The 62,682-nt window shown below is 43.5% G+C and overlaps 1 protein-coding gene across 4 annotated transcripts; it reads right to left on the bottom strand.

The window, feature by feature from the left end:
- Positions 1-9,024: 9,024 nt before the first annotated feature.
- Positions 9,025-60,426, bottom strand: LOC112225097 (E3 ubiquitin-protein ligase HECW2-like). 4 transcript variants are annotated; one of them, XM_042306680.1, is made up of 30 exons: positions 60,349-60,426; positions 47,268-48,081; positions 40,622-40,729; positions 40,035-40,129; positions 39,872-39,941; positions 38,806-38,975; positions 38,198-38,337; positions 35,949-36,049; positions 33,455-34,299; positions 31,110-31,410; positions 30,749-30,841; positions 29,877-30,027; positions 29,616-29,722; positions 25,444-25,568; positions 24,887-25,072; positions 18,935-19,069; positions 18,190-18,292; positions 17,349-17,445; positions 17,141-17,224; positions 16,920-17,005; positions 16,506-16,626; positions 15,990-16,103; positions 15,683-15,835; positions 15,391-15,489; positions 14,896-15,025; positions 14,536-14,682; positions 13,934-14,048; positions 13,574-13,659; positions 13,156-13,268; positions 9,025-12,015 (listed from the first exon to the last, which is right to left on the bottom strand). In XM_042306680.1, exons 2-30 carry the CDS (start codon positions 47,665-47,667, stop codon positions 11,904-11,906), a joined length of 4,587 nt encoding a protein of 1,528 aa, XP_042162614.1. In that variant the 5' UTR covers positions 47,668-48,081; positions 60,349-60,426; the 3' UTR covers positions 9,025-11,903. The 4 variants fall into 4 exon arrangements, with proteins under 4 accessions (XP_042162614.1, XP_042162615.1, XP_042162613.1 ...); XM_042306681.1 differs by lacking the exon at positions 60,349-60,426 and adding an exon at positions 60,280-60,348; XM_042306679.1 differs by lacking the exon at positions 60,349-60,426 and adding an exon at positions 59,744-60,324.
- Between the last annotated feature and the right edge of the window lie 2,256 nt (positions 60,427-62,682).

The raw sequence follows: 62,682 nt of genomic DNA, 5'->3' as shown, positions 1-62,682 counted from the left end.
TCAGGAGAGTAGGGTCGCACCCCAACCCAAGAGAGATTAGTCAATCTTGACTACTTTTCTGGATAAACAGTGCCCATCTGGACACCCTGTTAAAGAAATGTTGGGTGTCTCCAGGAGTGCATTGCAACCTCTGGAGATTTGTACACAGATGTTTGTGACATATTGGGCTCAGACTCAGCGTTGAAACCCTCTCATATTCAAGCGTCCTAATGGGATGACTTCTAAAGCTGATGCCATCAAACCTAGCAGCCTCAGGCATGTTTTGAAAGAGACCAGGTACCCTGTGCGAAACAGTGCTAGGCAATTCTGGAATGTTCTTATATGTTTCACTGAAAGGCAAGCTTTGAATGATACCTAATCTAGGGTTAAACCTAGAAACAGTCTTCGTGGGAATTAGAATGCTCTTCGCTGTGTTTATTCTGAAACCTAGAAATGTCAGGTGTTCCAAGAGCAGCTGACTGTTCTGTAGCGTTGCGATTTGTTCGCAGAGGACACACGCCGATTCCCCCTGAGCCCAAGTGTATATAAATCTCTCTAATCGAGGTGGGGTGACTGCAAATTGCAGCAGCACCCTCTGTCAGGGGAAGGGTATTTGACAGTAGAAAACGCATTGCGCATGCTCGGCTGGCCTGCACCGGGAAAACGCTTATGTGGCCTATCACTACAGAAAAAGCAGTAGTGCCCTCTGGTGGTGTTGTAGGCAGGCACGCTGTTTGTTTTGATTTAGTCAGAAACATGTCTGACTGCGCACTTGGCCTGTAGCTTGGTTGCGCTAGTGGTAACATCTTTTTAGTGTGAACTGACATTGGGGACTGACAACCCTCACCCCTGTGGCGACTAACTTGTAGACCTTCTCTGTCGGGGAGGACTGGAAGTGCTCGTACTTGGTTGGTAAGGTGGGGCCAGTTGAGGTCATGGAGGACTTCTGGCTAGGGTGTTGATGGGAAGCCACCAGTGGTTGGATTGGGGGCATGTGGGCAAGCCCAATCCCTTCCATGTCAACACAGTCCAACACCGACCCGCCTTGGATAGGGTTCTTGGAGGAGAAAGGTGTACTCCAGGTATGGGTAACCTCCTCCAGGCCTTCTAAAAGACTGGTAGTAATTGCATGTCCGCCCGTTGGACTTTAGGTACCCTCGTAGTGGGATGCACAGCTCTCGACCTTCGCCTCTCCCGAGTCCGTACGGGAGTTGCAGCCGATGAGACAAGACTAACTACCAATTGGATAGGGGAGAAACAGGGTAAAGATTTTAACAAAAAATACAATTTTGGGTGGGGAAAAACAAACAATGCAGGTAAGGAAAATAAGTGTCAAGTAAAAAATAAAAAATAAAAGTAACAAATAATTAAAGAGCAGCAGTAAAATAACAGGAGCAAGGCTATATACAGTGGGTACCAGTACAGAGTCAATGTGTGGGGAACTGGTTAGTCAAGGCAATTGAGGTAAGATGTAACGTCTTCTCACTGTCCTCAACATGTGTAAATATTTGTATGAACAAAACAAGATTCAACAACAGACATAAACTGAACAAGTTCCACAGACATGTGACTAACAGAAATGGAATAATGTGTCCCTGAACAAAGGGGGGGTCAAAATCAAAAGTAACAGTCAGTATCTGGTGTGGCTACCAGCTGCATTAAGTACTGCAGTGCATCTCCTCCTCATGGACTGCACCAGATTTGGCAGTTCTTGCTGTGAGATGTTAACCCAATCTTCCACCAAGTCACCTGCAAGTTCCCGGACATTTCTGGGGGGAATGACCCTAGCCCTCACCCTCCGATCCAACAGGTCCGAGACGTGCTCAATGGGATTGAGATCCGGGCTCCTCGATGGCCATGGGAGAACACTGACATACCTGTCCTGTAGGAAATCATGCACAGAACGAGCAGTATGGCTGGTGGCATTGTCATGCTGGAGGGTCTTATCAGGATGAGCCTGCAGGAAGGGTACTACATGAGGGAGGAGGATGTCTTCCCTGTAACGCAGTGTTGAGATTGCCTGCAATGACAGCAAGCTCAGTACAATGATGCTGTGACACACTGCTCCAGACCATGACGGACCCTCCACCTCCAAATTGATCCCGCACCACATTACAAGCCTCAGTGTAATGCTCATTCCTTCGACGACAAACGTGAATCCGACTATCACCCCTGGTGAGACAAAACCGCGACTCGTCAATGAAGAGCACTTATTGCCAGTCCTATCTGGTCCAGCGATGGTGGGTTTGTGCCCATAGACGACGTTGTTGCTGGTTATATCTGGTGAGGACCTGCCTTACAACAGGCCTACAAGCCCTCACTCCAGCCTCTCTCAGCCTATTGTGGACAGTCTGAGCACTGATGGAGGGATTGTGCATTCCTGGTGTCACTCGGGCAGTTGATGTTGCCATCCTGTACCTGTCCCGCAGGTGTGATGTTCGGATGTATCAATCCTGTGCAGGTGTTATTACACGTGGTCTGCCATTGCGAGGTCTGCCACATGGTCTCGTGGTCTCCCTGTAGCGCTGGCTTAGGAGTCTCACAGTACGGACATTGCAATGCCTAAGGCACGTTCACACAGATGAGCAGGGACCCTGGGCATTTTTCTTTTGGGGTTTTTCAGAGTCAGTAGAAAGGCCTCTTTAGTGTCCTATGTTTTCATAACTGTGACCTTAATTGCCTACCGTCTGTAAGCTGTTAATGTCTTAACAACCGTTCCACAGGTGTATGTTCATTAATTGTTTATGGTTCATTGAACAAGCATGGGAAACAGTGTTTAAACCCTTTACAATGAAGATCTGTGAAGTTATTTATTTAGTTATGTAGGTAGACTTAAAGTGCCTATGAATAGATAGTAAACAGAGTAGCAGCAGCGTAAAGGGGGGGTGAAATGCAAACAGTCTGGGTAGCCATTTGATTAGCTGTTCAGGAGTCTTATGGCTTGGTGATAGAAGCTGTTAAGAAGTCTTTATATCTAGACTTGGCGCTCCGGGACCGCTTCACGTGCGGTAGCAGAGAGAACATTCTATGACTAGGGTGGCTGGAATCTTTGACAATTTTTAGGGCCTTCCTCTGACACTGCCTGGTAGAGGTCCTGGATGGCAGGAAGCTTGGCCCCAGTGATGTACTGGGCTATACGCTCTACCCTCTGTAGTGCCTTGCGGTCGGAGGACGAGCAGTTGCCATACCAGGCCGTGATGCAACCAGTCAGGATGCACTCGATGGTGCAGCTATAGAACCATTTGATGATCTGAGGACCATTGCCAAATCTTTTCAGTCTCCTGAGGGGGAATAGGCTTTGTCGTGCCCTATTCACGGCGGTATTGGTGTGTTTGGACCATGATAGTTTGTTGTTGATGTGGACGCCAAGGAACTTGAAGCTCTCAACCTGCTCCACTATAGCCCTGTTGAGGAGAATGGGGTCTGTCGTGGTAATTTCCTGTATTACTAAACATTGAGAGAGCAAACCACACACAAGTCAGAGTTACAGTGCCTTGCGAAAGTATTCGGCTCCCTTGAACTTTGCGACCTTTTTCCACATTTCAGGCTTCAAACATAAAGATATAAAACTGTATTTTTTTGTGAAGAATCAACAACAAGTGGGACACAATCATGAAGTGGAACGACATTTATTGGATATTTCAAACTTTTTTAACAAATCAAAAACTGAAAAATTGGGCGTGCAAAATTATTCAGCCCCTTTACTTTCAGTGCAGCAAACTCTCTCCAGAAGTTCAGTGAGGATCTCTGAATCATCCAATGTTGACCTAAATGACTAATGATGATAAATATAATCCACCTGTGTGTAATCAAGTCTCCGTATAAATGCACCTGCACTGTGATAGTCTCAGAGGTCCGTTAAAAGCGCAGAGAGCATCATGAAGAACAAGAAACACACCAGGCAGGTCCGAGATACTGTTGTGAAGAAGTTTAAAGCCGGATTTGGATACAAAAAGGTTTCCCAAGCTTTAAACATCCCAAGGAGCACTGTGCAAGCGATAATATTGAAATGGAAGGAGTATCAGACCACTGCAAATCTACCAAGACCTGGCCATCCCTCTAAACTTTCAGCTCATACAAGGAGAAGACTGATCAGAGATGCAGCCAAGAGGCCCATGATCACTCTGGATGAACTGCAGAGATCTACAGCTGAGGTGGGAGACTCTGTCCATAGGACAACAATCAGTTGTATATTGCACAAATCTGGCCTTTATGGAAGAGTGGCAAGAAGAAAGCCATTTCTTAAAGATATCCATAAAAAGTGTCGTTTAAAGTTTGCCACAAGCCACCTGGGAACACACCAAACATGTGGAAGAAGGTTCTCTGGTCAGATGAAACCAAAATGGAACTTTTTGGCATCAATGCAAAACGTTATGTTTGGCGTAAAAGCAACACAGCTCATCACCCTGACCGCACCATCCCCACTGTCAAACATGGTGGTGGCAGCATCATGGTTTGGGCCGGCTTTTCTTCAGCAGGGACAGGGAAGATGGTTAAAATTGATGGGAACATGGATGGAGCCAAATACAGGACCATTCTGGCAGAAAACCTGATGGAGTCTGCAAAAGACCTGAGACTGGGACGGAGATTTGTCTTCCAACAAGACAATGATCCAAAACATAAAGCAAAATCTACAATGGAATGGTTCAAAAATAAACATATCCAGGTGTTAGAATGGCCAAGTCAAAGTCCAGACCTGAATCCAATCGAGAATCTGTGGAAAGAACTGAAAACTGCTGTTCACAAATGCTCTCCATCCAACCTCACTGAGCTCGAGCTGTTTTGCAAGGAGGAATGGGAAAAAATTTCAGTCTCTCGATGTGCAAAACTGATAGAGACATACCCCAAGCGACTTACAGCTGTAATCGCAGCAAAAGGTGGCGCTACAAAGTATTAACTTAAGGGGGCTGAATAATTTTGCACGCCCAATTTTTCATTTTTTGATTTGTTAAAAAAGTTTGAAATATCCAATAAATGTCGTTCCACTTTACCTCCACATTACCTCATCCAATGGCATATATCAATTGTCAATTCTAGATACTCCCATCTCAAATACACCCCCTCCTGGACAAGATCAGAAAAGACAGTGAACCTCTTAGGTCATATACTAAAGCAAGATAAGGGCAACCTCAGAGGGGACATAAAATAGTTACAGACACATTCCCATAAGAAGACAAACCTCCATTCTGTCCTCCTCCCCTTCTGATATTCTTCATAGCATCACATGGTTTAACAGATACATTGACATATGAAGACAAGCCTGACCTCTCCCCTCTCTGGGCCCCAAGTGACTAAGCCCTAGCAGAGAAGGGATAACTGTAAACTGCCAACAGTATTATCCAAAAGAAGACATTCTATTGACATATCTCACATAAGCATGATTATGTTTCATTTACATCTTATTTATCAATGTTACCTAACTAATTCTGATTCAGCCACGACAGGTCCTGCTCGGTCCTCCTTTTCCTGTAGTCCACAATCATGTCCTTTGTCTTGATCACATAGCAGGAGAGGTTGTTGTCCTGGCACCACACGGCTAGATCTCTGACCTCCTCCCTACAGGCTGTCTCATCATTGTGGGTAATCAGGCCTCCCACTGTTGTATGGTAGACAAACTTGATGATGGTGTTGGAGTCGTGCCTGGCCACACAGTCATGAGTGAACAGGGAGTACATGAGGGGACTGAGCACACACCCCTGAAGGGCCCCCGTGTTGAGGACCAGCGTGGCGGATGCATTGTTACCTACCCTTACCACCTGGGGGTAGTCCATCAGGAAGTCCAGAATCCAGTTGCAGAGGGAGGTGTTTAGTCCCATTGTCCTTAGCTTAGCGATGAGCTTTGAGGGCACTATGGTGTTAAACGCTGAGCTGTAGTCAATGAATAGCATTCTCACATAGGTGTCCCTTTTGTCTAGGTGGAAAAGGGCAGTGTGGAGTGCAATAGAGATTACATCATATGTGGATCTGTTGGGGCGGTATGTAAATTGGAGTGGGTCCAGGGTGTTGGTATTAGACTCCATCAGGGAGAGGTTGAAAATGTCAGTGACGACACTTGCTAGTTGGTCTGTGCATACTCAGAGTACACGTTATGGTAATCCGTCTGGCCCTGCGGCCTTGTGAATGTTGACCTGTTTAAAAGGTCTTACATCGGCTACAGAGAACGTGATCACACAGTCGTCCGGAACAGCTGATGCTCTCATGCATGTTTCAGTGTTACTTGCCTCAAAATGAGCACAGAGGTCATTTAGCTCATCTGGTAGGCTTGTGTCACTGGGCAGCTCGCAGCTGTGCTTCCCTTTGTAGTCTGTAATAGTTTGCAAGCCCTGCCACATCTGACGAGTGTTGAGGCCAGTATAGTACCATTCAATCTTAGTCCTGTATTGACGCTTTGGCTGTTTGATGGTTCGTCGGATTTCTTATAAGCTTACGGGTTAGAGTCCCGCTCCTTGAAAACATCAGCTCTACCCTTTAGCTCAGTGCGGATGTTGCCTGTCATCCATGGCTTCTGGTTTGGGCATGTACTTACGGTCACTGTGGGGAAGACGTCATCAATGCACTTATTGATGAAGCCAGTGACAGATGTGGTGTACTCCTCAATGCCATCGGACAAATCCTGGAACGTTTTTGCATGTAAAGAAGGAAACAGGAAGATATGGTCAGATTTTCCAAATGGAGTGCGAGGGAGAGCTTTGTACGCGTCTCTGTGTGTGGAGTAAAGATGGTCTAGAGTTTTTTTCCCCTCTGGTCGCACGTTATGCTGGTAGAATTATGGTAAAACGGATTAAAGTTTCCCTGCATTAAAGTCCCCGGTCACTAGGAGCACCGCTGCGTTTTGCTGTTTGCTTACGGCCATATACAGCTCATTGAGTGTGGTCTTAGTGCCAACATCGGTTTATGGTGGTAAATAGACAGTTTCGAAAGAATATAGATGAATACTGTCTTGGTAAATAGTGTGGTCTACAGCTTATCATGAGATCCTCACCTGAGGTAGAGTAAAATCTTGAGACTTCCTTAGATTTCATGCACCAGCTGTTTACAAATATACATACACTACCGTTCAAAAGTTTGGGGTCACTTAGAAATGTCCTTGTTTTCAATGAAAACATACATGAAATGAGTTGCAAAAGGAATAGAAAATATAGTCAAGATGTTGACGAGGTTATAAGTAATGATTTTTAATTGAAATAATTGTGTCCTTCAAACATTGCTTTCGTCAAAGAATCCTCCATATGTAGCAATTACAGCCTTACAGACTTTTGGCATTCTAGTTGTCAGTTTGTTGAGGTAATCTGAAGAGATTTCACCCCATGCTTCCTGAAGCACCTCCCACGCGTTGGATTGGCTTGATGGGCACTTCTTACGTACCATACTGTCAAGCTGCTCCCACAACAGATCAATAGGGTTGAGATCCGGTGACTGTGCTGGCCAGCTGACTGCTTCTTCCATAAATCGTTATTGCATTGTTTGGACCTGTGCTTTGGGTCATTGTCCTGTTGTAGGAGGAAACTGGCTCCAATTCAGTGCCGTCCACAGTGTATGGCATGGCATTGCAAAATCCAGTGATAGCCTCCCTTCTTCAAAATCCCTTTTACCCTGTTCAAATCTCCCACTTTACCACCACCAAAACCCCTCCAGACCATCACATTGACTCCACCATGCTTGACAGATGGCGTCAAGCACTGCTCCAGCATCTTTTAATTTTTTCTGCGCCTCACGAATGTTCTTCTTTGGGATCCGAACACCTCAAACTTAGATTTGTCTGTCCGTAACACTTTTTCCGATCTTCCTCTGTCCAGTGTCTGTGTTCTTTTGCCATTCTTAATATTTTATTTTTGTTGGCCAGCCTGAGATATGGCTTTTTCTTTGCAACTCTGCCTAGAAGGCCAGCATCCCGAGTCGCCTCTTCACTGTTGACGTTGAGACTGGTGTTTTGCGGGTACTATTTAATGAAGCTGCCAGTTGAGGACTTGTGAGGCATCCGTTTCTCAAACTAGACACTAATGTACTTGTCCTCTTGCTCAGTTGTGCACCGGGGCATCCCATTACTCTTTCTATTCTGGTTGGAGCCAGTTTGCGCTGTTCTGTGAAAGGATGAGTAGACAGCGTTGTACGAGATCTTCATATTGGCAATTTCTCACATGGAATAGTCACAGTGAAGAGGGCACAGTGTGGACAGGATCCAAGGGAGGCTGACACTTCCTGGCCATGTTGCAGCCCAAGGCAAGCGGAGCACACCAAGTGGGTGTCCTTGGCCGATATCTTGTTTCCACAGGTGCAGAGTCGTGCCAGGAGCTTCCCTTCGTTTGGAATGGGAGATTATTTTGTTGCCATAGCTGGGATGCTAAATTTCTAGCTTTCACTCTGTGGCACTCGAATGGCCGGATACCGTTTCCGAAATGACAGATTAGAAAAGATAGAAAAATGTACTAATAGCTAAGTAAAACCACAAAAGCTATAGCTAGTGTGGTGGCTAGCTTGCTAACGACTAATCACTGTTGGGATACAGCCAACTTTGTCGTGAACGAGGTAGCCGTGTCACAGCTGTACCCGTTCCTCCCTCTAATAATTTTCCTCCAACTATGGTGAAGGAAAAGGAAAATTGCCACCACTGCACAGTCCAGAGAATCGGGCCTGGCGAGCGAGTTCTAAGCTCACGTCTGTGAACAGTTTAGCTAACTCTGGAAAATGCAGCCATGTCGAGGTAAACTTTCTGATGAGAAGCGAGAAGAGGTGTTTCAATGACTCAGAGACGCTGCGTCTGACCTTTTTTTTTTTGGGAGGGACACTCTTCCCCGACTCACACATCTCGAAGTCCAGCCAATCATGGGTGGTGTAGTTTAGCAAAGGCTTCTGAAGAATACGCTGGGGGCGTATCCCATAAGTGAAATACCAAAACGATTACTTGAAAGAGAATAACATTGTGTTATCTGATCACAGAACAATTGTCTCCCTAGGACAGGGTCATTCTGACATGTATTGCACAAAAAGATGAAACCATCAATACAATCATTGATCAGCAAAAAAACATACTTTGCCTTTGAATTTATTAGTTGGGCCTGGGTATTTTCATTTTTTCCTATAGATGTTGTTTGTGGAATGCACAGTTAAAATAAGATGTGTTTGTTTATTTCTGCAGAAAGAAATATATAGGATAGAAGAAGAGATATTCTCTATCTTATAGAACAGAAAACCATGTCCATTCTATGCTGTAGATCTTCATCTGCTGCTCTCTAAACATTGGGCCCACTAGCTGAGCCCCTGGTTCATCTCTCAAAAGATACACAGAAAGAAAACATGCATTCATGTAATCGCTAATGAAAACTTACCAATTAAAACTTGACATTTGTCATTGTCTTTTAATACAATAATGGTGGTGAAATGGAGAGATACAGGAGCTTTTGCATAGAGTAGTTCTGACACAGATGTCCAATCCTATTGGTAATTGATCAGCCATGGGGAGTGGTGGTGGCGGTGAGCTTGGTCCTCATTGGGTGAGGAGCAAACTGACTTTATTCTTATTTGGACATTTGCAGCAGAAGAAAAATCCTTAGCGTGGAAAATGTATTGATTGGCAGAAATGATTTAAAAACAGTTGTGAATGGTTACTGGGCATGCCATGAAACTGCCCCTCTAAACTCAAGGGGATGTGTGGCCGAGGCTGGGGTCATTCCTAATTCTGTCAACCTGACAAAATTAGGGAGACATGGTTGACTATGCAAGCCCCAAACCTTTGGTACATTCAGTGCAAAATATATATTCACACACACCCACAACAGGTGCAGACATACATGTACACAAGGATGAGACATACAGGACCAGCACACACCGTGTGGTTCTCTGTGTAGCCATGAACCATGACCTCTAACCTCTTGACCTATCATCAAGACAGGTGATCTCATGAATGTAACAAAAACAATTCCCTTAAAGTGTGTTACCATAGTACTTCGGTAACACTAGTCATAACCCTTCATATAAACAAACATAAAGCTTATAACATTTCACAATTGTGAAGCCATAAACAATGTGGCACAAAACCTAAATATTTATTTGACCGCGTCCACCTCATCACGGACACATTTATAACACATTATAGCAGCATACCCTACAGTTCTTATCCGGCTCCTCCCGCCCTTTTCTCAACATCGATAGCGATATCCTCATGCAAAAGTTATTAAGGACAGACTTGTGTTGCACTATTTCTGCATGCAAATATCGAGATATAACACAACACCATCTAGGGGTCCCGGGCTCAGTGCAGCTCACAGAGTTGCTGAGATGGACCTTGCATGCAGTTTCAAGCCAGGCTGAGATATGAAGGCTTCCTCCACAATGCATCACAGTGGGGCTTCCAGCCCGAGTGGTCTGTCTAGCTCGCACAGACCTCTGTACAGTAGTTGTAATCATGCGTACACACATAAAAAGGGTGTGTGTGTGTGAACACATGTGCGTGTGTGTGTGTGTGTGTCTGAATGAGTCCGTTGGGTAGGGGATATGCACTGAGAAGTCCAAAACCAGGATGAACACGTGCTTTCAAGAGATCATAAGCATCTGTGTAGGTGTGTAGTGTATGTCCCGAGCTTATATATGCTTCCATAGCTGTGTGTACGGTACTGAAGTAAGTACCATATCATGTGCTGCCCTCGTGTTGGTATCCTGGAACTATTTTAGAATACAATTAAGAGTTGTAGCTCTGTTTTTGTTGTGTGTAACACACCTAGCCATTTGAATGTTCTTTTGACCGACCAAATAAACATTACAAAGTCTCTCGTTACAACTTTTCGGCTGTGACCCAAGAGGAAGAAATGGGTGCGCCCCACTATCGGGTCCCCAACCAACCCTCCTCAAAACACTGAGTGAAAGTGTCTGTCATAACAAGGCACGTGTCCGGTGCCACTTTCAGCCTTGGCTTCCATATTCAACAAATTTTAGGTGATCCACTTCCTGGTGTTTATTTGTCTTTGGCCGCAAAGGCTCCTCCTCCTATTACAGCAAGCCAGAGGTGCTGAAGTTTCATACATTCAGTCTTTTATGTGATACATTCATCAGTTCAGTGGATGGGAGGCAATATCATTAGTGAGAAATAGAGCCATGTTAGGCAATGTCTCAGTGTGTGTGTGTGTGGAGCTACATATGTGTATGAGAAAGTGCATCTAATTTATTTTGAAAAAGAGTGACCCTACAATTGTATTTGTTATCGTGAGTTAGTGTGTGCCGGTTTTAGAGCCTTGCTCATGTAGTCTAGCACAAGTACAATGTGTTTTGGAGTGAGTCAATGCCTTTGGTGCACCTTAGGAGCTGTGACATACAATTTAATCCCCTCAGAAATTAATCATGAGAGTCATCTTGAAAGTGTGTGAGAGTGAATGAGTGTGTGTTTGAAGACAAGGAATTAGTCAAATTATGTATTATAGTGTACGTAGTCTCCAGTCCCAGAGTAGAAAGACACAGTTCCGAGGTCCAGAACAGGGGGTCAATCCAGGAGGAAGCATAGGGTATTAGGAAGAGGTGTCTCTGAACTTGAAGGGCAGGCTGAGCCCCTGTAGGAAAAAGGAGATACAGTAACCAAGGCCAATAAACAGATAAGAGATAAAGCACAAGTGTGGTTGTTGTACACAGGAATCAAATGGAGGGCATCAGTGCAGGTAATGGAACAGTAACGTGATTCCAGGAAGTGTGGGATCATGGAGGCGGGAGGTATAGCCAAGCCGGAGGGGTGGGGGGCAAATTGGGATTGTCTTGGTGGTGAAATTGTCCCCAAAAGTTCTGTTGCTTCTCCAAAATGATAATTTCTGGTAGATGTCTTTTCAGTTTCCATTTTGTACTGTGAGTACTGTCTCGCCTCAAGCTAAGGTGACAGGATTTCCTCTCCACCATTTGTTCTTTCCCAATTTGACCCCTGGCTGTGGCAGCCATTTTGGAGAGTTTTACTCCAGGCCAAAGGTGCTGGTTTCCTCTACGGCTGTCAGCATCTTCTCATAGAGCATGGAGAAAGAAGGGTACGGTGGGAGGTCCAGACGGTTAAAGCATGTGTGAGCCCTGTAGAGAGGCAGACTGATAGTGAGAGGAGCGCACTGACAGATGCACATAACATACAGTCGTGGCCAAAAGTTGAGAATGACACAAATATTAATTTTCACAAAGTTTGCAGCTTCAGTTTCTTTAGATATGTTTTTCAGATGTTACTATGGAATACTGAAGTATAATTACAAGCTTTTCATAAGTGTCAAAGGCTTTTATTGACAATTACATGAAGTTGATGCAAAGAGTCAATATTTGCAGTGTTGACCCTTCTTTTTCAAGACCTCTGCAATCTGCCCTGGCATGCTTGCATAATCAATGCTTGGAGTTTGTCAGAATTTGTGGGTTTTTGTTTGTCCACCTGCTTCTTGAGGATTGACCACAAGTTCTCAATGGGATTAAGGTCTGGGGAGTTTCCTGGCCATGGACCCAAAATATCAATGTTTTGTTCCCCCGATCCCACAGCTGAATCAACTTTAGGATACGGTCCTGGCGCTTGCTGGACTTTCTTGGGCGCACTGACGCCTTCTTCACAACAATTGAACTGCTCTCCTTGAAGTTCTTGAAGATCCGATAAATGGTTGATTTAGGTGCAATCTTACTGGCACCAATATCCTTGCCTGTGAAGCCCTTTTTGTGCAAAGCAATGATGACGGCACGTATTTCCTTGCAGGTAACCATGATTGACAGAGGAAGAACAATGATTCTAAGCACCACCCTCCTTTTGAAGCTTCCAGTCTGTTATTCGAACTCAATCAGCATGACAGAGTGATCTCCAGCCTTGTCAACACTCACACCTGTGTTAATGAGAGAATCACTGACATGATGTCAGTTGGTCCTTTTGTGGCAGAGCTGAAATGCAGTGGAAATGTTTTTGGGGGATTCAGTTAATTTGCACAGAAAAAAGGGACTTTGCAATTAATTGCAATTCATCTGATCACTTTTCATAACATTCTGGAGTATATGCAAATTGCCATCATACAAACTGAGGCAGCAGACTTTGTGAAAATTAATATTTGTGTCATTCTCAACTTTTGGCCATGACTGTACACGCACCGCATACACACAAATTTATGTGCATACATCTCACACACACACATAAGAATAGCTCATATAAACAGGTAGGCAAACATGGACAGACAGAGGGGTGTACTATACCTGGGTAAGGAGGTTATTTTACCCCACTTCTCCACACAGAACCTTCGTGGTCCATTGCTACCTCTGAGGGAGGCAAAGCCCTCATAGGGAATACTGGAGGTGCCTGTCACAAACTAAGGAGACATATACAATCCCCATTTAGGTAACATTTTATTTTACAGTGCCTAATGACCAGGTTTTCGCTGAGAAACTACATGTTAACAGTGCAATTATGTCAATATTACCCGGAATTATTTATTGGTTACTAGGGGATAAATTGTACCAGGAAGTTCCAAATGTTACCAAATAATATCACCTTCAATACCAGATAAATACCAGTGGAAACAGGGCTGAAAAATAAAGAGTTAGCAAAGTTAAGACCGGGGAGCTCAGCCTTTCGTCAGTATCATATATTGGAGTGTCCCTTGAAAAGTAGTACCTGCAGCAGTCGGAGTCTCTGCTCATTGTTGAACCTCTCCACTGCTGCCCAGAACCAGCGAATGACTATGTGGTTGTCATGGTAACCTAGGGAGAAGGATGAAAGGTGTACTGATCAGCCATAGACCAAAATAAGCCTGATCTTCTTAGAAGCACAATCTGTAACAAAAGTGGTGCCCATGAGTTGTGCGGAGCCAAGCAGTAACACGTGATTCCATCAATGTCATGATCGAAATCTTTAAAGACTAACATTAGATGATTAATATCTAATGGGGCGTTACTAGTTGGCTGGAAAAATATCCCCCCACACCGTCTGACTCTCCAAGGCTAAAACTGCCCCCCGCTGCTCCTCTGTCTCTACCTCCTCTGTACTCTGTGTTGTTTCTCCAGTCGGCCAGGTCGATCTCTGCAGTGCCAGCAATCACCAGCTCCAGCTCTCTGGCATCAAACACAGACACCAGCCTCACGTCCACCACCTGACCAACACATGTCACAATTTTGATACATTTTCTATTACAGAGACATTACCACCTGGCCAAGACATATCACAATACTAATACATTAGGAGTAACCACATAAATTGTTATTGGCATGCATGATTATCTATTTCAGATAAATTACCCCTTGCTGCATCATTATCTATTACACAATACCTGACGTAGCGCTGCATCATTATGCAGATACAATGCCACTTGACCAATACATATGACAATGATGGACCATTATCAATGTCTGTGATGTCATAGGGCCGTGTGTTTTGTGTAACTATGTCACAACCTGGATTTTAACCTTTATTTAAAGCTTTTTCATCAAACTATCCCCTTTTCTTTTCATGTCAGATGTTCCAGCACTATCCTCAGACAATTGCTTAGATTTTGCTGTAATTCTAATTTCTGTCTAAGGCTTAAAATACAGGATAAAATCTTGCTATGTCACATGATTGCGCAAAACACAGAGCCCTACCTCATAGAAGCCTCGCACCAGGCTCTCAGTCTGCTGAGCCACACCCCTTTCGATGCGCCACTTAACCATGCGCTCGATGTACTCCTTCTTATTCTTCTCTGACACTGGAACACCTGCACCGCCTGGCTTCAGCTCTCTCTCTGTGATCTATAGGGCCGTAAAGATAGAAACACAATATAGGGTGAATCCTACCTTACCATTGACATCAATGAATGACTAAGTAAAGTCAGGATTCACCCCCAAATACAACACATTGCAACAAGCAATTAAATATCAAATGCAGGGTAGTGTATGTAGTCTAAAATGATTGAAGATACATACAATACATTCATTATTCAAAACAAAAGCATACACACAGACCTGCCCGAAGACCTCCTCGTTGACAGTGAAGGTGAGGTCCAGCATGTCCTCGATGTCATTGTCCTTCATCCACTGTAAACTCTGGTGAAACTCCTCGTCCAGGAACTCCAGGTCACTCAGGTCACATGGGCTGTAGGGGTCAAAGGTCAACAGAGGTGAAAAATGTATCTCATAACTAAGTCTTATATTAACATTTTAGTAATTTCGCATGATGTTTTCCAGAGTGTATATCAACCACATAATGAAAGCATGGTAACTGAATAACTAAAAAGTCAAATCAATCTAACCAAATCCTGTCTGTTCAGCTTCTTCCAGTTCAGTAGTTACTACCTAAAAAATAGGTGGTGTGTATTTGTCATATAATTTATTTTATGCTAAAGCATAACTGGCAATTTGCCAAGGTGGTTGCATTGTCAAACATATAAAAATGTGGTGTTCATCGTGATAGGATCCCTAGCGATTTGCTAGCTAAGAGAACCTGATTGAGAAACTTACATACGCAGCAGGCCCTTGTAGAACGGGCGGGTAAAGAAGGCATCCAACAGATACTGGTGGATCAGAGCCAGGCCCAGTATACGCCCACTGAAACGAAACCTGGAAGACAGCAACATTGCTAGGTACAGTATGTACAGTATACGATGACAAGTCAGATGTTATTATAGGTCTATCTGCGTCTTTGTTCCTTATTTTATCTACAGCATGTCTGTCTTCCTAAATCCGACCACTCGCCTGTCCATCCATCCATCCATCCGTCCATCCATCCTGGTAGTGTAAACTTGTCACTCACCACTCGTGATGGTTGTCCACGAAGGCAGACATGGGGCTGATCTGCACAGTGTAGGTGTCGTTGGCAGAGTACTCAAACAGACCGTAGTAAGGGTTAAACAACTCCCTTGACACCAAGAAGAAGAACTCCCTCGAAGGGCCGCTGTAGTCCAGCCTATAACACACACACACGTTTCATAAATCATGTATTGAGATTATGGAAAATAAACAATGTACACAGAGACAACATAACAACCGATGCAAATGAGCAAACTTAAGGTAATGTGTAGAAAATATTAAAAGACCTAAACTACAAAGGCAACACTCACCCTTCCTCTCCCACAAAGCTGACATACAGCTTACTCCTCTGCAGGTCTTTGCGGGAGTAGCACATGATCTGATTGAAGGCATCCTCCAACAGGTGATCTCTACGAACGATCAATCTGGAAGAAGGAAAAACAGCCAGTCATGAACCCACTCAGGCACAGCACACACGCACACAGTTTAGGAATGAACAAATCTAATTGTATTGGTCACATAGACATATTTATCAGATGTCATTGCGGGTGTAGCGAAATGCTTGTGTTCCTAGCTCCAACAATGCAGATCCAAACAATTCACAAAAATACACACAAATCTAAAAGTAAAATGGAATTAAGAAATAAATTGACTAAAATACAGCAGAATAGAATAAAGTAAATAAATATGAAATGAGTAAAGCAGTATGTAAACACTATTAAAGAGACTAGTGTTCCATTATTAAAGTGACCAGTGATTCCAAGTCAGAATACTGCTGAAATTTAGCGGTTCTCTCAACCTGTTGAATGACGTCATCAAGTACTCACTTGACTTTCCCAGGTCCCTGGCCATAGCCCTTTGTCTCCAGCTTGCGATAGAAGTTTCTCAGTTTGGCCTCAAAGTCACGTTTGTACGGGGCAGGGGCACGTGCATTAGCTCTCTGAGTACCTGAGAATGGGGCGGGAGGAGGAGGAAGAGGAGAATGAAAAGTAGACAAAAAAAATACACAAGTTCCTCAGAATATCGTAATTGTATCTCATTATTACAACTTTTATTAGCATAGATTTGGTTCAGAAAAAACCCCACAAAACTTCACTAATTGAGAGCGCTAAGCAACTTTTACAGCTCAAGGCTTTTTCTCATTATCTTGTCCTTTCTTGGATGGATAGTTTCGATTAGAAGCAAGACTAAGGGAAGAAGAAGGGCATGAGGAGAAAATATATGTGTGTGTGTGGTCTCACCAGGGGAGCTTTGAGGGGAGGAGCAGTAGCTAGGGTGCAGTAAGGCAGCAGGTGGCACATAGGACATGACCTCCTCGTCAAACAGGCTAAGGGAGAGAGGAGTACTTAAATTCTCACTCTCACACAGACAGACACGCAATACCTTCTCGTACACACAAACATACACCAAACACCAATCACAAACAGACATTAGCACATAAAGACACACACAAAGGTCCCACCTGAGCAAAATGACTAGATCAGCATCGCTAGAGAGACGAGCAAGCCCAGAAACACCCTCGCTGCGAATGAACTGTAACCTTTCCCTGCAGACAAACACGTTAACATTCGTGATACTGCTGTTTGGCATAATCATAATACATTTAGGAGGTTAAGATTAAGGGTTAAATATCTGACTAAAGGGTTCCCATGGTGATTGGGGTGACCTACTTGAGTGAGTGGTTCCTGACGAGTTCTGGTTGCCTCTCTTGCAGGATCTCAATGATGTTGGGTTGCCGTAGAAATGCCACAATCTTGTCATTGTAGGCTGGGGAGAGACCCGTGTAAATATCAACATTACTGTGTCTATTAGTGCATAAGTTAGCCCTGTATATAGCACGTGTGTGTAAAAAGTTTAAATAGAGGGTGCTTATATTCTTCCTGTTTCACTGCATGTACAAGTGGGTAACCTGTAGGAGTTTGAGGGGTGAAACGGACATGTTTCTTTGCATATCCCAACTCCCCTTGAGACACCCTCAGAGAGTGGGGTCGTGGCCAGGGACCCTTGGTGCAATTAGGGTTAAAGATGCACTATGCAGAAATTGCTCCGCCATTTCCGGGTTGCTAAAATTCTAATAAATTGCCTAATTTCAGTTTTGTGACAAAACAAGCAGTCATTGTGTGGTGAATCATTGTACCATCTAAACCGCTGTGAAATAGATTTTCCATAACTAAAATATTGTATATTCAGCTGTTTTGAAGCTGCTGTACAAAACCGAAAGTACAGTAAAAGACAAAAAAAAAACTTCAGAACCGGAAGCATAGAAATAGCACACATAGATCTACCTCTTCTTGACTTGCTTTCAATGGGAATGGAAGTCTATAACTCATGTTTCTATGTGTATTTGGTCATATACCAAATTGTAGCTTTAAGTGGAGCAATTAGGGTTAAGTGCCTTGCTCAAGGGGAGAATTTTCACCTTGTCCGCACAGGGATTTAAACTAGCAATATTCTGGTTACTGGCCCAACACTAACTGCTAGGCCACCTACCGTGCATGCGTGTGTACTCACCTACAGGCACGAGGTCCTGGTATTGATTGCGAGTGGACCCACTGAAGGTGCTGGAGGGGCGGGGCATGACAGGTGGGTTGGAGTGTCGCATGTCATCTACCACCTGCAAGGGGACACTCCAAGTCAGGACGGATCCCTCTGTTGCTACCAATTGACACAATCAGGGAACTCCCAGCCATAAACCCAGCATTGTCATTGGTTTTCAATAGAAACATACTACTACTTACACCCATTTTAGGAGGTTAAGGAACCATTTCAATCTTTTTGATACATTATGAATTTTTGTCCATTCTATTAACCTAGTATTAGTCTTGCTAATTAGCATTATGATTGATATAGGTCTTATTAAACCAGCTAGTCTTAGTGATGATCACAGGTCAGTATTCCAGTGTGTCAGTGGTGTAGTGGGTGTAATAGACTAGATTTAGAGCTGATCTCAAGCTTGTATTAGTGGTGCAGTAGTACAGCAGTTTGCTGCGTTCACATAGTCGACTTATTACGGCAAGATGAAACCAGATGTAACATTTTCAGCAAGACAATGGCAAATTCTGATGAGGCCGACGACGGACAATATCATCCACTGCAGCGGTATTTTCTTATTTGGATGTTAGTTGGCATGTTCTTCAAACCAGCCAGGAAAATTGCCAAGCCACATGTAGGTTAGTCCACTCGTTAGCATGCCGTCATGCAGTCCAGTCAGACTTTTTTTTAAGTGGCCTGTGTGAATGCAGCAGTAGTCTCTCACCTCGCCTGCGCTGTGGCTGCGTTGGCGGCTGAGATGCTGTCGGTGGGTCAACAGGCCAGTGGAGCGTGCACTCTGGAGGGGGAGCCGTGGGTCGATGAAGGTAGTGGAACGACGATTGTGATCCACAAAGAAGGGCTGTGAAGACACACAGCCAGCCACGTACAGTAAGATAGATAAAGAAACGACAGTATATGCATGCAGGTGTACATACAGTACCAGTCAAAAGTTTAGCCAAACCTACTCATTCAAGTGTTCTGTATTTTTACTATTTTCTACATTGTAGAATAATAGTGAAGACATCACAAATATGAAATAACATATGGAATCATGTAGTAACCAAAAAAAAAAGTGTTGATCAAAATATACTTTATATTAGAGATTCTTCAAAAGTAGCCACCCTTTGTCTTGATGACAGCTTTGCACACCCTTGGCATTCTCTCAACCAGCTTCACCTGGAATGCTTTGCAAACAGTATTTTCAACAGTCCCACATGCTGAGCACTTGTTCCTTTACTCCGCGGTCCAACTCATCCCAATTGAGTTGAGGTCGGGTGATTGGGGAGGCCAGGTGATCTGATGCAGCACTGCAACACTCTCCTTCTTGGTCAAATAGCCCTTACAGAGCCTGGAGATATGTTGGGTCATTGTCCTGTTGAAAAACAAATGATAGTCCCACTAAGCGCAACCAGATGGGATGGTGTATCGCAGCAAAATACTGTGGTTACCATGCTGGTTAAGTGTGCCTTCAATTCTAAATAAATCACAGACCGTGTCACCAGCAAAGCACCCCCACACCTCCTCCTCCATGCTGCACGGTGGGAACCACACATGCAGAGGTCATCCATTCACCTACCCTGCGTCTCAGAAAGACAAGGCGGTTGGAACCAAAAATTTCAACATTTGGAAACATCAGACCAAAAGGACAGCTTTCCGGTATAATGTCCATTGCGCATGTTTCTTGGCCCAAGCAAGTCTCTTCTTATTATTGGAGTCCTGTAGTAGTGGTTTCTTTGCAGTAGTTCAACCATGAAGGCCTGATTCACACAGTCTCCTCTGAACAGTTGATGTTGAGATATGTCTCTTACTTGAACTCCGTGAAGCAATTATTTGGGCTGCAATTTCTGAGGCTGGTAACTCCAATTAACTTTCTCTGCAGCAGAGGTAACTCTGGGTCTTCCTTTCATGTGGCGGTCCTCATGAGAGCCAGTCTCATCATAGCGCTTGATGGTTTTTGTGACTGCACTTGAAGAAACTTTCAAAGTTTTTACATTTTCCGGATTGACTGACCTGTCTTAAAGTAATGATTGACTGTAATTTCTCTATGCTTATTTGAGCTGTTCTTGCCATAATATGAGCCATCTTCCGTATACCACCCATGCCTTGTCACAACACAACTGATCGGCTCAAAGGCATTGAGAAGGAAAGAAATTCCACAAATGAACTTTTAATGAAGCGTCATGATTCCAAGAGTGTGCAAAACTGTCATCAAGGCAAATTGTGACTACTTTGAAGAATCTCAAATATATTTAGATTTGTTAATCACTTTAATCATACACTCCATATGTGTTATTTCCTAGTTTGGACATCTTTACTATTATCCTACAATGTAGAACATAGTAAAAATAAAGAAAAACCCTGAAAATGAGTATACCCAAACTTTTGACTGGTACTGTATATATTACACAGTGCATTCATGAAGTATTCTTGACTTTTTCCATATTCTGCCGTATTCTAAAATTGATTAAATACACTTTTTTCCTCATCAACCTACACACAATACGGATGAATAAAAATAAATGAAATATCACATTTACATAACTATTCAGACTCTTTACTCAGTACTTTGTTGAAGCACCTTTGGCAGCGATTACAGCCTCGAGTTTTCTTGTGTATGACGCTACAAGCTTGGCAGACCTGTATTTGGGGAGTTTCTCCCATTCTTCTCTGCAGATTCTCAAGCTCTGTCAGGTTGGATGGGGAGAGTCGCTGAACAGGTATTTCCAGGTCTCTCCAGAGATGCTCGATTGGGTTCAAGTTCGGGCTCTGGCTGGGCCACTTAAAGACATTCAGAGACTTGTCCCGAAACCACTCCTGCGTTGTCTTGGCTGTGTGCTTAGGGTCGTTGTCTTGTTGAAGGTGAACCTTCGACCCAGTCTGAGGTCCTAAGCACTCTGGAGCCGGTTTTCATCAAGGATCTCTCTGTACTTTTCTCTGTTCATCTTTGCCTCAATCCTGACTAGTATTCCAGTCCTTGCTGCTGAAAAAACATCCCCCACAGATTGATGATGCCACCACAATTCTTCACCGTAGCAATGGTGCCAGGTTTCCTCCAGACGTGACACTTGGCATTCACGCCAAAGAGTTCAATCTTGGTTTCATCAGACCAGAGATTCTGGTTTCTCATGGTCAGTTCTTTAGGTGCCTTTTGGCAAACTCAAAGCAGGCTGACGTGCCTTTTACTGAGGAGTGGCTTCCATCTGGCCACTACCATAAAGGCTTGCTTGATGGAGTGCTGCAGAGATTGTTATCCTTCTGGAAGGTTCTCCCCTCTCCACAGAGGAACTCTGTCAGAGTGACCATTGGGTTCTTGATCACCTCCCTGACCAAGGCCCTCCTCCCTCGAATGCTCGGTTTGGCCAGGCGGCCAGCATTAGTCTCTCACTGTTGCCGCCTGCTACCGACCCCCCTCAGCTCCCAGCTGTGCCCTGGACACCATTTGTGAATTGATCGCCCCCCATCTAGCTTCAGAGTTTGTTCTGTTAGGTGACCTAAACTGGGATATGCATAACACCCCGGCAGTCCTACAATCTAAGCTAGATGCCCTCAATCTCACACAAATCATCAAGGAACCCACCAGGTACAACCCTAAATCTGTAAACAAGGGCACCCTCATAGACATCATCCTGACCAACTGGCCCTCCAAATACACCTCTGCTGTCTTCAACCAGGATCTCAGTGATCACTGCCTCATTGCCTGTATCTGCTACGGATCCGCAGTCAAACGACCACCCCTCATCACTGTCAAACGCTCCCTAAAACACTTCTGTGAGCAGGCCTTTCTAATAGACCTGGCCCGGGTATCCTGGAAGGATATTGACCTCATCCAGTCAGTTGAGGATGCCTGGTCATTCTTTAAAAAGTAACTTCCTCACCATTTTAGATAAGCATGCTCCGTTCAAAAAATGCAGAACTAAGAACAGATATAGCCCTTGGTTCACTCCAGACCTGACTGCCCTCGACCAGCACAAAAACATCCTGTGGCGGACTGCAATAGCATCGAATAGTCCCCGCGATATGCAACTGTTCAGGGACCAATACACGCAGTCAGTCAGGAAAGCGAAGGCCAGCTTCTTCAGGCAGAAATTTGCATCCTGTAGCTCTAACTCCAAAAAGTTCTGGGACACTGAAGTCCATGGAGAACAAGAGCACCTCCTCCCAGCTGCCCACTGCACTGAGGCTAGGTAACACGGTCACCACCGATAAATCCATGATTATTGAAAACTTCAACAAGCATTTCTCAACGGCTGGCCATGCCTTCCTCCTAGCTACTCCAACCTTGCCCCCCCCCCCGCAGCTACTCGCCCAAGCCTCTCCAGGTTCTCCTTTACCCAAATCCAGATAGCAGATGTTCTGAAAGAGCTGCAAAACCTGGACCCGTACAAATCAGCTGGGCTTGACAATCTGGACCCTCTATTTCTGAAACTATCCGCCGCCATTGTCGCAACCCCTATTACCAGGCTGTTCAACCTCTCTTTCATATCGTCTGAGATCCCCAAGGATTGGAAAGCTGTCGCAGTCATCCCCCTCTTCAAAGGGGGAGACAACCCTGGACCCAAACTGTTTACAGACCTATATCCATCCTGCCCTGCCTATCTAAGGTCTTCGAAAGCCAAGTCAACAAACAGGTCACTGACCATCTCGAATCCCACCGTACCTTCTCCGCTGTGCAATCTGGTTTACGAGCCGGTCACGGGTGCACCTCAGCCACGCTCAAGGTACTAAACGATATCATAACCGCCATCGATAAAAGACAGTACTGTGCAGCAGTCTTCATCGACCTTGCCAAGGCTTTCGACTCTGTCAATCACCATATTCTTATCGGCAGACTCAGTAGCCTCGGTTTTTCTGATGACTGCCTTGCCTGGTTCACCAACTACTTTGCAGACAGAGTTCAGTGTGTGAAATCGGAGGGCATGCTGTCCCGTCCTCTGGCAGTCTCTATGGGGGTGCCACAGGGTTCAATTCTTGGGCCGACTCTTTTCTCAGTACATATCAATGATGTTGCTCTTGCTGCGGGTGATTCCCTGATCCACCTCTACGCAGACGACACCATTCTGTATACTTCCGGCCCGTCCTTGGACACTGTGCTATCTAACCTCCAAAATAGCTTCAATGCCAACCGTTCGCTGCCGGCACCCGCACGCCCGACTAGCATCACCAACCTGGATGGTTCCGACCTAGAATATGTGGACATCTATAAGTACCTAGGTGTCTGGCTAGACTGTAAACTCTCATTCCAGACTCATGTCAAACATCTCCAATCTAAAATCAAATCTAGAATCGGCTTTCTATTCCGGAACAAAGCCTCCTTCACTCACGCCGCCAAACTTACCCTCGTAAAACTGACTATCCTACCGATCCTCGACTTCGGCGATGTCATCTACAAAATAGCTTCCAATACTCTACTCAGCAAACTGGATGCAGTTTATCACAGTGCCATCCGTTTTGTTACTAAAGCACCTTATACCACCCACCACTGCGACCTGTATGCTCTAGTCGGCTGGCCCTCGCTAAATATTCGTCTCCAGGTCATCTACAAGTCCATGCTAGGTAAAGCTCCGCCTTATCTCAGTTCACTGGTCACGATGGCAACACCCACCCGTAGCACGCGCTCCAGCAGGTGTATCTCACTGATCATCCCTAAAGCCAACACCTCATTTGGCCGCCTTTCCTTCTAGTTCTCTGCTGTCTGTGACTGGAACGAATGACAAAATCGCTGAAGTTGGTATCTCCCTCACCAACTTCAAACATCTGCTATCTGAGCAGCTAACCGATCGCTGCATCTGTACATAGTCCATCGGTTAATAGCCCACTCAATTTTACCTACCTCATCCCCATACTGTTTATATTTATTTACTTTTCTGCTCTTTTGCACACCAATATCTCTACCTGTACATGACCATCTGATCATTTATCACTCCAGTGTTAATCTGCAAAATTGTAATTATTCGCCTACCTCCTCATGCCTTTTGCACACAATGTATATAGACTCTCTTTTTTTCTACTGTGTTATTGACTTGTTAATTGTTTACTCCATGTGTAACTCTGTGTTGTCTGTTCACGCTGCTATGCTTTATCTTGGCCAGGTGGCAGTTGCAAATGAGAACTTGTTCTCAACTAGCCTACCTGGTTAAATAAAGGTTAAATAAAAATATATATATTTTTTTAAATGTAAAAAATTAGGAAGAGTCTTGATGGTTCCAAACTTCTTCCATTTACTATGGACAATTGCTTTGACCTGGCTTGGTTTTTGCTCTGACCTGCACTGTCAAACGTGGGACCAGGTGTGTGCCTTTCCAAACCATGCCCAATCAATTTAATTTTCCACAGGTTGACTCCAATCAAGTTGTAGAAACATCTCGAGGAGGATCAATGGAAACATAGCAATCTCAAAGCAAACGGTCTGAATACTTATTTAAATAAGGTATACGTTTTTTTTAAATACATTGGCAAAAAATTCTTAAAACCTGTTTTTGCTTTGTCATCATGTGTGTAAATCGAGGAGGGGAAAAATTGTATGTAATCCATTTTAGAATAAGGTTGTAACGTAACAAAATGTGGAAAAAGTCAAGGGGTCTGAATACTTTCCAAATGCACTGTATATTCACGTCATTGCACAAACTAAAACATTTACACACACACACACCACCCCCACACACACAGTTTTCCAGACCTTGCCGGACTGGTCGTGCTTCATCTCCCAGCCCCTGGGTAGCTCCAGCTGTTTGTTGGTGAACATATTGAGAAAGGCCACCAGGTCCCTGTTGTGCTGGTAGCGCTCATAGTGGTGGGCGTCCCGACGCACCTTACTGATCATGTGCTTCAGGCAAGTGTTGCTCGTAAACATGCGGTAGGCACTCTGAGGAGGGAGGGAGGGAACAGATTGATGAGGTCATCAAAGAGGGACATGTGAAATTCCAGGCTCTTCTGTAAATAGGGTTGTCATTGCTTTGATAAAACACAGAATAAGGGAAGAATGATGACTCATAATGGGAAATTAAATCCCAGGTAGAATATTTCATTGTTCTACTTAAATTAACCTGAAAAACGCAACATTTGATGTACATTTGAAAACAGCATTTCATTCCAAAAAGCTGTTCCCTTACCACACACTTTTGCAAATTGTTAACTACTGAGAGATATGATGTGATAAGTGAGAGCTGGGGGAATCAAAGGTGATCCATAAGAATGTGAAAGGTGAGGGTTGAGGGCCTGTGCAGCCAGACTCACAGGGTTAGAATGCAGCATGGTGAAGAAGTCTGGGCTGCACAGGAACTTTGCGCTGGGGGACTGGAGCAGCAGAGAGAGACGCGACCGGGAGCTGGAGTGACCCACCGCACTCTCTCTCCTGTACTCTACAACAGACAAAACACACATTGTAAGAGTAGAATAAAATCAGCAAAAAACGAAATGTCCCTTTTTCAGGACCCTGTCTTTCAAAGATAATTAGTAAAAATCCAAATAACTTCACAGATCTTCATTGTAGAGTGTTGAAACACTGTTTCCAATGCCTTTTCGATGAACCATAGACAATTAATGAACATGCACCTGTGGAACGGCCGTTAAGACACTAACAGCTTACAGACGGTAGGCAATTAAAGTCACAGTTATGAAAACTTAGGACACTAAAGAGTCCTTCCTATTGACTCTGGAAAAATATCAGAAGAAAGATGCCTAGGGTCCCTGCTCATCTGCATGAACGTGCCTTAGGCATGCTGCAAGGAGGCATGAGGACTGCAGATGTGGCCAGGGCAATACATTGCAATGTCCGTACTGTGAGACACCAAAGACAGCGCTATAGGGAGACAGGATGGACAGCTGATCATCCTCGCAGTGGCAGACCACGTGTAACAACACCTGCACAGGATCGGTACATCCGAACATCACACCTGTGGGACAGGTCCAGGATGGCAACAACAACTGCCCGAGTTATACCAGGAACTCACAATCCCTCCATCAGTGCTCAGACTGTCCGCAATAGGCTGAGAGAGGCTGGACTGAGGGCTTGTAGGCCTGTTGTTAGGCAGGTCCTCACCAGATATAACCAATAACAACGTCGCCTATGGGTACAAACCCACCGTCACTGGACCAGACAGGACTGCCAAAATGTGCTCTTCACTGACGAATCGCGGTTTGGTCTCACCAGGTGTGATAGTCGGATTCGCGTTTATCGTCGAAGGAATGAGCATTACACCGAGGCCTGTAATCTGGAGCGGGATCAATTTGGAGGTGGAGGGTCCGTCATGGTCTGGGGCGGTGTGTCACAGCATCATCGGACTGAGCTTGCTGTCATTGCAGGCAATCTCAACACTGTGCGTTACAGGGAAGACATCCTCCTCCCTCATGTGGTACTCTTTCTGCAGGCTCATCCTGACATGACCCTCCAGCATGACAATTCCACCAGCCATACTGCTCGTGCTGTGCATGATTTCCTGCAAAACAGGAATGTCAGTGTTCTGCCATGGCCAGTGTAGAGCCCGAATCTCAATCCCATTGAGCACGTCTGGGACCTGTTGGATCGGAGGGTAAGGGCTAGGGCCATTCCCCCCAGAAATGTCCGGGAACTTGCAGGTGACTTGGTGGAAGAGTGGGTTAACATCTCACAGCAAGAACTGGCAAATCTGGTGCAGTCCATGAGGAGGAGATGCACTGCAGTACTTAATGCAGCTGGTGGCCACACCAGATACTCACTGTTACTTTTGATTTTGACCCCCCTTTGTTCAGGGACAAATTATTCCATTTCTGTTAGTCACATGTCTGTGGAACTTGTTCAGTTTATGTCTCAGGTGTTGAATCTTGTTATGTTCATACAAGTATTTACACATTATGTTTGCTGAAAATAAACGTAGTTTACAGTGAGAGGACATTTCTTTTAGATGTTGGGAAGGGTGTGTGTGTAAAATAGTAGATTACATTTTTTTTACCAACTGGTGGCATTTTGTTAGTCCCCACAAGGTCAAATGCTACTTCTAGGGGGGTTAGGGTTAAGGAGAGAATTTGTTTTAGGGTTAGGCGCTAGGGTTTGTTTTAAGGTTAGGAGCTAGGATTAGGGGTTAAGGTTAGTGTTAGGGAAAATAGGATTTGGAATGGGACTGAAATGTGTCCCCACAAGGTTAGTTATACGAGACTGTGTGTGTGAGTGAGAGAGAGAGTGTGTGCGCGCGCTAGGGCTATAAATAAAAAGAGATATAGCCTATATGAATTCTAGATACTTCTGAAGCACGTTGTGGCCTAAAAATTCATATGTAACCCTGTAAATATATATGTTTATTATAAAAAGCTAAAATGTTGATACAAATACCTGTCATTGAAATTAAGTCATTTGTAGAATATATGTTATTTTTACATTATGTAAATAAGCTGTTTTCCTATTAAAATGCATTACATTGGAAATTGTACACTGTCTTTTTAAAGGAATAGTTAACCCAAATTACAAAATGAGACTGATTTCCTTACCCTGATTGCAGTCAATAGACAAGGTATGACAGCAATTTACGCTTTGCTTTAGTTTCCCTGGCACCGTTTCCACATGCACATACATTTGTGGCACAAATCCCATTCAAGCCAAATCATCCAAAAGTATCTAAAATGAACTGTGAAGCTCAACAGTCACTAATAGATGATTTGAACATGCGTGAAAAATGCTAATATTGATCCCATGACTTGAATGAGATTTGTGCCACAAATGCTAAAACATTACCATGTAGAAAGTGCCAGGTAAACTAAACCAACGCATGGATTGCGGTCATACCTTATGCATAGACTGCTTACAGGGTAAGGAAACCAATATGTAATTTATCTGAACTATCCTTTTTACACTATAACTGCTGAAGCTTCTCCCAACAGTTGAAAGTGCATTACCCAGTTAATAATCACCCTGATAATTGTCTCGAAACTGAACCTAAACCGAAACTAATTTCACACATATAACAACAGGTTAAATAAATGTGATCAAGTCACAGAAGCACAAATATCATTAAAGACATGATTACCTCTCACCGTTACTATAACGGTCAGTGATGGTTAGCATCTTTTCAGGGGATGATATTTGTATATGTCTAACTTTCTCGGTCATCATTATTGATGATTCATTCAGGACGTAATCATAGTAGCGTCCACATGAATTCTTATTTACAATAAAAGTGACTCCAAAATGACAACACATTATTTACCATTAATTTCTATTGGACAAAAAAAGGATCTGAAACACATAAAAAACAAATAGCAAATGCAGCCAACAAGTTTATAGAGTCACAAGCTGGATGTAATCATAAATTTGATTGACTGAAGTGAATTTGTCCTAATACTTAGTCCCCTAAAATGTAGGGACTGAGTACAAACAGTGCTGTAATTTCTAAACAGTTCACCCGATATGGATGACAATACCCTCACATTAAAGCTGACAGTCTACACTACTTTAACCTCTGTGCTGTGCTGGAGTACAGAGCCAAAAGTAGAAACAATGCTTCACTGTCCCAGTAATTACGTAGGCGACTATAATGGCATTAATTGTTTTTGTGCTGATTTTCACCCTTCATCAAGCACACTTGGCACTTATAAATTATGTTTAGGCTACTGATGTTTTCATAATTTACCGTGCATCTTGCTGACCATGCGTCTTGGTGGTTGGGGTCATTTATTAAAATAAGCTGTTTCATAGTTGTAACAAAGGCACTCCACAAAACACTTGATTTTTTGTTTTTTCGTTTTTACATATATCAGTATCAAACTAATGAAAATCCAAGTGTGTTATTTGTTTTTCTTCATATTCTTATGTTATATAAGAAAAATACAACCAAATTATACATTTTGCCATAGCATATATGAAATATATTAATTACACTGTTAGAATGTTGCAATCAGAATGACGTCTCATTAGCCTAAGAGGGGGGTCCCTCGAGGCCTACCAGTTTTATTAAGAGTTCCATTTTTGATGACGACATGCAAGATATGTCCTTCATTCATTACTATGATCATTGATGTACTGAAGAAGCTATCCCTTTTCTTTCTTTCCGTGCCCCCACATGTTTGGATATACTGGTAAGGTTACCAGGTTGTTAGCTAGCTACATGACTGAACAAGGTATAAAATAAATGCAGACCACAATATGTTTTAGAACCACCCGCGACATGGTTTATGAATGTAAAATGCACCCACCCAATCTATGACAGGAAAAAAAAGACATCGCACAGGTAATAACGGGTCAGACTTTTTGAACAGTTTCGAATAGAAACAAGCAGTGTTCGCTATAGTAATTTTGCAAGCATGACGCTCCCAAATTAAAACTCCAGATCGCACAGCAAAATATTTTGTTGCATTTGGGACGAAACTGGTAGCACTTTATAGCCCTGTGTTTGTTTGTGTGTGTGTGTGTGTGTGTGAGAGAGACTATACTAGCGCACCAGGGATGGTCTGGGGTAGAAGGTCACTCTCTGTGAGCTCTGGCGGGAGTTCAACTGTGTTCTCCTCGGACCTCTCGCTGGTCATTGTCCTCCTTATGCTCTGATACCTGATGGAGAAAAATACAGAGACACAGAAATGGGTGTGAAGGGGAAATACAGAGGACTGAAGTTACAAAAGTATGTGTGCACGCGAGTGTGTGTGAGAGAGAGAGAGGGTGTGTATATATATATACACACACACACACGACACACGACACAGACCTGCGGTTGAGCTGCTCCATCTGTTGGATGGAGTTGGAGCGGGTCAGGCCCTGGGGGGCGGGTGGTCCGGTGGGGCGCTGCCACGTGGTGGTCCGGTTCACATGATCCACAAAGAAAATACGACCGTGACTATCGATCCTCGCCTCCCAGTCTGTAAGGAGAACAAACACATTGCTTTACATTTAAGACACAGGCAACGTCCCAAATGGCACCCCATTTCCTTTTTACTGCATTACTTTTAACCAGGGCCCATAGGGAATGGAGTGCTACTTGGGATGCACAAACAGTCGCAGTCAAACTGAATTCACACATGGTTGACATGCACGGATGCATTCTAACATCCAACCATTGCACCTTGAAATAACAAACAGAGTAGACCATTGTGCACAGGACTTAGTCTATGATTTGGCCCACTTTTCTAAGATAGACAGCTCTAGTGCCCCAAAGCGTGTTTTAACATGGGCAGCGCCATTGAGGAATTCCACCAATTTGAAGTACAGTATGGGTTAAGGAAAGATCACATAATTCCATCCAGGTCATAAGGAGAGATCAGCCAATTAACTATATTCCTGAGCAAACTTTTTATAACTGTAGGTGGCAGTAAATCACAAATCCTGGCTTTATACCAGTACACTTTAGGTGTAAGTATGCACCCTTTCAGTTTACCAATCCATAGAAGTAGTAGAAGAAAACAACTAACTTTTAACAGTTATTGCGCATGTTGTAACAGAAGCCAGTATGGCACAGGTACAAACAAACGCTCTCTATAGAGACAAATACACATACTATATCAAGCAGCTTTCTTTCTTTCTCTTTTGTCATCTTCCTTCACCTCAAATCCCTACAGAGGTAGTATGTACAGAGACACTTACTAGGAGGTAAGGGTTCGTCCACTCGTTGGTATCGGTGGATGTCATGGCGCACTGTGGGGAGCGAGTGAACGGGGTGACCGTTCACTTGAGCACCTGAGCATACGCAACATTCAGGAAAGGCAGAACACATAGCCTTTTACAGTTTTATTGTAATTCACTATTCGTTTCTACTGGATGAATGAGGGAATAATATTTAATGATTGTTCCAGGTAGGGGAGTATGTAGATGTTTTAATGAATCCCAAGGACGCAAAATAGATTATCATTTCAGAATGCCATTTAAAAGTAAATATCAGGTAAACATCAGACTGTAAAATAATGCGTAACAAAAAAATATTTTTAAAAAGGTGGTAGTTACACACCATCCTCTCCATCCGTCTCCGTGGCAACTGCATCTGAATCCACAGATCCTGCATCTCCCACTGGCCTTGGCTCCTCCCCTACCTCATCCTGGGACACCCCCCCAGATGCCTGCAAGCTCCGCCTAAGCTCACTTATCTCCTCTCCTGGCTCCAGCTCATTGGCTGATGGAGCATCTCCTTCAACCTCATTGGCTGGCGTCTGCTCGTCTCCCGCATCGTCTACAAGCTGACTGGTGGGTGAGTTGTCGGTGATGGTATCTCCTCCTGGGTCAATGGCAGCTTCTGCCCCTGCATCCGCCTCCTACAAAGCCCAAAGACATCCAACAGCATGAAGGCCGATGAGGTCAGAGTGTTCTTTCCCAAATGGTGGGTTAGGACCAGGGATGTAGTGGAGCGTTAATAAATGCTGTTAATGCACCTTATTTGCTTTGGTGAATAATATTTGCACACCTACAACACTAAACTGACATTTTTTAGCATTTGTGTTAACACGCCAGCATTATCTCGAAAGGCATTCTGTGTTTACTCAACTTTTTTTTTTACCAATACTACAGTCCAAACCAGATGTACAGTACCTTCAGAAAGAATTCATATTTCTTGACTTATTCCACATTTTGTTGTGTTAAAGTCTGAATTCAAGATGGATTACATTGTGTTTTTCTCACCCAATATCACACACAATATCCCATAATGACAAAGTGAAAACATGTTTTTAGAAATACAAAAATATCTAATTTGCTAAAGTATTCATGACCGTGAGTGAGCACCTGTTAGAAACACCTTTGGCAGCGATCACAGCTGTGAGTCTTTCTGGGTAAATCTATAAGAGCTTTGCACAACTGGATTGTACAATATTTGCACATTATTCTCTCTCTGTCAAGTTGGTTGTCGATCATTGCTAAACATCCATTTAAATCCTGCCATAGATTTTCCACCTGATTTAAGTCAAAACTGCAACTAGGACACTCAGGAACATTCAACGTCGTCTTGGTAAGCAACTACATTGTATATTTGGCTTTGCGTTTTAGGTTATTGTCCTGCTGAAAGGTGAATTTGTCTCTCAGTGTCTGTTGGAAAGCAGACTGAGCCAGGTTTCCCTCTAGGATTTTGCCTGTACTTAGCTCTAAGCCGTTTCTTTTTACCCCCCCAAAAAGTTTAGTATTTGGTCCCATATTCCTTGCACACAATGACAACATCATGCTTGTGACTCTACAAACTTGTTGGATGCATTTGCAGTTTATTTTTGTTGTTTTCTTTGGATTATTTTGTACCCAATAAGAACTGAATGGTAAATAATGTTGTCATTTCAGAGTCACTTTTAATTGTAAGTAAGAAAAGCATCCACATTTATGGACATTCCCATAGACTTGCCTGTAAAGAGAGGTGGAGCTACCGCCCTGCTTTCACTCCTTGTTGTAGTATATTTTAACACGTTTGTCCCCAGAATTTAATAGATAATCTGACACAATTACGCAAGACTTTAGTTCAGGATTTCCAAGATTATTATTTTACTTACTACTAGAGATATACTATAAGCTATTTAAGGTGGAATTATTGCATAGAGAACTTTTAACCACAGGTTAAAAGCTCAGTGTAGTCAACATTCAGTTTTTCCTGTGTTTTGTATCATATTGTCACACCTACTCCCGCTCGACGTCGCAGATCTACTAACCACCGGTCCTGGCAACCATCCTTACCCACACCTGCTCCCCCTTGTTACGCACACCTGGATCTCATCATCACCTTGATTAAGCTCCCTTTATTTTGCCCTCAGTAGCCTCAGTCATCAGGCAGTATTGGTTTTGGCCACGTTCAGTACGTTTCTGTTTTCTGCCTTATTCTTATCATTAAACTCACCTTCTGCACCTGCTTCCTGACTCCCAGTGTATATGTTACACATATTGTACAACAGCTGATGAAACTAACACTGTAAAAGTGTGAAAACATTGGATCAGTGTTATTTCCTCATAGTTGCTTCTTGAAAATACAATCTACACAGGACCTTCTAATCAGCAGGTTTGCATGAGCGGGAGTTCTGGCTTTCCATGGTGAGATCACTATATGGTCAATTGGTTAATAGACCAATAACAAAGAGAGCTCCAAACCTTTCTGCCAATAACAGCTAGTTTTCAGTTTTCCCCTCCCCATTCAGACCACTCCCAGACAGTCCTATCAAAAATTTAGCTTGAGAAATAGTTTTCTGACAACTTTTTGGGGGCCCATTTTAACAGAATACTATTACATTAAAGGTATTTAATTATTATTCAGACATTTTTTGAGATTTATAGAAAAATGACTGCATTGGGCCTTTAAGATCTACTTACTGCACCACCAGTCACACTCACCTGAGCTGTGGACATCATGATTGGGCAACTCTCTGAGGAAGAGAAGACTGTCTGTGGGGCTGTTGCCATGGAGCATGAGTCAATCTCCGACGAGGGGTCGTCAGCAGGCCCCTGGCCCTCTTCTGGCCCTTCCAGGACCTCAGTCAAAAGACTCTGGGACAGCACCTCTGAGAAGAAAGGAACTTCCTCCACCTCTGAGAAAACATCAGGCTCGGAGGCGTCTTCCAAGTCGAGGGCCAGGTCTAACTCAGAGGCCACATAAGATTCACCACCAGTGGCACATTCTTCCCCCTTTACCCCCTCCTGTTCATCATCCTCCACCCTGGGCTGAGGTTGCTCAGTGTCAGAGTCTTGTTGTAGCTCTGGGAAGAGATCTTCATGGCCGCCGTTGAGCAGCAGGGGGGACCCGGGCACCGGGTAGATGTCAGTGGACCCCGAGCGCTCCTCTTCTTCGTCCGAGTCAATGTGCAGCATGGCGCTGAGACGTGTGTGAGTGGGAAAGCTAGACCGCAGCTTCGGGGAGGCAGCGCCGAGGGGCCTCTCTCCGGGACCCTTGGGGGCCTCGATGGCATCCAGGCCTTCACTTAGGGACCTCTGCAGCCGTTGAGGGCCAGAGTAGGATTCGCCCTCTGTGGTTCCGCCCTCTGTACTGCTGAAGTCCCTGTAGTCTGGGACTGGATAAGCTGTGGCCCCACCTTCCCAGGACCTCTGTGAGCCCAGAGAGCCAGTAGGGGAGGGGCCTCCAGTGACCACCCCTGGTAGTGGGTGGGGCAGATCCTCGTCATCTGACGGAGTCCCCGGGGCCCCATTATTGGGCACACCGATGATAAAGTCTAGTGAGGCCCCTGAGCATGAAACAGAGAAAAAATAATAATTTTGTAATACCTTGATTTTTATTACATTACAATTCATCAGTGTGTACAGTCGTGGCCAAAAGGTTTGAGAATGAAACAAATATTAATTTTCACAAGGTCTGCTGCCTCAGTTTGTATGATGGCAATTTGCATATACTCCAGAATGTTCAGATGAATTGCAATTAATGGCAAAGTCCCTCTTTGCAATGCAAATTAACTGTATCCCCAAAAAACATTCCCACTGCAATTCAGCCCTGCCACAAAAGGACCAGCTGACATCATGTCAGTGATTCTCTCGTTAACACAGGTGTGAGTGTTGACGAGGACAAGGCTGGAGATCACTCTGTCATGCTGATTGAGCTCAAATAACAGACTGGAAGCTTCAAAAGCAGGGTGGTACTTGGAATCCTTGTTCTTCCTCTGTCAATCATGGTTACCTGCAAGGAAACGCGTGCCATCATCATTGCTTTGCACAAAAAGGGCTTCACAGGCAAGGATATTTCTGCCAGTAAGATTGCACCTAAATCAACCATTTGTTGAATCATCAAGAACTTCAAGGAGAGCCGTTCAATTAATGTGAAGAAGGCTTCAGGGCGCCCAAGAAAGTCCAGCAAGCGCCAGGACCGTCTCCTAAAGTTGATTCAGCTGTGGGATCGGGGCACCACCAGTACAGAGCTTGCTCAGGAATGGCAGCAGGCAGGTGTGAGTGCATTTGCACACGCAGTAAGGCAAAGACTTTTGGAGGATGGCCTGGTGTCAAGAAGGGCAGCAAAGAAGCCACTTCTCTCCAGGAAAAACATCAGGGACAGACTGATATTCTGCAAAAGGTCCAGGGATTGGACTGCTGAGGACTGGGGTAAAGTCACTTTTTCTGAGGAATCCCCTTTCCAACCGTTTGGGGCATCTGGAAAAAGCTTGTACGGAAAAGACAAGGTGAGCGCTACCATCAGTCCTGTGTCATGCCAACAGTAAAGCATCCTGAGACCATTCATGTGTGGGGTTGCTTCTCAGCCAAGGGAGTGGGCTCACTCACAATTTTGCCTAAGAACACAGCCATGAATAAAGAATGGTACCAGCACATCCTCCGAGAGCAATTTCTTCCAACCATCCAGGAACAGTTTGGTGACAAACAATGCCAGCATGATTATCCAGCATGATGGAGCACCTTGCCATAAGGCAAGTGGCTCTGAGAACAAAACATCAATATTTTGGGTCCATGGCCAGGAAACTCCCCAGACCTTAATCCCATTGAGAACTTGTGGTCAATCCTCAAGAGGCGGCTGGACAAACAAAAACCCACAAATTCTGACAAACTCCAAGCATTGATTATGCAAGAATGGGCTGCCATCAGATGTGGCCCAGAAATTAATTGATAGCATAGGTCTTGAAAAAGAAGGGTCAACACTGCAAATATTGACTCTTTGCATCAACTTCATGTAATTATCAATAAAAGCCTTTGACATGAAATGCTTGTAATTATACTTCAGTACTCCATAGTAACATCTGACAAAAATATCTAAAGACAATGAAGCAGCAAACTTTGTGGAAATTAATATTTGTGTCATTCTCAAAACTTTTGGCCACGACTGTACTTTAATATAGTTGTTAAACACAATAAATGAAAAGGTAATGGTCCTCACCGTCAGGTCCAGTGGATGTAAGCTCCACTTTGAACTGCATCTGGCCACTCACATGCTCAGTGGGCAACCGTCGACACAGAGAGAAGCTCAGAGGCTGGACACTGAAAACAGACAGAGGGACGAACATACAAAACAACCAAAGGCAATCACTCAACTGTAGTGAACAGGCAATGATAAAGTACAGTGAACAATCAACAATTATGAGCATGGGTATACTTGAGTGTCAGTAAGAACACCTACACTACCAGTCAAATGTTTTAGAACACCTAGTCATTATTTATTTTATTTTTTACTATTTTCTACTTTGTAGAATAATAGTGAAGACATCAAAAATATAATATAAAACTTATGGAATCATGTTGTATCCAAAAAAAGTGTTAAAGAAATTCAAAATATATTTTATATTTGAGATTCTTCAAATAGGGTGAAGGAAAAGCAGCCAACACGTGCTCAGCATATGTACGAGCTCCTTCAAGACTGTTGGAAAAGCATTCCAGGTTGAGAGAATGCCAAGAGTGTGCAAAGCTGTCATCAAGGCAAAGGACAGCTATTTGAAGAATCTCAAATATATTTTGATTTGTTTAACACTATTTTGGTTATTACATGATTCCATACAGTGTGGAGAACAAGTATTTGATACACTGACGATTTTGCAGGTTTCCCTACTTACACAGCATGTAGAGGTCTGTAATTTTTATCATATGTACACTTCAAATGTTAGAGACGGAATCTAAAACAAAAATCCAGAAAATCACATTGTATGATTTTTAAGTAATTAATTTGCATTTTATTGCATGACATAAGTATTGGATCACCTACCAACCAGTAAGAATTCCGGCTCTCACAGACCTGTTCGTTTTTCTTTAAGAAGTTCTCCAAGATGGGACACCTGAAAAATCACCTGTTCAATCAAACAGACTCCAACCAAGATTCAAGATGTGTAAGGACATCAAGATGCACAAGGCTGGGATCAATCAATAGGCAAGCCTTGGTGATTGATATTAGAAAATGGAAGAAGTTCAAGATGACGGTCAATCACCCTTGGTCTGAGGCTCCATGCAAGATCTCACCTCGTGGGGCATCAATGATCATGAGGAAGGTGAGGGATCAGCCCAGAACTACACGGCAGGACCTGGTCGATGACCTGAAGAGAGCTGGGACCACAGTCTCAAAGAAAATCATTAGTAACACACACGCCATGGATTAAAATCCTGCAGCACATGCAAGGTCCCCCTGCTCAAACCAGCGCATGTACAGGCCCGTCTGAAGTTTGCCAATGATCATCTGAATAATCCAGAGGAGGAATGGGAGAAGGTCATGTGGTCTGATGAGACAAAAATAGAGCTTTTTGGTCTAAACTCCACTCGCTGTGTTTGGAGGAAGGATGAGTACAACCTCAAGAACACCATCCCAACCGTGAAGCATGGAGGTGGAAACATCATTCTTTGGGGATGCTTTTCTGCAAAGGGGACAGGACGACTGCACCGTATTGATGGGAGGATGGAAGGGGCCATGCATCGCGAGATCTTGGCCAACAACCTCCTTCCCTCAGTAAGAGCATTGAAGATGGGTCGTGGCTGGGTCTTCCAGCATGACAACGACCAGAAACACACAGCCAGGGCAACTAAGGAGTGGCTCCGTAAGAAGCATCTCAAGGCCTTGGAGTGGCCTAGCCAGTTTCCAGACCTGAACCGAATAGAACATCTTTGGAGGGAGCTGAAAGTCCGCATTGCCCAGCGACAGCCCGAAACCTGAAGGATCTGGAGTAGGTCTGTATGGAGGAGTGGGCCAAAATCCCTGCTGCAGTGTGTGAAAACCTGGTCAAGAACTACAGGAAACATATGATCTCTGTAATAGCAAACAAAGGTTTCTCTACCAAATATTAAGTTCTGCTTTTCTGATGTATCAAATAGTTATGTCATGCAATAAAATGCAAATTGATTACTTAAAAATCATACAATGTGATTTTCTGGATTTTTGTTTTAGATTCCATCTCTCAGTTGAAGTGTACCTATGATAAAAATTACAGACCTCTACATGCTTTGTAAGTAGGAAAACCTGCAAAATCGGTAGTGTATCAAATACTTGTTCTCCCCACTGTATGTGTTATTTCATAGTTTTGATGTCTTCACTATTATTCTACAATGTAGAAAATAGTAAAAATAAAGAAAAACCTTTGAATGAGGTGGTGTTCTAAAACTTTGATCGGTAGTGTATGCATGGGTGCGTCCATTTGCCATGTTACCTACCCAGGTATCTTCTCAATCAGCCTCTGGACAGGAATGGTCAGCTGACCAAGGAAGCGCTTGATGATTGGTCGACTTTTGGCAAACTTGTCCTTCACCTCGATGTTCAGAATGTCTGTCATCAGTGCTACGAAAGTGTATTTCTACAGAGGGAGGGAGACACAGACTGTTAGAACATGTTTCTATGAGCTGGCTTTTTCACAAAATATATTTTTTAATGGTAAACAACAAGTGAATTGCGGCAATCAGAGGTTCAGGTCCAATTTAAGTGGACAGCAACTTAATCAGAATTCTGAAGTTCAGCATGACAGTGGACAGCGACCATCTGAGACGCCAAGCGAGACACAAAAAGGGAAAGCCTTGCTCGGCTCCCCATTAACTCTTTATTTGGAAGACCAGGGATGGGCAACCCCAAAAGGTTAGCGGATGCATGTGTGGGTATGGATGTGGATACGCAGACCCGCAAGCCACAGCAGCCCCTCATGAGGAGTTCAGATTGTGTGCCCCCCACCCCTATCAAATTTACCAATCCCTGACCTAGTCTCTTCAGCCATATTGATTTCAAATGTCTAACCTTCACAATTTTGTAAATAATAGGGAATATAGATCACCTCTCCGTGCCACTTAGGGTTGGTGGTGTTGGCGATGATGGCGGAGCGTCTCTCCTGTCCATGGTGGCTGAAGGTGGGGAAGCCGCTCCTCTTCCCAGGGTGGATGGACATCTTCAGGTAGGGATCCGGGTTGAAGAACATTCCCTTCTTCAGCCCCACCGCACGCATATCTACAGAGGAAGATTATCATCACATCAGGGGATGTATGTATCAACAGTATCAGAGTAGGAGTGCTGAGTCAGGATTGGTTTAGCCTTTTAGAGCACAATAAATAAGACTACATGGACAGGGGGACCTGATCATAGATCCAAATTCCGACTCTGAGACTCTTATACATACAGTATGGCCCCAGGTCCTTCACTGAGCATTGTCTGAGGCTTTGACAAAACAAAATTGGAGGCTAAACTGCCAACCAGAGGGGGCTAGTGGGTGGAGATAGAAGAGGACGGGCTTTGATGCCATTCCATTCCAGCCATTACAATGAGCCCATCTTCTAATATCTCCACCAAACATATCCTCTCTGCAAATGCAGTGATGAAGGTTGTGAAACAGCAACACATTGGCAGTAGACATTATGTTTACCTTGTTTGTTTTTTTAACTTTCCAAAATGAAGATGCCAAGCCGTTTCAATAATGGCTTTTATCTGCAACTATATCATACACGTTTAGCCAAGTCCAATTTCTTGTCAATGTCACAAGCCAGGGAAACCAAAGAGCACCTTACTATATGAACTAGTATTGCAATTGGAGCGTGAACAGAACCTACTGCGTTTTCACACATTTTCTGAGGTTTATTGCAAAGGAAGGATGATATACATATATGCAAAGTTAGAACCTCTTATTTTCAAGTGGGAATAACACATGAGGAATAAAAAGGTCAAATAAAGTGGTAGATTAATATGATAAATCTTATTGATAAGATTTATCAATAAGTCACAAAAGCAATTTGCTGCCAAAACATTGACAATCTTCTACTAAATAATTTGAAATGGAACTAGTGTGTGCACATTTTCTAAGACAGAGTCAATGAGGACATTTACTTGGTTTTAGCCAAACCACACCTCACCTGTTAAAGTAAAGCTGATTAGTTTGCGAGGATGATCGGTGGATGACTGCCCCTCACTTTGACCTTCTCCCTGAGAGACACAGAGAAGTTGTATAAACATGATAACAGTCTTAACACACACACACACACACACACACACACACACACAAAAACACACACACACCAGGACTCCAGGGTTCTTCACAGTGATGCAGGGGGTGGTTGCTCTCAGGGCTCCACTGACACCGTGGTAGTACTTGAAGCAGATCTTGGTCTCAGCTAGAGGGAAATAGTAAGATTCATGATATGAACACAACTTCTCTTTTCCTCTCCTCACCAACTCTTTTGCTGGCTGAATCTCAATTGTGAGACATGACTTCTAATCTTGCTTGTTAAGAGGGTAGTATGTACAGAGTAATGCAAACATCTTGCTCACAATTACTTGTATTCACATGTATTACAGAACTAACAATTCAATTAAACGTAGTGTACTATGTAATTGCAGTGTAATTACCTTTCCAGTAGTTAACCATGAAATAATGGCCCTATGGGCCTTGCTCAAAAGTAGTGCACTACATAAGGAATAGGGTGCTATTTGGAACAAAAACCTGTTAATTAAGCATTGCCTCTCCCCCTTTGTTAATCTCATCACATTGGACCGCACTTTTTGCTCAAAGACATTTTGAAGCTTCAATTCCACATCATACTTGATCATATTAAAGCTTTCTTTCCTTCACTCCCTCTCCTCTCGTTTTCTCTCCTCCCACTCACCGTCCATGAAGTAAGGACCAGGCTCCAGTCTCCAGACAATCTGACCCCTCTGTGTCCCATTCACCCCGCGATTCTTACAGTCCCACACATTAGACGGGCTGGTCTCATCTGAGCCGGCCAGGGAACAAAAAAGCTTTGTCAGACACTCAGTTTGTGTGTTTGGTTCTAAATGAGTAAAAACATGCATGTTTTGTGGTCTATAAAGACATGAGTGACAGACAAAATGTTTAATTATTGAAAAACTAGAAAATGGTGGACCCCAATGAACACTGTAATGTTACGGTCAGATATTTATTGAACAGCACATATCTACACTCCACATTGCAGCCTTATCATAACTCTTGTTCCATGTAAACTCAGCAAAAAAATGTGTCCTCTCACTGTCAACTGCGTTTATTTTCAACAAACTTAACATGTGTAAATATATGTATGAACATAACAAGTTTCAACAACAGACAAACTGAACAAGTTCCACAGACATGTGGCTAACAGAAATTGAATAATGTGTCCCTGAACAAAGGGGGGGCGGGTCAAAATCAAAAGTCAATGCAGCTGGAGGCCACACCAGATATTAAGTACTGCAGTGCATCTACTCCTCATGGACTGCACCAGATTAGCCAGTTCTTGCTGTGAGATGTTACCCCACTCTTCCACCAAGGCACCTGCAAGTTCCCGGACATTCCTGGGGGGTTGGCCCTAGCCCTCACCCTCCGATCCAACAGGTCCCAGACGTGCCCAATGGGATTGAGATCCGGGCTCTACGCTGGCCATGGCAGAACACTGACATTCCTGTCTTGCAGGAAATCACGCACAGAACGAGCAGTATGGCTGGTGGAATTGTCATGCTGGAGGGTCATGTCAGGATGAGCCTGCAGGAATGGTACCACATGAGGGAGGAGGATGTCTTCCCTGTAACACACAGCATTGAAATTGCCTGCAATGACAACAAGCTCTGTCCAATGATGCTGTGACACCCAGACCATGATGGACCCTCCACCTCCAAATCGATCCCGGTCCAGAGTACAGGAGTAACGCTCATTGAGGTTCAACGATAAATGCGAATCCGACTATCACCCCTGGTGAGACAAAACCGCGATTCGTCAGAGAAGAGCACTTTTTGCCAGTCCTGTCTGGTCCAGCGACGGTGGGTTTGTGCCCATAGGCGACGTGGTTGGCCTACAAGCCCTCAGTCCAGCGTCTCTCAGTCTATTGCGGATAGTCTGAGCACTGATGGAGGGATTGTGTTTTCCCGGTAGTTGCTGCCATACTGTGCCTGTCCCGCAGGTGTGATGTTCGAATGTACCGATCCTGTGCAGGTGTGCAATCATCTCCTTAGTTTTGTTGACCTCACACTCAACGTCAACAAAACTAAGGAGATGATTGTGGACTTCAGGAAACAGCAGAGGGAACACCCCCCTATCCACATCGATGGAACAGTAGTGGAGAGGGTAGCAAGTTAAGTTCCTCGGCATACACATCACAGACAAACTGAATTGGTCCACTCACACAGACAGCATCGTGAAGAAGGCGCAACAGCGCCTCTTCAACCTCAGGAGGCTGAAGAAATTCGGCTTGTCACCAAAAGCACTCACAAACTTCTACAGATGCACAATCGAGAGCATCCTGGCGGCCTGTATCACCGCCTGGTACGGCAACTGCTCCGCCCTCAACCGTAAGGCTCTCCAGAGGGTGAGGTCTGCACAACGCATCACCGGGGGCAAACTACCTGCCCTCCAGGACACCTACACCACCCGATGTTACAGGAAGGCCATAAAGATCATCAAGGACATCAACCACCCGAGCCACTGCCTGTTCACCCCGTTATCATCCAGAAGGCGAGGTCAGTACAGGTGCATCAAAGCTGGGACCGAGAGACTGAAAAACAGCTTCTATCTCAAGGCCATCAGACTGTTAAACAGCCACCACTAACATTGAGTGGCTGCTGCCAACACACTGACACTGACTCAACTCCAGCCACTTTAATAATGGGAATTGATGGGAAATGATGTAAATATATCACTAGCCACTTTAAACAATGCTACCTTATATAATGTTACTTACCCTACATTATTCATCTCATACGCATACGAATATACTGTACTCTATATCATCGACTGCATCCTTATGTAATACATGTATCACTAGCCACTTTAACTATGCCACTTTGTTTACATACTCATCTCATATGTATATACTGTACTCGATACCATCTACTGTATCTTGCCTATGCTGCTCCGTACCATCACTCATTCATATATCCTTATGTACATATTCTTTATCCCCTTACACTGTGTATAAGACAGTAGTTTTGGAATTGTTAGTTAGATTAGTTAGATTACTTGTTGGTTATTACTGCACTGTCGGAACTAGAAGCACAAGCATTTCGCTACACTTTCATTAACATCTGCTAACCATGTGTATGTGACAAATAAAATTTGATTTGATTTGGTGTTACACGTGGTCTGCCACTGCGAGGATGATCAGCTGTCTCTCCTGTCTCCCTGTAGCGCTGTCTTAGATGTCTCACAGTACGGACATTGCAATGTATTGCCCTGGCCACATCTGCAGTCCTTTTGCAACATGCCTAAGGCATGTTCACGCAGATGAGCTGGGACCCTGGGCATCTTCTCTTTTGGTGTTTTTCAGAGTAGTAGAAAGGCCTCTTTCATGTCCTAAGTTTTCATAACTGACCTTAATTGCCTACCATCTGTAAGCTGTTAGTGTCTTAACGACCATTCCACAGGTGCATGTTCATTAACTGTTTATTGAACAAGCATGGGAATCAGTGTTAAACCCAATTAAGATATTTTGATTTTTACGATTGATCTTTGACAGGGTCCTGAAAAAGGGACGTTTCTTTTTTCCCCCCTGAGTTTATAATGTCTGTTTTTCCCTATACCATAACCTTAGATACATCAAACTTCAGACAATTATCATTTAATTCGTAAATGTAGTGCCTAAAATACATTCTCTACTACCTCTAACACAAAGGACAAGAAATTGCAACCTCCCACAGTGTTAAAACCGAGGGAATTCCGCTGTACATAGCACTTTCACGTCAGGCTGAACTGAACAAGCACGAAGCAGCATGATGTGGGGGAAAAGATGTGGAGGAGAGAGGGAGGAGGAGGAGATATCATTGAATGTCTGCTTAGTTGTGGAAAGTGGGAAAGCACGCAGCACCCTGGGGGGGATTAATACCCTGACACTAGTAATGAAATGCATGATAGCTTTGTGATCGATAGCTAGAGGGATCCCTGCATGGATTGCCTTCTCTGCTTACTCCCTCCCTCTCATATTTTCACCTAACAGGGATGATTGGGATCTCTCTTTCTTAAAGGAGGAAATCCAGACAGGTCAAGGGGCAGGTGGATAGAGGATTCAGAAGCTTCTGGAGGTTGACTGACTCGTCCCACAGCCAATTATTATATTGGTAAACTGGTAAATTAGTATTAGAGAGGAGTCTTAGACAAGCCTAATGTGGTTGCTTATAGTTTGTGTTAGATAAATACTATTTAGTTTGTTGCCTGAAAGTATTTAGTGGGCATGTATGCTCACGTGGAACCGAATTGGTTATACTGTAGGTTCAAAACAATATGTGGTTCATTATATGAATAAATGTGAAAAAGTTGGAGAAGTTGTTTTTTCACTGCAATATTTAACAAGTAGCCTTATACAGTGTGCCTCTTAATGTATAATGAACAAAAATATTAACGCAACAAATTCAAAGATGTTACTGAGTTACAGTTCATTAGGACATCAGTCAATTTAAATTAATTCATTAGGCCCTAATCTATGGATTTCACATGACTGGGAATACAGATATGCATCCTCACAATGGACCTCAGGATCTTTTCAAGATATTTCTGTGCATTCAAACTGCAACTGTGTTCATTGTCCGTAGCTTATGCCTGCCCATACCATAACCCCACCACCATCACGAGGCACTCATGTTCACAAACGTTGACATCAGCAAACCGCTTGCCCACACGATACCATACAAGTGGTCTGCGGTTGTGAGGCCGGTTGGACGTACTGCCAAATTCTCTAATAAAATGGAGGCTTATGATAGAGAAATTAACATTCAATCGTCTGGCAATAGCTCTGGTGGACATTCCTGCAATCAGCATGCCAATTGCAAGCTCCCTCAAAACTAGAGATATCTGTGGCATTGTGTTGTGTGATAAAACTGCACATTTTAGAGTGGCCTTTTATTGTCCGCAGCATAAGGTGCACCTGTGTAATGATCATGCTGATCATGCGGTTTAATTTATTGATATGCCACACCTGTCAGGTGGATGGTTTATATTTGCAATGGAGAAAGGCTCAGTAACAAGGATGTTAACTGCATATGGAAAGATTCTAGGATCTTTATTTTCAGCTCATGAAACATGGGACCAACACTTTACATGTTGCGTTTATATTTTTGTTGGGTGTAGTTTACAATCAAAATCCTGACTCTAAGCAGGGCTATTAAACAGTGCATTCGGAAAGTTTTTAAAACACCTAGACTTTTTCCACATTGTGTTAGGTTACAGCCTTATTCTAAAATAGATTTTAAATAGATTTGTTCCACCTCAATCTACATGCAACACCCCATAATGGCAAAGCAAAAACAGCAAAAACATTGAAAATGTATAAAAACTTAAAAACAGAAATACCTTATTTACATAAATATTCAGACCCATTACTATGACACTCGAAATTGAGCTCAGGTGCATCTTGTTTCCATTGATTATCCTTGAGATTTTTCTAAAACTTGATTGGAGTCTATCTGTGGTAAATTCAATTGATTGGACATGAATTGGAAAGAAACAAACCTGTCTATATAGGGTCCCACAGTTGACAGTGAATGTCAGAGCAAAAACCAAGCCAGGAGGTCGAAATAATTGTCCGTAGAGCACCGAGCCAAGGATTGTGTCGAGGCACAGATCTGGGGAAGGGTACCAAAAAATGCCTGCAGCATTCAAGGTCCCAAAGAAAACAGTGGCCTCATCATTATTAAACAAAATAAGTCTGGAACCAGTGAAATGTACTTAAGTCGTTTTTTGGCGTATCTGTACTTTACATTTTTGACAAATTTTACTTCACTACATTCCTAAAGAAATTATGTACTTTTTACTCTATACATCTTCCCTAACACCCAAAAGTTGTGTTTACATTTTGATTGCTTACCAGGACAGACAATTGTATAATTCACACACGTATCAAGAGAACATCCCTGGTCATCCCCATTGCATCTGATCTGGCAGACTCACTAAACACATGCTGCATTTGAAAATTATGTCAGAGTGGAGCGTGCCCCTGGCTATCCGTAATTTAAAAAATACAAGAAAATGGTCCTGTCTGGTTTGCTTAATATAAGGAATTTGAAATGATTTATACTTTTGATATTTAAGTATATTTTAGCAATTACACTTACTTTTGAAAGGTAAGTATATTTAAAACCAAATACTTGGACTTGAACCAAATAATTCACTTGAGTAATTTTCTAATGATGCGGTATCTATACTTTTACTCAAAACCTGCTCCAGAGTGCTGAGGACCTCAGACTGGGGTGAAGGTTAATCTTCCAACCTGACAACGGCCCTAAGCACACAGCCAAGACAACGCAGGAGTGGCTTTCAGGACAAGTCTCTGAATGTCCTTGAGTGGTCCAGCCAGAGCACGGACTTGAACCCGATCAAACATCTCTGGAAATAGCTGTGCAGCAACACTCCCTATCCAACCTGACAGAGCTTGAGAGGATCTGCAGAGAAGAATGGGAGAAACTGCAAAATATAGGTGTACCAAGCTTGTAGCGTCATACCCAAGACGAGGAGACTGTAATCACTGCCAAAGGTGCTTCAACAAAGTATTGAGTTGGGTCTAAAATACTTATGTAAATGTGATATTTTATTTGATACATTAGTAAAAATAACTTAAAAACCTGATTTTGCTTACTCATTATGGGGTATTGTGTGTAGATTGATGGGGGGGGAACAATTGAATACATTTTTGACTAAGACTGTAACATAACAAAATGTGGAAAAAGTAAAGAGGTCTGAAAAATTTACAAATGCACTGTATTGGAGACCCCCCAGGATAGTCTAGGTGTATATGATATGTGGTGGTCCAAGTCGGATGTATATGTTGACTCAGGCTTCCCTTCTGTGGAACTTCAACAGCTCCAATTTCATTATTTACTCTGTAGTCTCCTGCACCAGAGACATGCATTTCTCAACTCTACATAACTTGCTAGAATCAGAAAGTCCTACACAACAGCTTGGATCAGTTCAGTCAGATCAATAGTATTAGTTAAAAAGTTTGCCTTGTCAGTCCAAATCAAAGAAACATTATTACAATAAAAAAAATGTGAGCATTTATTTAAACCTTTGATTCAATGCTCCACAAGTAGCTGGATAAGGTAAACTAGTGTTCTACCTTATTCTGGCAGGGTACCCCTGGGGTTGACCATTTTTGTTTACACCTGTACTAACACAACTGATTCATTTAATCAAGGGATATATCATTAGTTGAATAAGATTATGTTGTACTGGACTACAACATAACTATGTATCCCTGGGGGCAACCAGTTCATGTGTTCTACTTTAAACGTTCCTAGTTACTAACTACCATTGTGAAATGAGTATGCTGAGTGTCTCACCGATGTGGTAGAGGCCAATCCAGTCGGTGGCATCCACCTCCTCCTTGATGTCCCAAGAGATGACCAGGTTCTCGCCCCTACCCAGCGTGAACTCCAGCGTGGATGCCGTCAGCGACGAGCGGCTCTGCGACGTCACCAGGTCCGTGTCACTGTTGGCCCTCGGGAGGCCAATGGGGCTACTCACCACGGAAGCCATGTCCCCGGCGGCGCCACCGCGCTCTGCCAGGCTCCGAAGGTTCTCCGGGCTGAGTGTGTGTCGCAGGTGCGGGCTGCGCCTCCGAGGCGCTGACAGGTGCTCTCGTCCCAAGTGTCCGGACAATCCGTGTGCATTGTGGGGGTGGGCCGTGTGGGGATGGTTACGGGTCCTTGGAAGGACCGCTGTGGCAAGTGAGGGACGCATGGTGGCTGCGGGTGAAAGGCCAAAGCAGGAAGTTTGGAGTTGTTGTTACAGGAGCTGGCAAAAGGTTGGTGGGGATTAGATAACCGGAAACCCTTGGTCTTAGTGGTTGGGTTACGCTTCAAAGATGCAGTCTACCTCACTTAACTATGGTAGATTGCTACAGCTTTAGCTTTCAGATGGTGGTGTTAATAATGTTTCATGTGGAGGTTGCAGAAGTTATCCTTCCATAAAAGCTCTGCACTGTGTTGTACCTAAAGTTCTGACCAAGCCCTCTCTGGCCAATGTAAAAAAAAATATTATTCCTGGAGTGCAGTGAACAATCCAGGAGCAAAGACAGGTGGAAGACAGCCAGCGTTGTCCACTCTGCTACCTTACGCTGTCCAACAAGCAACGGTCGAGACAGAGAGCCCAAGACTAGGAAAGAGAAGACAAAATGGAGAGGAAAATGAGGGACAGGGGCAGACAGACGAAGTGAAACAAAGAACAAAACGTCAGTACTCTTAACCGACGCACTGCATGCACAGCAAAAACAATGAACACTGGACAACTCTCAGCGAAATGCAATCACGAGATCCCTGAACAAGCATTTGTCACCACCAGACTGCGATGTGGTGTCACAGAACCAGTCACCAATGCATTTATAGTACATTGCCGCCTAGGCCTAGCCATTCTAATTTACACACCGAGTGATTCTCTCTTTCCTAATCAACATTACAAATTAATGACGAAATTACATCAGGAAAGCTGGGTTAAGGCAAAACTGCTGATTGTTTCATCTCTCCTTCTAAATGAAATGTATGCAAATGACAAAATCTAAAACAGGATTTATTGTATTAGAGACACGTTTCCATAACAATAACAACGTCCCAATGTACTGTTTTGAGAACTGATTGTCCTCCTCTCTCTCTCTCTCTCTTACTATGACTCTTTCCCTCTCTCTCTCCGTGCTTTGTGGAGTCTGTCAGATTGACTGCCCCAGAAAAAGGAAGTGGAGATCCAGCAGAGAAAGGGAGCTGTAACTGCCTCCCTGGAAGATCTTAAATCAGCAAAGGTGTCTGGGGGATATCAGGGGGACGACTGTCTGATTGGCTGTCCGATTCTGAACCACAACTGTTTAGTATGAAAAGGGAGACATGTGACTTTATGATTCAATAGGAGCTTATTTTAGATGTGCTGAGCAACAACCAAGGCATTTTGGAAGATTAGCTATAATTTGAGCTAATGCTAGCACCAGTAATTTCTGATTTGGGATGATCTATGCTGGGATCATCTCATCGTCTGTTCAGCACTATTATAACCAACTAAGCTGTTGTGGGTGCGGACCATTACACAGTACTGTAGCTCCTTGGTAAATTGAAATGATGATCTCTGTTGAACCAATTTACAGTACATTAGCAAAAGTATGTGGACACATGCTTGTCGAACATCTCATTCCAAAATCATGGGCATTGACATGGAGTTGGTCCCACATATGCTGCTATAACGGCCTTCACTCTTCTAGGAAGGCTTTCCACTAGATGTTGAAGCATTGCTTCAGAAAATTGGAACGGAAATGGCGCCACACCAAACTGGAAGTCTTCCGACTAGCTTGGGAAGACAGTACCGTGCAGTATCGAAGAGCCCTTACTGCTGATCAATCATCCTATTTTTCCAACTTACTTGAGGAAAATAAGAACAATACGAAATGTATTTTTGATACTGTCGCAAAGCTAACTAAAAAGCAGCATTCCCCAAGTGAGGATGGCTTTCACTTCAGCAGTAATAAATTAATGAACTTCTTTGAGGAAAAGATCATGATTATTAGAAAGCAAATTACGGACTCCTCTTTAAATCTGCGTATTCCTTCAAAGCTCAGTTGTCCTGAGTCTGCACAACTCTGCCAGGACGTAGGATCAAGAGAGACACGTAAGTGTTTTAGTACTATATCTCTTGACACAATGATTAAAATAATCATGGCCTCTAAACCTTCAAGCTGCATACTGGACCCTATTCCAACTAAACTACTGAAAGAGCTGCTTCCTGTGCTTGGCCCTCCTATGTTGAACATAATAAACGGCTCTCTATCCACCGGATGTGTACCAAACTCACTAAAAGTGGCAGTAATAAAGCCTCTCTTGAAAAAGCCAAACCTTGACCCAGAATTTTTTTTTTTTTAACTGTCAGCCTATATTGAATCTTCCATTCCTCTCAAAAATTTTAGAAAAGGCTGTTGCGCAGCAACTCCCTGCCTTCCTGAAGACAATGTATACGAAATGCTTCAGTCTGGTTTTAGACCCCATCATAGCACTGAGACTGCACTTGTGAAGGTGATAAATGACCTTTTAATTGCATCAGACCGAGGCTCTGCATCTGACCTTGTGCTCCTAGACCTCAGTGCTGCTTTTGATACCATCGATTACCACATTCTTTTGGAGAGATTGGAAACCCAAATTGGTCTACACGGACAAGTTCTGGCCTGGTTTAGATCTTATCTGTCGGAAAGATAGTTGGTCTCTGTGAATGGTTTGTCCTCTGACAAATTAACTGTAAAATGTCGGTGTTCCTCAAGGTTCCGTTTTAGGACCACTATTGTTTTCACTATATATTTTACCTCTTGGGGATGTAATTCGAAAAAACATCATGTTAACACAGCTATGCGGATGACACACAGCTGTACATTTCAATGAAACATGGTGAAGCCCCAAAATTACCCTCGCTCAGAAGCCTGTGTTTCAGACAAAATGAAGTGGATGGCTGCAAAATGTCTACTTTTAAACTCGGACAAAACAGAGATGCTTGTTCTAGGTCCCAAGAAACAAAGAGATCTTCTGTTGAATCTGTCAATTACTCTTAATGGTTGTACAGTCGTCTCAAATAAAACTGTGAAGGACCTCTGCATTACTCTGGACCCGGATCTCTCTTTTGACGAACATATCAAGACTGTTAAGGACAGCTTTTTTCCATCTACGTAACATTGCAAAAATCCGAAACTTTCTGTCCACAAATGATGTAGAAAAATGTATCCATGCTTTTGTTACTTCTAGGTTAGACTACTGCAATGCGCTACTTTCCGGCTACCCGGATAAAGCACTAAATAAACTAAAGTTAGTGCTAAATACGGCTGCTAGAATCCTAACTAGAACCAAAAAATGTGATAATATTACTCCAGTGCTAGCCTCCCTACACTGGCTTCCTGTCAAGGCAAGGGCTGATTTCAAGGTTACTGCTAACCTACAAAGCATTACATGGGCTTGCTCCTACCTATCTCTTTGATTTGGTCCTGCCGTACATACCTACACGTTTGCTACAGTCACAAGACGCAGGCCTCCTAATAGTCCCTAGAATTAAAGTAAAGTAAAGTAAATAGCTGGAGGCAGGGCTTTCTCCTATAGAGCTCCATTTTTATGGAAGGTTCTGCCTACCCATGAGAGAGATGCAAATTCGGTCTCAACCTTTAAGTCTTTACTGAAGACTCATCTCTTCAGTGGGTCATATGATTGAGTGTAGTCTGGCCCAGGAGTGTGAAGGTGAACGGAAAGGCCCTGGAGCAACGAACCGTCCTTGCTGTCTCTGCCTGGCCGGTTCCCCTCTTTCCACTGGGATTCTCTGCCTCTAACCCTATTACAGGGGCTGAGTCACTGGCTTACTGGTGCTCTTTCATGCCGTCTCTAGGAGGGGTGCATCAATTGAGTGGGTTGAGTCACTGATGTAATCTTCCTGGTAGGGTTGGCGCCCCCCCTTGAGTTGTGCCGTGGCGGAGATCTTTGTGGGCTATACTCGGCCTTGTCTCAGGATGGTAAGTTGGTGGTTGAAGATATCCCTCTAGTGGTGTGGGGGCTGTGCTTTGGCAAAGTGGGTGGAGTTATATCCTTCCTTTTTGGCCCTGTCTGGGGGTATCATCGGATGGGGCCACAGTGTCTCCTGACCCCTCCTGTCTCAGCCTCCAGTATTTATGCTGCAGTAGTTTGTGTCGGGGGGCTAGGGTCAGTTTGTTATATCTGGAGTACTTCTCCTGTCTTATCCGGTGTCCTGTGTGAATTTAAGTATGCTCTCTCTAATTCTCTCTTTCTTTCTCTCGGAGGACCTGAGCCGTAGGACCATTTATAGCCCATGTTGCTCAGTGACTACATCAGAAGAGGAGGTCATGGCATGTGTGATGACTGCCTGTGTGTCCTCAGGACCCTGGCATGATGACCACTGTCCCCAGTCCACTTGGCCGTGCTGCTGCTCCAGTTTCAACTGTTCTGCCTGTGGCTATGGAATCCTGACCTGTTCACCGCATGTGCTACCTGTACCAGACCTATTATTTGACCATGCTGGTCATTAATGAACATTTGAACATCTTGGGCATGTTCTGTTATAATCTCCACCCGGCACAGCCAGAAGAGGACTGGCCACCCCTCATAGCCTGGTTCCTCTAAGTTTCTTCCTTGGTTTTGGCCTTTCTTGGGAGTTTTTCCTAGCCAACGTGCTTCAACACCTGCATTGCTTGCCGTTTTAGGCTGGGTTTCTGTTTTCTGACATCGGCTGATGTAAAAAGGGCTTTATAAATACATTTGATTGATTGATAACTCTGCAGCAGGAGACAAAGGTCACTGCCTTATTTGGGTTTCCTATAAGCCCCTAGTGCTAATGTTGACATATCTGAATCAGACAGGAAACGGTTCTAAGGGCCAGTTCAGAGAATGCCACCTAGACTTTTCCTCTGCTTCTGTGCTGGGTGGTGTCTCCCTGCTGAAACTTACTATATACCAGATAGGTTTTTGATTAACAAAAAGGAGAGCAGTGAAGTCCATCTGGAAACTCCTGTAACAGAAGTGTAATGTCTTACATTGTGCACATCTGCAATATCATCAGTTCATCCTGCTGCCCGAGGCAACATATCACGGAATCTCAGTTTCATAGTGATTTATAGTGAACGATCCATGTTGCTCAGTGCGACATTACATGAGAAGAGGAGGTCATGCATGTGTGAGATGATTGCCTGTGTGTCCGGACTGATACTGGAGAAAGGAATGCTTGCATGGATGTCCCTGAGTCAACAAGACTATTCAACTGGGGAAGACATGCATGCAGGCACAAATCGATACAGTGGGGCAAAAAAGTATTTAGTCAGCCACCAATTGTGCAAGTTCTCACACTTAAAAAGATGAGAGAGGCCTGTAATTTTCATCATAGGTACACTTCAACTATGACAGACCTAGCCAGTCTCCAGATCTCAACCCCATAGAAAAGGGAGTTGAAAATCCGTGTTGCCCAGCAACAGCCCCAAAACACTACTGCTCTAGAGGAGATCTGCATGGAGGAATGAGCCAAAATACCAGCAACAGTGTGTGAAAACCTTGTGAAGACTTACAGAAAACGTTTGACCTCGGTCATTGCCAACAAAGGGTATATAACAAAGTATTGAGATAAAATTTTGTTATTGACCAAATACTTATTTTCCACCATCATTTGCAAATAAATTCATTAAAAATCCTACAATGTGATTTTCTGGATTTTTTTTCTCATTTTGTCTGTCATAGTTGAAGTGTACCTATGATGAAAATGTACATGCCTCTCATCTTTTTAAGTGGGAGAACTTGCACAATTGGTGGCTGACTAAATACCTTTTTGCCCCACTGTATGTACACAGCTACATGTGCGCGCGCACACACACTTGTGGGAGAAGGAGCATTTTGAGTAATTTTGAGTCGAGAGAGAGAAAAGTCTTGAATGGTAGTTATGCAACTGTTCTTGAGGTCAGTCCTCAAATTCCTTCCATGTCTGTATGCCGTTGTTTTCTCTAATTTGAGTGGGAGAGGTCTGGGTTGTCTGTCTCACTGAGCCAACGGGATAAGGAGCCTGTTCACTGCCTCTATACACAGTACAGGGGCCTTGACCAGCCTTCCTTTCCTTGAAATAAATAATGGCTCTTACATGACTGGATAGGTGAACGCTAGGCTTCTGCTACACTGCTTTAATCCATCATGTCATGTGAGATCTGTGATTGATTTGCATCTAGGATGTAAAGAAGGAAGCACGTATTCATTTTAAAGATGCAAAACAAGGCCATGGTAACCATTTATGCTTAGGACAAAAAAATTGCAGATTCCAAAAGGTTGGTAAAGAAAAAAATAATAATGCTCTTCTTTATTGGGACCCACAGAATCCATCTGGCGCTTTGAGATTCTGGTTATAACTGTGTGAAAGAGTATTATTAGGCCTATCAATAAATAAATCAGTTCCATTTTGAACTTGTTGGGCACCAGGTTTATGGTAAAGCCATAGATTCCTATTGTTGGGCAAGAATACCAGAGCCATTCTGTTGGGTACAAATACTGGTTGAATAAACATTGCTTCCACAGCATTAAAATGAAAAAAATGCAACAATTACCGATTTTACTGAGTTACAGTTCATATAAAGGAAATCAGTCAATTGAAAAAAATGAATTAGGCCCTAATCTATGGATTTCACATGACTGGGCAGGGGTGCCGCCATGGGTGGGACCCATGCCCACCCACTGGGAAGCCAGGCACAGACAATCAGATTATGTTTGTTTTTCCCCAACAAAGGGCTTTATTACAGACAGAAATACTTCTTTGTTTCATCAGCTGTCCGTCTGGCCAGTCCCAGACGATCCCACAGGTGAAGAAGCTGGATGTGGAGGTCCTGGGTTTGCGTGGTTACACGTGGTCTGCGGTTGGGAGGTCAGTTGGATTGACTGCCAAATTCTCTAAAACAAAGTTGGAGGTAGCTTATGGTAGAGAAATAAACATTACATTCTCTGGCAACAGCTCTGGTGGACATTCCTGCAGTCAGCATGCCAATTGCACGCTCCCTCAAAACATTTGAGGCATTGTGTTCTGTGACAAAACTGCAGGAGGATGCATCTTGGCAAATGACAAATTCTCACTAAACAAGGACGTAAACAAATGTATGCACAACATTTTAGAGAAAAGCTTTTTCAGTTAATGAAACCAACACATTACATAGTGATATATATATATATATATATATATATATACACACAGCTCAAAAAAATAAAGGGATCACTTAAACAACACAATGTAACTCCAAGTCAATCACATTTCTGTGAAATCAAACTGTCCACTTAGGACGCAACACCGATTGACAATAAATTTCACATGCTGTTGTAAATGGAATAGACAACAGGTGGAAATTATAGGCAATTAGCAAGACAATAAAGGAGTGGTTCTGCAGGTGGGGACCACAGACCACTTCTCAGTTCCTATGCTTCCTGGCTGATGTTTTGGTCACTTTTGAATGCTGGCAGTGCATGAGACAGAGTCTACAACCCACACAAGTGGATGGCACATCAATGCGAGCTGTGTCAAGAAGGTTTGCTGTGTCTGTCAGCGTAGTGTCCAGAGCATGGAGGCGCTACCAGGAGACAGGCCATCACATCAGGAGACATGGAGGTGGCCGTAGGAGGGCAACAACCCAGCAGCAGGACCGCTACCTCCGCCTTTGTGCAAGGAGGAGCAGGAGGAGCACTGCCAGAGCCCTGCAAAATGACCTCCAGCAGGCCACAAATGTGCATGTGTCTGCTCAAACGGTCAGATACTCCATGAGGGTGGTATGAGGGCCCGACGTCCACAGGTGGGGGTTGTGCTTAGAGCCCAACACCGTGCAGGATGTTTGGCATTTGCCAGAGAACCCCAAGATTGGCAAATTCACCACTGGCGCCCTGTGCTCTTCACAGATGAAAGCAGGTTCACACTGAGCACATGTGACAGACGTGACAGTCTGGAGACGCCGTGGAGAACGTTCTGCTGCCTGCAACATCCTCCAGCATGACCGGTTTGGCGGTGGGTCAGTCATGGTGTGGGGTGGCATTTCTTTGGGGGGCCGCACAGCCCTCCATCTGCTCGCCAGAGGTAGCCTGACTGCCATTAGGTACCGAGATGAGATCCTCAGACCCCTTGTGAGACCATATGCTGGTGAGGTTGGCCCTGGGTTCCTCCCAATGCAAGACAATGTTAGACCTCGTGTGGCTGGAGTGTGTCAGCAGTTCCTGCAAGAGGAAGGCATTGATGCTATGGACTGGCCCGCCCGTTCCCCAGACCTGAATCCAATTGAGCACATCTGGGACATCATGTCTCGTTCCATCCACCAACGCCACGTTGCACCACAGACTGTCCAGGAGTTGGCGGATGCTTTAGTCCAGGTCTGGGAGGAGATCCCTCAGGAGACCATCCACCACCTAATCAGGAGCATGCCCAGGCATTGTAGGGAGGTCATACAGGCACGTGGAGGCCACACACACACTACTGAGCCTCATTTTGACTTGTTTTAAGGACATTACATCAAAGTTGGATCAGCCTGTAGTGTGGTTTTCCACTTTAATTGTGAGTGTGACTCTAAATACAGACCTCCATGGGTTGATAAATTTGATTTCCATTGATAATTTGTGTGATTGTTGTCAGCACATTCAACTATGTAAAGAAAAAAGTATTTAATAAGAATATTTAATTAATTCAGATCTAGGATATGTTATTTTTTAGTGTTCCCTTTATTTTTTTGAGCAGTATATATATATATATATATCACACTATTTATTTTTGCGTCTGATAAAAGGTGAATCAAGCGTCTTTTTTTACTCAACATTTTACCGAAATCCAATGACATGGTAAAATGTTTTGTTGAAGTTCAAAACTATATGTTGAACTGATGTCTGTGCCCGGTTGGATAAGCAAAAGGTTGAATTCTCTTCATTATTTTAGAAATGCTATCTTCCTACAGCCCTTCTTTGAAGGAAAGTCACTGATCTGATATGACTAGATCGGTCAAAGATATGTTATGGGGCCCTTGCTTTCTCCTGTCCAGTCATGTTAAATCAATAATTATTTAAAAGGAAATAAGGAAAGAAGACTGTAATTGTAAAGTATTATAGTGAATGGCAGGAGTGGGTAAAGTCATCTCCCTTAGGGAGTTTGTAACATCCCAGCGCTTCACCATTAAAAGTGACTCACCCCTCAGATCTGGGACCCACTTCAATGGCCACACAGTGTGACATCTCATTTTAACACCAATGTAGCAAACGATGAGGCTCCCCGAATGGGAATGCTACCTGGTTTCCCTGATCGCAAAACAGCTAGCAATAAACCTTATGGAAGTTCACAACTACCGTATTTATGTTGGAAGTTGGTGAGAATTTTTTTTTTAAATAGGATGGATGGAATAAGAATATTGTTCTTCTTGGCAATTGACCCACATTCTACCAACACCACTGCACACCTAGACAGTGGGAAAGGTGTCCCTTTCGCTCTCTTTACACCTCTGTGTCCCTGTTAGAGGGTGGGTGGCCTTGTGAATATTGATTGACACATGTCCGTCTTCCAGGCTTCCTGTCGATATTCTGTCCAGAGGAGATTTTGGCCTCTCAAAGGCCAAAAAAACTCAGGGAGGATAGTAAGTGCACACACTTCCATGCCTAAAACACATCTTGCCAAGGAGAAGTGCTGAATCTTCACAATGCAAGGCACTGTTCAAAGCACACACACAAACATGGACTCCCCTTATATCAGGCGCAGGGGGGTGGGTGTGTGTGTACATGCTGACAGTAGCATGTTAGCAAGTGTGTGCTCAGTATTGTTTTGATTTTTGAACTGATGTCACAGGCTTGTATTGGTTATCAAATACTGTAATTTAAACAGCTAGCACACACTATACTTCTACACAGTGTTTTTCAACATGGATACACCTTGCTCTGAGTGTATTCACCTTGCTCTGAGTGTATTCTCCGAGGACGTTTTCTTGAGTGCGTTCTTGTGAGGATGAGTGTGGAGAACGCATGAAACATTACATTTGAGAAGCACTCGCACTCCCTCTACTGTATTGCCTCAAACTGCATCTCCCCATTCACTGAACCTGCTTCCAGCCATGACAATGGCAACAATAGAGACGAAACAAGATACACATAAGCAAACATTTTACTTCAGAATGGTAGTCCGTGGTAGTCTGCATTTTGAGAACACCCAGGCATTGTATCTATGACGCATACACGTACAGTACTCTCAGAGCCACAAATAAAAACACATGCAGAATGCACTCACAGTCCACACAGCTATAATATGATATGCGGTATATTAAGCATGCTAATGTTACTGTGGATATAGGCTAATCATTGACCTGTTCACTATGGGTAATGCAGTTCATATGAACGTGTAAGCTTTATTGATGCACGGAGGCCTCATAATAATGAATGCAGTTCTGACTCACTATGAGAGAAATAACTGTATACTGTGCCAGGGTTTGTCATGGCTACTTCGTTGGCTGCTTCCCCATGGGAATACTTGCCTGGAATGAGTCACATGCTGAGAGGTATCCCACAATGACCTGCAATGCGAATGAGCACCACGGAAGCTCGCTTCCTGTTTTCATGCAGTACCCCTTTAGAACGCTGATATTTTTATAAACAATGGAAGAAGGCTACTAACATATGCACATTAATCTGCACCTTAATTTTACACTTATGTGCATACACACAGACAGAAAGACATGCAGGGTCAAGAAAAAACATATGAAACAAGCATGTAAACTGTACAGCCAAACCAGACACATCCATTTAACCTGTTCTCACTCTCCCTACTGTACATCACTTTGTCCAACTACACCTGCACTGCATGACCCCACAAAACAGATGGCGACAAAGACAGCCTGAGACAACCAGGGACAATATGATGGAAAATGTACCATTCTGGGTCAAAGTTGTCCATTGGCACAGACCTAGGATCAGCTCATCTTCTCTGAATCCTCACCTTAGCGACACTTGTTTTAACCATTTCATTTCGAGTTTGATTCATTTCATGAACTGAGTTCAAATGGAAATGATCTTAACCCTGTCTGTGACTGCATCCATCCAAGTGAAGATTGGCAGGACTATTTGAAATTCAATATATAAGTTGCTACTGTTTGCTTTGATATAAACTAACGTAGCAGCCGTAAAAGAAAGAGTGGAGTTCCCACATCTGGTTTTCTGCAAAAAAGAAGCTAGGTTGAATTAGCTGCATCCCTGAAAACTGGATGCATCCGGTTGTTGGCAACTAAGCCTAGCTTTGACACATCCTGAGTGTATCACTGATCACCTGATTTGAGGTGACTATACTGTATGTAAAGGCCAGGGGGGCACAGTTCTTGTCCTCAGTGGCTGCAGTCCGGCTTCTTTTCATCTCTCCCTGTACTGGCACTGAATTGATCAATTAAATGCACTGCTTTCCCAACGAATGTACACACATGAAGGCTTTTGGTTTTGACATTGAGCCGATTCAAGACAGATTCATGTCGTATACACATCCACCATAGTTGCTGCGATGTTCTGAGCCAGCACAGTATGGTTTGAGTCTGCATGATATTGTGAAAGGGTAATAGTTTCCTCTTCCCAGGTCTTAAATCAGTGTCAGGTGAACAGGATAGAACAAGAACTAGCAGACACCATCAGCCCTTGAAGACTGGAGCTGTGACACCCTGGCTGTAGGCATAACATAAACTCACTCATAACATCTGAAATAATGGCATGATGTCAATGCTCAGCTGCATAGCGCATGGAGTGAGCATTATGCTGTACTCCCCAGGGCATTACGCAGCCACAAAGTTGTTACAATGGGTAGCCTATACCACCTACAGAGAAGTATCATGTTTTATAGCCTACTCTCAATATTGACAGGTGAATTGAACACATCTTACTATATTACCTACTGTAGTCTACAAGGCAAGTTAGCCTACATCAATTAATTAGCATGTCAACACGTTAGGCTTCTCTCGTGCTGTCGTGGCCACAGGCGCATTGCTTTGCACACATTACTGAATAGGGACCACACTGATGCGATCATTGCTCGCTATTGGGTTAGGCTACTCTGGGAATTCCCTACGTCAATTCTTAATGCAAATCTCCTTGACAAGACGCAGGCTATAAAATCAATCAATTTCACTTAATTGAAAGTGATGACATGCACAACATGACACTATTCACATGTAAAGGTTTGGCTATACTAACATATTTAAATTATTTCGGTCACCATCCTAAACGATAATAAAATGCCACATGAAATATTGACCACGGGTGTATCCATGGGTAGTATACCCATTGCTTACCTTTTGCGCAGAGGTGCGATAAAACAGACATACACAAATTAAACGGGAGCATAGCATTATCCGCAAAGATTTCGGTGTGGATATCAGGAAGGTTTTGTTCCCTCTCTGTGCAGCCTCGGATTTATGGACAGGCGGGATACCGCTTTAGGAGACCCAAGTCCAGGCCAAATATGTAGAGGCAGCCTGGGTGTGAGTCATGTATAGCATCGGTATCTCTCCTCCGGTTGGCAGTAATGTTGGCGTGAAATTTTTAGGCTGCGGAGGCTGGACGGCCTTCTTGTAGGAGGCTGTCAGTGTCTAAAGGTGCGCGCTAGAAACACAATTGCCCCTTATTATTACGACCACAACGTTAGTTTTGTCGTCTTTTCAATGTATAGCTTTCTATGGTTTTGCATCGCAATGCGCATTCCACACACTCAGCCATACTATCCGAATCATCTTCCCTGCCAGCAGATGCTCAACTCCGAACGCCCTATCCCGCAAGCAACACAGATTTGAAGCCGAACCTACAGAGTAAGATGGCAAATGTAACCTACCTAATTATTGCAGTTAGCCTATGAGTCGTTTGTCTAACTGGGGTCATTATGGAATTATTCATAATATACCTGATGCGTAAGCCGTGCCTCCTCTGTTGAAATGGGCGGTGACTTAAAGGAGATAGGCCCAGCCTGCAGAGCTGTGTATGGCTGCTGGCTGTGCAACCTGGTCTCAGAGTATTTTGTAGTATTCTGTACGTAAATCAGCCCAGGCTACTATTTTTTATGGTCAAGGTTTTACGTTTACTATGTTACATCTAATATATGAGACCAGGTTGGTGTGTTGGAACGCGTGCATGCACGTCTCATATAGGCAGTGGCGATTTTTGCATATAAATTTTGGTGGGGCAAACTAAAAAATATATTTTTAGATGCATGCCAGCAAACCCACTGCACAACACTAAACAATACATTAATTACACTATAACGGTGACAAACGGTGCCCACACAGTCCCAACACCTTACCACTGCTATACCTGTTAATTAATCAGCCTAATTTGCTGCCTTTAAAAAAAACATAGCTGATATGGCTGACTTGCTTAAACAAATTAGGTTCCTACTGATAATTGAGATGTACAAACTATGACATAAGGGGATGATGAGCAGATAACAGACTTGATACTACCCATCCCGCATGCGAGAGCGTAATCATAGCCTCAAACTAATTAGCATAATGCAGCAGAGATAAATCTTCCTAGAAAATGTTCCTATTCATGAAAATCACAAATTAAATATATTGAGACACAGCTTAGCCTTTTGTTAATCACACTGTCATCTCAGATTTTTAAAATATGCTTTTACAGCCAACGCTAGACAAGCATTTGTGTAAGTTTATCATGGCATAATGCTATGGCTAGGCTCTGCTAGCATCAGGCAACATTTTCACAAAAATAAGAAAAGCAATCAAATTAAATAATTTACCTTTGAAGAACTTCGGATGTTTTCACTCAGGAGACTCCCAGTTAGATAGCAAATGTTCCTTTTTTCCCAAAATATTATTTTTGTAGGCGAAATAGCTCCATTTGTTCTTCAGGTTTGGCTGAGAAATCGACCGGAAAATGCAGTCACTACAACGCCAAACTTTTTTCCAAATTAGCTCCATAATATCGACAGAAACATGTCAAACGTTGTTTAGAATCAATCCTCAAGGTGTTTTTCACATATATATTCGATAATATATCCGTCGGGACAATTGGTTTCTCATAAGAAGCGATTGGAAAAATGGCTACTTGTGTACTTTACGCAAGATTTTCTGCGGGAGCCATCATGTGACCACTTGCTCAATGTGGTTCCTTACGGCTATTCTTCAACATAAATGCGTAAAAAGACGTCACAATGCTGTAGACACACTTGGGGAATACGTAGAAAATGTAAGCTCATTCGTAGCCATATAAGGAGACATTGGCATGAGGCGGTTTTAAAAAATACGGCACTTCCTGATTGGATTTTTATCTGGGTTTCGCCTGTAACATCAGTTCTGTTGCACTCACAGACAATATCTTTGCAGTTTTGGAAACGTCAGAGTGTTTTCTATCCAAAGCTGTCAATTATATGCATAGTCGAGCATCTTGTCGTGACAAAATATCCTGTTTAAAACGGGAACGTTTTTTATCCAAAAATGAAAATACTGCCCCCTAGTTATAAAAGGTTTTTAATGAACAAGCTAGGACTGGCGTAGTCAATATAACTATTTGATCAGCTTTTTTTAAATGTACCAGCAACATAATTCAGAACATGGGCCGTTCTTACAGTATTCTCCCTGTACACCAAGTCAGAACCATAGGATAAATCAAAGGGGGCATATAAGCAGACAATTTATGCAGCGGCATACAATACATTTTTGGACTCACCTCGTTGTGCTGTGCTCACTTGAAGCTGGTGCGGCAGTCCTTCGTGTGCAATTTTTTCAGAAAACTTTGTCATCAAAGTCTGGCATTCTCTAGATTTATGGTGCTTTCAAAATAACTGAGAACACTGAGAAAAAACAAGGTCGTGAGTGATCTTCAGGTCAGAGCACTAGAAAGAGGCCCGAGTTCCCGACTTGCAATTCTGAGTTGAATGACAGTTCAAAACGTATTTTCCTAGTCGGAACTTGTGAATTCACTAAAATCAGATTTCCCAGTTCTGAGTTTCCAGTTGTTTTGAGCGCGGCAGAAGTCATGCTGAATTGACACCATGGCCAATGTTGAATGTTTATACGTTTAAGCTTGGAAAAGAGACCCTTAAACACAGACTTGGGACCACACACCCACTCCACTGAATAGCAGGCAAGCGATTGCTTTCCAATGCTTGCAGTTAGCCACTGACTTCTTCCAAACCACTCACTGATGAAGTAACAATTTCCAACTTGTTGTGTAATGTTAATGGCCAATGAGCACCGATATGTTTTATCTGTAATTTCTC

This window comes from Oncorhynchus tshawytscha, linkage group LG26 (assembly GCF_018296145.1).
Source record: "Oncorhynchus tshawytscha isolate Ot180627B linkage group LG26, Otsh_v2.0, whole genome shotgun sequence".
NCBI classification, from domain to species: domain Eukaryota; kingdom Metazoa; phylum Chordata; class Actinopteri; order Salmoniformes; family Salmonidae; genus Oncorhynchus; species Oncorhynchus tshawytscha.
Note: the sequence above shows the minus strand (reverse complement) of the source record. Positions and strands in the feature narration are given on the sequence as shown.

What these genes read in the sequence shown, in the direction of transcription:
- LOC112225097 (XM_042306680.1), bottom strand. Translation starts at nt 47,667, where the DNA reads ATGCGTCCCTCACTTGCCACAGCGGTCCTTCCAAGGACCCGTAACCAT. An exon ending in ACCCTAAGTGGCACGGAGAG is followed by an intron (nt 38,338 to 38,805) that starts GTGATCTATATT and finishes CTCCCTCTGTAG; the next exon opens with AAATACACTTTCGTAGCACT. An exon ending in AAAATAACCTCCTTACCCAG is followed by an intron (nt 12,016 to 13,155) that starts GTATAGTACACC and finishes GCCTCTCTACAG; the next exon opens with GGCTCACACATGCTTTAACC.